Source organism: Neltuma alba, unplaced genomic scaffold (assembly GCF_004799145.2).
Source record: "Neltuma alba isolate B1F8T4 unplaced genomic scaffold, ASM479914v2 tig00002280_pilon, whole genome shotgun sequence".
Taxonomy (NCBI): Eukaryota; Viridiplantae; Streptophyta; class Magnoliopsida; order Fabales; family Fabaceae; genus Neltuma; species Neltuma alba.
The window spans coordinates 3,863-75,951 of NW_021632805.1; the positions used below are offsets into that span (position 1 = coordinate 3,863).

Genomic DNA, 72,089 nt, shown 5'->3' on the forward strand with positions numbered 1-72,089 from the left:
ATATAGAATATTTGACTAATCTAGTGCTTGCCAACTACCAACATTAAAGGGTTTTTTAATTTAGTGTTGGTCGAAAAGACTATAATTTGAAGGCAAGTTGCGACAAATGGGAATTTAATTTTGTGCATCGGGTATAGGTAGCTAGAGTTTTGAATACAATCACCTTGGAAGTTATGATTCAATTGTTTGTTTCTTGTCCCACAGGTTGTGGTAACAGATAATAAAGCGTTTGCCCCTATAGAAAAGGATGGATCTTGTCGATCGGTCTTGGTGTATTTGTGCTTTTGATATATGTATATGTATAATGGTTATTAATATTTTAATTGAAACTTATACTTATACTACCTCTGCTGTTTAATATAAGAGTTAGTTTGAATTTTAACTTGGTTTTAAATATAAGATCCCAATCTTTTTTGTCTCTCATGTTTATCTATTTTTTTAAAAGTAGTTCTTATAGTAGTTGTTTAAAGGTTTTATCAAGTAGTAGTTTTACCTAATACACATGATTAGCAAGAGTATTTTAGGAAAAAACGACATCTAATTATTACAAATAACTAACTTAATAAACTTCTTTAATCTACTTGAATTAATCAACTATTTTTTCTGTTAAAGACTGAAGATAGTATAAATTATCCATTTGGATGCCTTGGTGAGGAAGGTTAATCAAATAGCATCAAGTCTATAAAAAACAATAGCGGAAGGTCAGAAAGAACACTTAAGCTCTGTTTGTAAAAGCGTTTATATGGCTCCATCATGCGATTGAATGGCCAAACGTACGGTGCGTAAAATTTGCGGTATTTGGATTCATGATTTGACAATTTGAGTTTTGTATAAAAAGCCAATTTAAGCCAAAAGTTAAAATTTGGTGGTTCTAACTTTTGGTTTTTGAAAAGTAAAGAGAGAGAGTTAAAAAAGATATGAGTTCCACCTTCAAGAAATTTACTATTCTCTTTAATTATTATTATAAGTTTTAAATAACTAATTTTTAGATAACAAAAAAATAGTTAAAATTAATTAATATGTCATAAATATATTCTCTCTGGTCAATAATATAAGTCATTTTAACTAATATGTCAATCTTGAAAAATGGTAGTTAATTCATTAAATATGTTTCAAATTGATTTTTTTTTCAACTTTACACATATTAAATGAGATTGTGAAGGAAAGAGAAAAAATACAAAGAGTCACGTTTGAGTATTAATTGCATGGATAATATTGATAAATAAACATTAATCACTCATCAAGTGACTTATATTTTGAATTAAGTCATTCCTCTAGAAGTGACTTATATTGTGATTGGAGGGAGTACTTTTGATTTCAAATATGCTTTTATAATAAATGAGATAAAGGGATAAAAGAAAATATATGAGAAAATATAACTAGAGAGTAGAGCATAAGAGACAGAATAATATATATTATTTAATAAAATTTATTTTTTATTTTACAATTACACTTACTTTTTTAATAATAATCCAAACAACTCCACTTTTATAAACTGATTTATTTACAAAAACCAATCAAATACAAATCATGTTATCTAATATAGCTTTTTTAAATGCCAAATTGAAAATATACTACTTTTTTTTTATCGCTAATCCAAACAAACTCTAAATAAAGTTACTGGACAAGATCTATTGATTTAACAACCTAATCAAAGATATAAAAAACATTTAAGTTGTTTCGTCTTCTATTTTCTATTTAAACTCTCATATACCTAGATAAATAATTACCCAATCATGTCAGTGCAAGCGCAGTGTAGCATTACGATAGCATTAGCCATGCTCAACTAACAAGATGAGTCTCAAAGGTAGGCCAAGCTCGCATAAGCAGAGGGGGAGACACATTTATGAAAAGTAGGCAGCTAGGTAGTGGGGGACTGACCAAAATTAGTTGTTGATAAAGCTCAATGACATCTGTGTTAGTTGATTATTAAATTTGATTCTGAAACTGTGTTTCGACCATGTACCCCTCTCTAACATGAAAATTATTTAAACATTTTAAAAGGATAATTTTTTATACAACATAGAAATAATTCTAAAACATATTTTTTCAAAATTTACAGTGTTATGAAATTTATTAATTTTAATTACAGTATAAAATTTTATAATTTTAATTTTTGATCACAAATAATTAAATGCATATTTCTTTTCAATAGCTAAGAATATATTCAAATGCTTATTTTTTACCAATGATATAAGTTTGAAAGATTATATAAATTTTTAAATAAAACATAGAACGGATCAGGGAATGTACCAGGTCGGATCTCGGGTCGGATCTTCTGAGCTCATGTTATAAGTAAGACTATAAAAGTCTAAGCTTTGAGTGCGTAGTAGAGCACCTCTTTGTAATAAAGAATAAGAGAGAGAGAAATAGTAGGAAAGCTCAACTACTGGAGTGAGTTGGACTGATGGGTAGAAGCCTCCATTTATAGCTTTTGTTAGGGGTATTTTGGAAAGCCAAAATATCCATTGAACCCATCAGGTTAAATCTGAGTTAGGATATATAAGTATATCCTTATCTTATAATATCATGATATTTGAATTCAAATCCAGAATCAATCACAATTAATTCTAAATATATATACTTAATATATATTTAATCTATACAATATAAATTAATTAAATTTATATCGGAACCGATTAGATTTGATTCAGGATGTTTGACCGAGTCAAACATATCATAATCCTACTTGGATATTTGACCGGTATATTCTCTTAATATCCAGTCAAATAGTCCAGCCCATCAAGGGCAGATCCAAGCGCAAAAATCCAACATTTCCCACTCACACTTGATGGGCTGTCCATCGTGCGATAGCTAAATCTTTCATTTCCTCATACTAGGTGTTTGCCGTGACTACATGGGCATGACATCATTGATTCGGGTGCTTGTGCACTAGGAGTCCTTTACACAGGACCAGCACAGAAGAACAACTTTGGTGTACCTGCAAATTATATGCTTCTTGCCTCGAATGCCCTAGTTTTATCCATACACTTGTGGCATATCTAATCCCTCTCAATTTATTTTGTTTACTCAGATTGCCTTCCTTTACGTATGGTATCCACACTTGCTTAGTTGTTCTGCTCAACCTTCAAGGAACATGTCACAGACACCAACGTAAATATGTACTTTGGGATAAATCTCCCTTCTGACTATTCATCATTTAGATTTGGCATAGTCGCTTTCCCAGTCTTGATGCATTAGATCCCATCATTCTTAACCATGGGGTTTAGACTAGAGTAACTATCACTAAACCAAGCCCTTGTGATGCTATCTAAGTCTTAAGAGCATTATGAAAGGTTTATTTCCTTTCTAGGACTCACACTGTAGTAGATCAGGAGATCTTCCATCTACACCCCATGTTGCGAATTTCAGTGAGCTCATGTAGTATGAATTGCATGATACGGTGCTCGATCCACTAAGTGGAGTATGTTGCTTTTGGTTTTAGTAGCACCGTACAGACTTAAGTTCCAAATGCACTCCAACATTTGAACTAGGAGCTCTTTTATCACAACTATATATGACGTCTTACAAGTGAAGAGTTCCTCATCTGGCTACAGGTCTCATAGATTACACATTATCCATGATTCGGCTCAGACTTTTATGGGTCTCATCTCAGTCTAGCTGAGGCAACATTTGTGTAATGATTCTTCTCTATAATCTCATGGTGATTATCTGTTGTCAAACCTTCTATGTCCCATGAGAACACAGCGAGACGGTTGCTCGTGTGAGTGAGCCAACCTTGTGACCTGTACAAGATATTGGTGTTGCATAACTCATGCCTATGCATGTATAAATACACAAATGTATATACAAGAAAATTTCTTTGAACTAGATAAAATGCATTGAATTACTAAGTAAGAGGAAATGAAAAAGTTCAGTATAACATGCCTTGTGCCTGCGTAATTGAACAAGAATAAAAAAGGATAAAAAAGAAAAAGGAGTTCAATACATCATGCTCTACGCATGCCTAAGGCCTTTACATTATTGACAAAAGGATCTTTAGCTATAAGCTTGGTTAGAGGATCTGCCAACATCTTATGAGTGGACAAGTATTGAGCTGTCACTTGTTTCTTAGCGATCATATCCCTTACAAAGTGATATTTTATGTCTATATACTTAGTACGATTGTGGTACTTAGGGTCCTTTGCATAGGCTATTGCTGCTTGACTATCGCAGTAAATCAGAGTTGGTCCCTTACTACCACCATGGATTCCCAATCGTACTAAGAATCTTTTGAGCCATACAGCTTCTTGGACAGCTACAGAACATGCTACATATTCTGCTTTCATAGATGAAAGAGACACACATGTTTGTTTTTTGCTGCTCCAAGAGATTGCTCTGTTGTTCAGTAGGAAAGCATAGCCTGATGTCGAGTGTCACTCGTCCAGGTCTCTTGCCTAATTAGCATCAAAATAACCCTCCGCACGAAGGCCGTTTCCTTGATAGCACAACTCATAGTCCATTGTTCCTTTTAGATATCTCATAATCCTCTTTACAGCCACCTAGTGTTTTACTCCTGGATTAGAATAGAATCGGCTCACAGGTCCAACTGTGAAGTATATGTCCAGCTTGGTACATAACATACCGTACATTAGGCTGCTAATGGCACTCGAGTATGGGACTCTATTCATACGTTCTATATTGCATTGTTTTATAGGGCACATTTTCTCGCTTAGGTTATGTCCGTTAACCACAGGGGTATCCATAGGCTTGCAGTCTCTCATATTGAAACGCTCAAGAATCTTTGCTATGTATGCCTTTTGTGACAATGACAGCAATTTTCTAGAATGATCTATTCTTATCTTAACGCCTAAGATATATTCTGTTTCGCCCATATCTTTCATCTCGAAGTTCAAGGATAACCACTCTTTGATCATCTTTATTAGTTTAAGATTGGTACCAGCTAGGAGTATGTCGTCGACATAGAGGGATAGAATGACAAAGTTATCTTGAAACCGCTTGATATAAACGCAGTGATCTTCCTCGATCATTTTGAAGTCATAGGAGCTTATAGCCTTGTGGAACCTTAAGCACCACTGCTTAGATGATTGCTTGAGTCCATAAATGGATCTTAAGATTTTACAAACCTTTTGTTCGTTCCCTTTTTGTATGAAGCCCTCAGGTTGTTCCATATAGATTTTTTCATCTAGTTCTCCATTCAGGAAAGTGGTTTTTACATCCATCTGATATAGCTCTAAGTCTAAACTTGCTACTAGAGCCAATATTAGTCGTATCGAGTTGAAACATACAACAGGTGAGAAGGTTTCTCCGTAATCCACTCCTTCCTGTTGTGTATACCCTTTGGCAACTAACCTTGCTTTGGGTTTATCAATTGATCCATCAGCCTTATGTTTGTACTTGAGAAACCACTTGCTCCCAATTGCCTTTCGGCCAGGTGGTAGATCAACTAATTCTCATACTTGGTTGGACTCTATGGAATCCGTTTCCTCTTGTAAGGCCTTTTGCTATTTTTCCTTAGCAGGCCCTTTTAGTGCTTTTTTAACACTTACAGGGTCTTTTTCATCATTTTCTAGACTAACAATGAAGGTTGCTCCTTCAATTGAGAAGCATCTCCTAGGAGTTTTGCCTCTGTTACTTCTCCTAAGTAGGGTTGCTGCAGGACTTTCTTCCTATAGCTGAGTTAGACCTTATTGTGAAAATAGTTCAACCCTCCCACTCGGATCAGTAGATTGAGGAACATTTTGTTGTACCTCATTGCTATCATCCTCATAAAGACAGCTTGTTTGATCAATACTCCCCTTACTAGGAAATTCAGTTTCTATAAATGTTACGTCCCTTGACTCTATCTCAGTCACTGAACCATCATCATTTTCACCAATAAAGACATACCCCTTAAAATTCTCAAAGTATCTTATGAAGATAGACTTTTTGCCCCTCAGTTCTAGCTTGTCATACTTATGGGAAGAATCATGAATGTAGGTTGCTGACCCCCATGGTCTTAGGATGCTTAGATCCCATTTGCGGTTTGTCCATGATTTGTAAGGGGCTGTGGTGACTGATCTAGAAGGTACTCGGTTAAGTATGAATGTGGCAGGTAAAAGAGCATCTCCCCAATATGAGGTTGGAAGCTCAGCTTGTGCCATCATTGATCTAACCATATCGACGAGAGTTCTGTTTCTCCTTTTAGCAACTCTGTTTTGTTGAGGAGTGCCGGGGATTGTTAGTTGCCTAACAATACCCCTTTCTTTATAAAGCTCCTGGAACTGATCAGAGAGGTATTCTCGACCTCAGTCAGTTCTTAAGGCTTTGATTCTTGAACTTAGCTGATTTTCTACTAGATTGAGATATTTTCTATAGCACTCTAATGCCTCAGATTTGTGGGAAATTAGGCAAGTATAGCCATATCGAGAAGAATCATCGATGAAGGTAGTAAAATACCATGCTTCGTGACGTGCCCTAACACTCATTGGTCTGCAAATATCAGAGTGTATCAGTTCAAGAGGGTGGTTAGCCCTGGTTGCCTTTCTGAAACGTTTCCTTGTGCTCTTGCCAGTGAGGCAATGTTCACATAGAGACATATCCTTTTTGGACATGTTTCCTAGCAAACCCTCCTTTGCCAATTTGGTCATGCGTTCTTGACCAATATGTTCTAATCTAGCGTGCCATATATTGTAATTGACATCGGAAGAAAGTGCATAGCAAGAACTAGAAAAATTGTCATTAAAATTCTCTAAAACAAAGAAACCATCTGAAACATAACCAGAAACTAAAAAGTTGGTCCCATACAAAATGTCTATTATGAAATCATGAAAAAAGATATTGAAATGAAATTTAACTAAGGAAATAATAGACACAAGATTTCATTGGATTTTCATAGCGTATAGGACATTTTGCAGGACTAAGGTTTTTCCTCCATGCAGGGTCAGCTCACAAGTACCGATCCTTTTGATTTCTACTCTTGCGTTGTTCCCAATATAAAGCCATCTACTTCTTGCTGGTAACCGATAAAATTCTGTGAAGTTGCCACGATCCTTACTTACGTGGTCTGTGGCCCTTGAGTCTATAACCCAAACAGGATTAGTTTTAGCAATAAATGCAGTGCTAAAAACATAAGAGAAATGTATCGAATTTGAATCCAATACTTTTTTCTGCTCAGGGTAGTCCTTGGCATAATACCCCTTCTGTTGGCAAGCATAGCATTTGATGGTTGCTATGTTTTGCTGCTTTGCAGGTTTCTTGCCTTTCTTGAAGGAATTCTTTCCTTTCTTCACTTTAGGGCCGCCTTTCTTATTTTGCTTCTCTTAGACTAGTTTTGGGAGGTTGACCCTCCCTTTCCTTCAGTCAAATATTCCTTACCGACAGGTTTCACAGTTTATATTTGGTCATCCTCTAGTTGGAGGTGGCGAGCTACATCAACAAAGGTTTTTATACTCTCGTTATGAGTAATGGTATGCTTCATGGTGTCTCAACTTGCTGGGAGAGATCTCATGACAGCTTGAATCTATTGCTCATTAGATAAGGCGCCTCCGGCTTCCTTAAGCTCTCTGATCAAGTTCTACATTACCCTTAGGTGATGCCTTATGGGAGTGTTAGGACCCAGCTTGAAATTGTCAAGTTTGACAGTGAGTCTCTTAAGCCTTGCAGTAGAGGTATCGTCAAATTCGAATTTCAGTGTTGCCCACATGGTAGAGGCAGAAGGGTGTGTTTTGAATTGCACCAACACATCGTTAGACATGGTACTTAGCATAGTAATTTTGGCGATGGTATCCCTTCTTTTCCAGGCCATATAGCCGTCGTTGTCCCTTAGTGATGCATTCGCCTCAGGCTCTAGAAGAAAAGTTGTCAATACATCAGTGACTTCTTGTTCTTTGAGGACATATGATATCTTACGACGCCACATGCTGTAATTATCTTCGTTCAGCTGGTCACCTCCTACGAGGTCAGCTATGATGGACTTGATTTCTCTTTGAGACATCATGCTATCACATAGACATCAATGCATTTTAGTATGGTACGTAACATACATGTTATTTAAGCCGGTCATAGATTGTCCGAGTAAGAGTCTTGCCATTTTCATGATCAGGAGACAACTAGGTTGGCTCCCATCCTATTATTCTTGGTTAGCCTCTTACCTTTCTTATCTCTGATTTTTCTTGAACATATCCCCAATTTGAGTTTTCCTCATGAAACTCCCACTCAAATAAAGCATAATAAAAAAACTTTATTAATGAAGCATAAATGTTTACAAAGATTTGGATAATCCAAAAATAAAGTCTCAAAGAGTAAACATAAAATGATGTATTTTAACATGGGTTCTCTCAAACTCTCTTTAACGTCTTTCCAGCATCTACAAAAACTTTGTTTAAAAAATCCTTCACTAAATATGTGTCCCCTACTTGCCAGTTCCTCTCTGTATTGGATTATAATGTTTGAGAAAAAAAGTGCATCTTGCTCATTGATAATTTGTTTAGCATAATAGCTCAATTTTGAAAACAAACATTTTTTATGCTTGTATTCATCAGCATGCTTTTCTGCTATTTGTTCAATTAAATTTATGTCCTTAGGTCTGCAAACTTCTTCCTCTTATTGGTCAGGAACACATTTCCTTTTACCACTGCTCCCCTTAGGTACATTAGAGCTCACTCGTGATTGAGACATTTTTCTTTTATTTGGACTTTCTTTAGCATAATTATTTAAAGATTTTAGAGCATCGAAAAGAGGAGAATAAGTTGGATATATTTTAAAAGAGTGGTTAGAATTTGAGATTGCCATTTCCTAAACCCAAAGAAAAATAAAGTTTAAGTTAAGAGGGGAAAAATAAAAATAAAACATTTATGTACTATTTTTCATACCCAAAAAGTCATAAAAAATAAGGATATAATATATCAATTTGTAACTCAAGATTTTAGGAATATTTCAGGCTAAATAGGGTCCAAAAATAAGTCGTCACACACCCTCATATGCCCCAAAAAGAATTCCCTAAAAATTTTTTTAAAAAAATAAAGGAGGGGAGGGTCGCCCACTTTTGGGCTCGGCTCGTGCCTTTCTAGCCTCTCTCCGTCACTGGACCCACTCCATTTGATTCTTAATGTCTTAAGGAGTCCAGACATGTGCTTTTTATGACCAAAAGGACCCTGGGTAGACCCCACGTGCCCACTTGGTGTGTCAGTGGAATTTTATTTTTTTTTCATTTTTTTTGGGTCGGGTCGGTCTATCGACTCGACTCCACCGTGGATCTGGGTCCAATAGACCCGGAAACAAAACATTTGACCGCAGCCCAAAACGACATCATTTTGGGCTGGCTGGTCATCGCTGACCTCCAGCGAGGTCGACTCGAACCCGGCTGGAGCTCTGTCGGGTCTGTCGCGACCCGCCAGCTTCGAACCTCCATATCTTCCACCTCTGAGCTTCGTTTTTCATGTTTTAGGTGTCTATGAACTCATATTTTTGTGCTCTACAATCCTATAGGTTTATTTTCTTTTAAAAAAGTGTCATTTTTAAAGACCCAAATTCTGGTTCGTTCGACCGATGTTGGAGCTTATGGAAAGTGAGCTTTCATGATGTTTTTAATCCTTAAGGCATTACATATAGTATTTTTAGGCTTCAATTATATAATCAAAGTATATTTTTGAATTTAACTCACAAGTATATGCTCATTCAAAATTAAAATGACATATGGGCATACTAACGGCGCAACGAAGAATCGAAAAATAGAGCTAGAATAATATATGCATACGCCAATATACACACACATATATAAAGCCTCAAGATCAGTATGGCTCTTATTGGCCAAAAAAAAAGATCAGTATGGCTCTGATACCAATATTAGATAAAACGCAGAACGGATCAAGAAACGTACCGGGTCAGATCTCGAGTCGAATCGGTCAGATCTTCTAAGCTCATGCCATAAGCTAGATTATAAAAGTCTAAGCTTTGAGTGCATAGTAGAGCACCTCTTTGCAAGAAAGAATGAGAGAAAGAGAGATAGTAGGAAAGCTCAACTACTGGAGTGAGTTGGACTGATGGGTAGAAGCCTCTATTTATAGCTTTTGTCAAGGGTATTTTGGGAAGCCAAAATATCCACTGAACCTATCAGGTTAAATCTGAGTTAGGGTATATAAGTATATCCTTATCTTATAATATCATGATATTTGAATTCAAATCCAAAATCAATCACAATTAATTCTAAATATATATACTTAATATATATTTAATCTATACAATATAAATTAATTAAATTTATATATAATATAAATTAATTAAATTTATATCGTTACCGATTAGATTTGATTCAGGATGTTTGACCGAGTTAAACATATCATAATCCTACTTGGATATTTGACCGGTATATTCTCTTAATATCCAGTCAAATAGTCCAGCCCATCAAGAGCAGATCCAAGCGCAAAAATCCAACATAAATTATTTAAAATTTTAATTTAAAATTTTTAATCACAATTTTTGCTACAAACATTTATAAATGCTTTTCGTCAAGTATATGTTTATTAATATAATTAATTAAATTTTTAATCAAGTTTTTTATGTCTATGTTAATTAAATTCCTTGATCTTCTGTCCAAAAAAATAATCATTTGAAAAAAAGAAAAAAGTAAAATTAAAGAAAAAATTTTCAGCTATTCAAAATAATTTCAGCCAAAATTAAAGGTTTAGTATGAAAAATACTAGATTAGTAAATAAAATTCATGTCAATATTTTGTTAAAAAAATATTGTATGTTATGAAAATAAAGAAATGTAAAGGAGATTAGAAAAATGAGCAAGACAAGAGAGAATTGTAGAGAAGAAGAGGGTTGTTGTTATACACTTGGATGTGCTAATTGTGTATCAGAGAGTCTTTTATTTTTAGGGCGTTAACCTCATCAAGAGTAACATAAAATAAATGAAAAATTAATTCACTTGAGTGTACAATATGTAACCTTGAATTATGGAATGAAAACTCCTAAACTTTTTATTGGAGAGGTTATGGAGTGTGGAATATGAAAGGCTAGGGATTAGGAGAGTTTATGGACATCCATATAATTTAATAGTTATAACATTCTCCCTTGGATGTCGATAAACAAATATTGTGCCTCATTAAAACCTTATTAAGAAAAACCTAATAGGACAAAAACCTAATGAAGGAAAAAGAATACACAGTACATATTGAAATCGTCTCATTAAAAACCGTACAAGAAAAACCTTGTAGAAAAAGAAAAAAGTACACTATGATTTTTACTCCCCCTGATGATAATATCAATTTTACTCCTGATGACAATATCAATTTTATCATTTCATTTCAATAGAATATACTAATTTCCCAAGTAGATTATTTCTAATGCTTTCAAGAGCATATCTTCCTTTTAGCAAGCACACATGCTAGATTATCATCATGAGAGAAATTTAAGTATATTCCTGATATAATCTAGATATGTTAATTTATCAATATATTTTCCAGTTGCCTTATGCACTATGAAAATAACAAATGAAAAGTTACCCTAAAAATCATCACCATGATATTTCTTGCATATACATAATTAATTTATTGTGAACAAAATGATCTTGTATAATAATTTTGAAGAACTATCATATCAAATCCCAATTTCACTATCAATTTACGTATGTGCTAGACTTAATCACATGTGATATCAATATTATCATAGGGTGAATATATATAGGACATTTAGTCCATTAAATTTAATATATTTTTGCAGACAAAAATCATTGAAATATTCAATAACTTGATCTATAAGTCAAGTAAAATGCAAAATTCTTTTTTTTCCAATACATTTTTCTGAATTAAATATATATACTCATATCATTTTAATGCAAGTAACATTTCTTATATTGCATTATTTTCTTGGACATGTGTCACATCCCAAATTTTGGGCCTAGGAGTACCAGAATTAGCCTGAAATAGGTAGACTACCAGACCCTTTTTGGCAGAGGTCCCAGAGATTTCCTAGAAGGACAGAGGGATTCCCAGGGACTAAATCGCAAAAGGAAAGTTTTTTGGGACTGAGAAAAGAGGAAGTTAGAGACTTGGAAAAAGTTTCAAGGCTTAGGAATGAAAAATAGAGATAAATGTAGGCCAAAGGTTATGTTGGAGGCATCAATGAGGTGAATTTTGAAATTAAGCCAACCAGGGACAAAACTGTAATTTCGTAAAGTTTTGGGTAGTAAGGGCAAAAATGAAAATTATGCCCGAAAATCTCAAAAAAATCCCAAAAAATGGGAAATGATAGGTTAAGGCCCGAACACTTCAAAAAAATTCTAGAAAAATAGGAATAAGGTTCAGAGGCCTGTATGAGGCTAAAAATGACAAAAATTGCCCTAGAAGGAATTTGTGGAATTCCTAGGGTTTTGACTAATTTGGAATATTATTGAAAATGAATTATTTAAAGTATAGGGAGGTCTCAGATAATTGGAATAAAATAGGAGAAAATACTTGAGGAATTATCACAGGTTTTAAAAATAATTCCGTCCCCATAAAGTGAAGAGATTGGGTTTAATGGAATTTAAAGCCTATTTACGTACTATCAGGGGAAAGTCAAAGTCAAATGTCTAGAGGTTGACTTTTGACTTAAGAAAAATTAGAAGAATTCCCCGTGATGAATGAATAGTATTAGTATCCGGAGATAGATTCTCAGAGTTGTGGACTGGTAGAAAGAATTCGGTTAAGTTCACTCCGAAATAGATATTATTAATTATTTTAATTATTTTAATGGAAGAACAAGGAAAGAGCATCACTCTATCTGTGGGCATGTTATATAATGCCATGTGAATTTATTTGAGGTGAGAAAATAGTGTCAGAACATGTCCCAGTGGTTCCGGGTAATTTATGGCCCGAAAAAGTACCATATACGGTGCAGAATGACAAGATAGGTGGAGGAATACCTAAGGGTTGCATTTTGCACGAATTTATATTAATTTCCTCCCTATTTTAATGCCTTAATGATAAAGGAAAATAGAAGAGACAAGTGTACGGTTTGATGGGAAAAGAAGGTATCACGTGTACAGCTGGATGCAAGACACGTGTACGGTTGGATTAAAAACATGTGGATTGATGATGTAAGCATGATGTCATCATGATGAGGTAAGCATTATATCCTAGGACACTTGTCACCATAAGATTAAAAGAGAAAATGGACAGTTCAGATCAAGCCACACATTTTTAAGATCAACGGCCCAGATTCAGTCTTATTTTCTATAAATACCTCCTCCCCTCCCTCTCATTTCGTCCTAAGCCTTGGAAACCTTGGGAAAGCTCTGGAAAATGGTTTCTAAAGAGAGAAATAAGAGGGAGAAAGAAAGGCCAAGTTGTCCCATACAAGATTAAGCTCTAAACAAGGTATGTTCATGGTTTTTAATGTAGTTTTCACTACTCTTGTTGTTGTTGAGCTTGGTTATGGATTTTAATGATTTTTGGGAGCTTGAAACCCTTAGGGGAGGTGCTGCACGGAATTGTTAAGTGTGAGAGATGATGAAATTGATGTTAGATCAATGTTTAAAGGCTTGAAAGAAACACGAATCAAGTGGGTTTATGTTGAAATTGGTTGAATTTCATGATTATGTAACTCGAGAAAGTATTTCGGCCAGACCTGGTTCTTGTGCCTAGGATGTGATTTTGATGATTTTGATACTTCCAACGTGTTTAAAATGAAAAATTGTGTAGGGATAAGATGAAAGAATGAAGTTGGAAGCATTGGAATCAAAACTGGAAATTAAGTGGCAGATTTCGGTTTTGGCCTAGAACCAGGGGAAGGAGTTGGATTTGGATGAATCTAAGCTCATATTTAGATTTCTTGGACAAAATTGTGTAGGATTGGTCTAAGGGAACGATTTTTACAAAACTAGAACTCTACATTATAAGTTAAGGAAAAAGGGATTAAGGACATAAGTCTTCCATATTATGTAATCCTTGGTCCTAATGAGTAATGTGACCCTTGTGGCTGTGATTAGGACCTTGATGAATCCAAGAGAAGGTTTGGATGTGGTTGAGCAAGCAATCTTAATGGTTAGAAGCAAAAACAGAGTAAGAAGAAAGCTTAAGGACACAAGGTAGCAAACTTAACCTTACTCTTTTGTGCTTGGTATTTGCTTGCATGTATGACATGTTTCTATGTTATATGATTTTATGAACTCATGTGTTGTGATTGTGTTTGAAATATGTCATAGGCCTATGTGTTTTATGATAAATGCATGATGATTTCTAAACATGTCATTATGTTATAAAGATATTAAGTTGCAAGCATGTTATAAATGTCAAGCTTGCTATGTATGTTTGGGTGGTTATTGTTTGCTACTGAGATTCTCTTGAATCTCACTCCTCCCTAACCCACCATTTAGGTCAAGTATGATGGACAATGATTGCATGAAGGAGAGCATGAGAAGGAAGGAGAAGAAAGTGGAGAATTATTCATGTGAATGATTAAAGCTATTGGTTAATGTATAATTCTCCTATTGTGTAAATTATGTATATGAATGCCAATGATGTAATGTATTTGTTTAGAATGTTTATGGCATGAATGGAAAGGTATAAGAATGAAGGGGAAAGGATAGGGCCAAGTTATGTATGCCAAAACAATAAAAAGGATTAAAGCAAGAATTGTTTAATGGATAAAACGTAGGTCATGGACCAGTCAGTTTCTAGCTCCAATTTGACCTATTAAGTGTATGAGTTAAGCCATGAAACTTGGCAGAGATATTATACACATCCCAAGCTTTAAAATGATAAGTAGATTACCTCAATTAGATGTGTATACTAAGAGATACGAATTTTTAAAGTTGAACCAAAAATCTGAAATTTAATTAGTGAACAGTAACCCAAGTAATTATGTTGAAATTTTCAATCTACGAGCTTGGTTCGTGAATCACTTGAACCATAATGCTTCCAAATTCATACTCTGAGGGGCTAAAGGTAGGATGTTTCAACATGCTTCTGGCATTTTTTGGTCCTTCACATATTTTCATGTAAATTTCACTATTTAGTGAGTATTATGTGTAGACTAGAACAATATCTCATAGACGCAGATTTTCTTTTTATATACTGCCAAAGGAGTAATATATACAAAAATTATTTATCCATCACAAACTAATATGCCTTATCATAATCTTCATTAGACCATTGTGAAAATCTTTATTTTCACATAAATGTTCATATATCACACAACAACTTTGTATTTCATGTGTTTAGACTGTAGGTCCTCAAAGCATCTTGTTTTTTTTTACTTTGGCCAAATTTCTATATGCTTTGTGTGACATGTCTACATATAAGATCGTCATTTTAATCACATGATCTAATCATAAGAAAATGTTATCAACAACTTTATCTTTTTGGTTCTATTTTTTCTCTTGTGATATAACTTATTAACATCTCTTTAGGTACTTGAACCTCCTTTGAGTTTTTCCCCCTAATTAGTTATGTCTTGGCAATCTTCTAGAGCGCATGCCTTCTTAGTATGACTTTTAAATTTTATGCTCATTTTTATCTGATAAATTATATTGGAATCGATTAATCTCTTATGCTTCTAGCATATCTTACCTTTATTTATACTAATTGGAGTATTTTCAGCTTAAAGATGAGATTTAGTAATACTCATTTAGGTTAGTAATAACATATGGCAGGTATTTTGTAATATCTTATGATTGTATTCTTTGATGAACTTCTAGTTCATACTACTATATATTCGAGAATCTATACTTGATAATAACAATGCATTCTATATGTTATCTTTTTTAGCTACTTAATTTCTCCTCCTCATGTTGGGAAAATTTTGTTGAATGATAATTAATTAATCATGCAATATGAGTCTCCTAAATCTATTTGTTTCTTTTAGAAATATTCTTTCATTTCATTTAGAGGCAAGAACTATTCTTACCCAATATTTATCTTAACTTTCTTTAAATATCCATTTATGTGCACTGTGGGAAACCGATAATAATAAATATTGCATATTTAAACTTCTAAGATGAAAATATTTGGCTCCTGACCAAAATCCAATTTTATTAGAAGAATTTTATTGGTTTGGTTATAAAAGTATTGAAAAATTTCAAGTTAAATACTCCAAACTTAAATAAAAGTCTTGTTTTCAAAAGTATTGATCTAGTCACTTGTGGAGACCTCAATAAATAATTTTATTTGATCATTTTGTTAAGTAGGCTTTTCAAATATTTTTTAATGAGTCTATGATAATCATTGGAAGCCTGATATATAAAATTACTAGCATGTTTAAGAGTATTTTCAGGATCTCATCATCACATATTCTGATAATTTCACATAATCATTTATACAAATAATCTTGCAAACTTCAGGTTGCAAATTAATAATAATAACTCATGTAACTATCTTATAGATGCATCTATCACATTTATTAAGTATTTGTATGGTTTACATGCTATCTAAATAGGCTCATATATCAGAATTTGATATAGTTTTATAAACATAGAGATATATTCTAAATCATAGCTAGTGATATTCTCATAATCAATTTGCTTTGAGAACAACAGCACATTATATAATACGTTGGCTAGTCATAAAGAATCTTCTGGTTCTTTTAATGGATGTAATACATAATCTTCAATAATTTGTTGTATCATATATATGATCCAGAATGATTAAACAAGTAATACCGACAATAAATCTAGATAGATTAGTAAACTTCTGGTTTACTATATTATGTTTCTTAGCCAGAAGGAAATTTTCAATTTCTGTAGCATACGATTGATTTGAAATCTCAATATGACATCCATTTTTGGGAGATCAATTGGTCTCTGTGGCATTATGAGGAAGTTATATGAAGTAAATGAGTAAAACTTCTTCCAACATTACTTACACTTGTGTTCCAACAATATCCCCCTCAAGTATAAGTTATATAAATATACTTTCCTTATTCATGTATTTCTTCTTTCAAAGTTACAAAGCTCTTTTGTGTCATTTGATGTTTGAATCATTAACCTTGGGGGCTTTAATATTTGTAATAATTGGATCATCATATTCTCACAGTTCTACCATGCTATTTATTAGAACCACAAGATTGTCTTTTATCAAATAATCATTATAAAAGTGATGTGGTTTTTGGCCATTGAATTAGAAAATATAGACTATTATGATTGCTGGCCATTTAATCACATGAAATTACATTATTAACAGATATCAAATTCATTAATTATCACAATAAGAATTTTAAGTGATAAAATTAGAAATCTAAGCATAACAGAAAGTAATGACCAAAGATAAATTCTAATAGCTCAATATGACGACTATTAACATTCAATTACAAACTATTCATAATAAAGTATACCATCAAAATTCAAAAATCATAAATTAAGCTTATAAAGAAAAAAAATCATAAAACATGAAAAACAATATATAGATATGAACATAAGAATATGGGGGGGTTGACGTGTGTGTCTATATGTATATATCGGGGATTGTGATAATATAAATAAATATATAAATATTACGGCAAAGTAAATAAATATACATGTCATATATATACACATACAAAAATTTAGACCAAGACAAAAAAATAATGTAAAGAAATAAATTAAATAAATATAAAGTCATAATCAAATATAAATAATATACAGGCAAATAAGTTATATAAACAAACCCAGTAAAAGAAATGAAAAATATAAACAGAATTAATTATACATATTTAAACAGAACATATTGTATTAATTATAAAGCAACATAAATAATGGGTTAGTGTCGTAAAATACCAAATTGAGAATCAGAAAGATAAACGTATAAATAAAATAACGTAAAAAATACAATATTTCACAATAAAACAATAATAAAATGATATAAAGTTACAACAGAATAAGAATATAATATAAGATAAAGAGACAAAAATAAATAACATGAAAGAATAACATGATTTGTAACAAAAGTATTAAAATTGCAAATGATAATTAGTAAGAGAATAATTGGATAAATGACAGCTAATATAGAATATTATTTTATACTACAAGAATATATTAATCTATATAAATTCTTAAAATCAACTCATGCTAATAATGTGTTATGAAATTAAAAAAAATTTAAAGGAGATTAGAAAAATGAGCAAGACAAGAGAGAATTGTAGAGAAAGGGGGGAGTATATTTTTATCCACTTGGATGTGCCAATTATGTATTACATAGCCCTCTATTTATAAAGTTTTAACTTCATCAAGAGTAACATAAAATAAATGAAAAATTAATTCACATGAGTGCATCATATATAACCTTAGAAGTTATGGAGTGTAAAATATGAAAGGTCAAGGATTAGGGGAGTTTATGGACATCTATATAATTTAATATTTATAACGTTCTAAGGAAAGTTGACGATTTGTACTTATGTAATTAAATCAAAACGCAAGGCAATCATTTTGTTAATTTGATACTAAACGTAGTAGTTCGATAATAAATTTATAGAGGCTAAAAAAATTAGTTAAGTTAGTTATTTATAAAAATTTATTATCATAAGGTATTATTAATAAATACCCTTTATTAAAAAAGGATAAGGTACGTAGATACTTTAGAGTCCCATTTGGTACGAAACATTGAAAATGAGGAATATGGAATAGGATTGTCATTAAGAAAAATCATTAAAAAAGTGTTTGCCATGAGTAATTACTTGTTATATGGGATTTTCATGGAGGTGGGATTTGGAAATAGATTTTGTCATGCTAAACACACTTTTAATAGATTTTTTTAAAATTCTAATTTCAATTCCTACTCCTCATTTTTAATACTTTATACCAAACGGGATTGATGAAGTTTACTCAAATAATTAAAATTCAATCCATGGACATTTATTATGTGTCATACTCGACAAAAAAATTTGCACAAAATTCATATGTAAAATTACTCATCATAATTAAATTACAAAAATTAGCCCAAGTTTAAAAATGAATTCAACCAAGTTTGCAGCTTACGCAAGTTTAAGAGGGAGTGTAAAAACAGTAAGCTCATACAGTCAACTCGAATTTGATCACAATGACCTCAATCCATTGTATTTTTCAAATTTATAATGTTTTTATCGAACTTTCCTTGTTTACTACACATAGAAATGGAATTTTTATAACTTCTAATGCAAATTAAATAATAAAAAATTTATTTCTCATTACACATTTTTTATTCTGATAAAAAGATACACAATTTTAATAAATAACTAACTTAATTTATATTTTTAAATATTCGAGAGAATCTTTTTTAATTGAAATTTACTGGAGTGGCTGATGAATTCAGTTAACTTGAGAGGAGCGTGTGGAGGGAGAAGACCGGGTCCACAAAGAGATGGATCTAAAGGTGGGCCCCATGCCGGGTCACCCACAAATGGAAACTGTAATCGTCAGATGCCGCAGGCTAGTCATAGCCGCATTTATTGATGGCTTGGCAACTGGCCATAGCAGTGTTTAAATAGCCGGACCGACTGGCCAAATCGCTGACTGGACATCCCTTCGGCTCGGTTTAGGTGAAAAACTCGTTCCAAAGGCTAGGCTGGATTTGCTTGCTATTGGGCCGCTATTAAGCCATTAATCGTTAAAAACTCGAGAACTGGAGCGACCAAGTGAAAACTGTCCAGCCAGAACCAGTCCAAACTTTCACCTCCAAAAGCCACTTGCAACTTCTGTCAAAGAAAATCCAACATCTCAAAACTGGTTTAGAAACGTTGATTACATGTCCCCAATACCCATTTTTTTCTCTTTCATGGGTATGGAGAAGAGGAGGCGGAGAAGAAGAGCATAAAGAAGAGAAGGAAGAAGAAGAGAGAAGAGGAAGAATAAGAATGTCTCCCAAGATTAACACTGATTACATCCAAAACTAGCAGATCAACAACAAAAATAATGACTAAAATGATAGATTGGAGAGGGAAAAAAAATGGGCATCATCTTTAGCAGGTATGAAGTCTAAGGCATTGTGAAATGCTGGAGAAGAAGAAATTTTGACGGCGCCATGTTTGAGCTTGAGAAGCTGAGAGAGTTTGAATACACATAAAGTTAAAAATTGAAAAGTAAAAGTTGATGTGGTGTTTCAGCAAATTGACAGATTACTATTAACTCTTTAATTTTTATTTTAAAAAGATAAAAATTGCCTTGATTTTCATTCATCTCTGCCGTCTATCAATTTAATCTCGTTTTTTACTATTTTTACAACGGCCAACACATTCCCAATACTGAACATAGAAGGCTTGTAATGATGGCATCCTGTGTACTAGCCACCAGGCATCAAGTGATGTACAGCTAAGGAGCAAAATTACGAAATTAATTCTAATTTTAGATTAAAAAAATCGATTCTATAAGTGTCTATATATATATATATTCTACCATAAAAATTTTTTTATATTTGTATGCATATAATATTTATTTAATTTAATTATTACTTCACTGGTTCAATCAAATGGTCTGACTGATCTGACCGTTTAAACCATGACCCATTAGTCTCTTTGGTTTTATGTCCGGTCCGGTTTTTAAAACATTAGGCCATACATACGTTTAATGATGATTCTGTTATTTTAGGAAGTCTGGTCTCTGATGGTGCTGCCAAACCTGGGTCACCTTTTTAAGTAGTTCCGTCCGTATACTCCAGCAATCTCAGGTCCAATATTCTTTTAGGGGTTGATGATCCTTACCCCCAAAAAAAAAAAATACTAATAATAAAAAAACCTTTTAATTTTCCTATAAATACTACCTCTTCTTCTCCCTCAATCTTCCCCTCCAAGTTCCATCTTCCATCTGTTATGTATTTTCCCTCATCGTCTTCCTCTTGAATTAGGGCTTCGATGCTAGCTGTTCTTCAAGCCTATGTGGTCCTATATGTATTAATCCACAGCTTTCTTGAACTGCATCGATCTGCTTGTTACAGATTTAAGATCAGTTCGACTGATAATTAACAGTTATTTGTTGCAGCAGTTCAAGAAAGCTGTGGGAAGATACGTATAGGTTCAAATCATCATCAATCAACTTTCAAGCTTCAAGATAGGGTCCGCCTTCAAAACATGGTATTACAATTAAATCTGCAGGTTTCTTTCATCATATATATATATATATATATATATATATATATCAGATCAGGATCATGAGATGCAGTGATCCAGTTCTTTATGAATATATGATCTTTGATTCCAACTTTTGACAGGTGCAGAATCACCATGAGGAAAAGTTCAGAATTTCTTGCTTTTTCTGCAGATCTTCCGATAGTTGTTAATTTACAGGGGAAATTGGTGAGATCTTATTATGGATATCTTCAAAGGGGTGCATTCATCATGATCGATCCTAGATTTCTAAATAAAAACATGTCTTTCTTATATATAATCCATCTTCATCAAACTTTTCTGTCGGCAAATGTCAGAGATGACTGCTCATCACCATATGCTTTGCGCTTTGTTTGTTCGTGTTATCTATGCACAACTAATCCACCACTAGGGAGTTTATATCCATATTATTATATTAGTAAGATTGGAACAGTTGTCCCTACTTATCCATTAACTAAGAAAAAGTTCAAAAGAGACGAAAAGTTGTTTGGTGCATCCTAATTATATGAACATATACTATTGTTTAATTATATCCATATATTTAGTTGATTGGACCTTATATTTGTCTTTGGCTTTTTAAGGTTGGTCTCGTTTCTATGATCTAGTTACAGTTTAAATTAGATCCTTTACAATCAAATATTTATACTTCCCTTTGCCCTTAATATAAGAGCTAGTTGATTAATTTGAATAGATTAAGAAAATTAGTTAAGTTAATTATTTATAATAAATAGGTATTGCTATCGTAAAATATTTATGCTTATCAAGTATATTGGCTAGAAATACTATTATTACAAGGATTACCTTAGGAAAAAATAGATAAATATAAAAGACAAAATGGATTGAGATCTTACATGAAAGGCTAAAATAAAAGTCAAACGTTCTCTTATATTAAGAACTGGAAATAGTATAAAGAAACAGACACCAAAATGGGTTTTGTATGATGCTCTAACAGATCCGAACCATTTAGGTACAAAGGGAAGGAAACTTTTTTTGAATTAAAACTTAAAAGATGAAAGTGATGGAGCAGGCTTCTCTCCGCTTGCTACTCCCATTCGCTCCCCTCCTTTATCCAAAATACTGTCGTTTTTGGTGTAAAATAACTCTAGATTATTTTTCTAAGAGCACTTTATATCTTAAAATAATTTTGGTGTACTCAGCACCCGCGTTTGGCTTCTCTCCTTTACCATTTCCATCCGCTGCCAAAAAAACGACAACCTTTTGTTTGTTCCAAAGTAGAGCGCCTCTGCAAGAAAGTGTCGGATGGGGGAAATGATACGTGAGAGTGTGAGAGTAGCATCCTGCTATGGGCGGAGCCCTCTAACAAATAAATATAAAAAACTACTTAACCCCCTTCACTAATTTACTTCACTTAAATCAAATTTATTTATTAAAAATTAAGAATGAAGTACAACCCATTTTTTTTAAGGTTCATATTTCAATATTTAAGACATTTTAGAAAAAAATTAAAAACAATTAATGTATTACCCCACCTACATTAGGGATATACTTGGTCCGGTATTTTTAACATGTTTTACATAGATAAAAAAAAATCTTAAACTACAGTTACCTTGTCTTAAAATATAATAAATTTTTTATTTTATTCCTATTTAATATGTATATTTTTTAAAAATGACATTCTACACTATAATAAAAAAACAAAATAGTATATTCATATTAAAAGTTTAATAATATAACTTATAAATATGACTAATAATAACTTTTTCTATTTTCCTTATAAATAAGATTAGAGAAGCAAATAGATTAGTGAGATTTAACTGAGTAATTTTTTATTTATCTAAGAATAAATGCATTAATTATTTTAAATTTTTTCTTAAATGTCTTAAATATTGAAATATGAGCCTTAAAAAATATGGGTTGTACTTCATTCTTAATTTTTAATAAATAAATTTGATTTAAGTGAAGTAAATTAGTGAAGGGGGTTAAGTAATTTTTTATACTTATTTGTTAAAGGGCTTCACCCATAGCAGGATGCTACTCTCACACTCTCACGTATCATTTCCCCATCTAACACTTTCTTGTAGAGGCGCTCTAGTTAACTTGAGGCGGAACAGCCAAAACGTTGTCATTTTTTTGGCAGCGGAGGGCAGCGGATGCAAATGGCCAAGGAGAGAAGCCAAATGCCTCAGCACCCTAAAGGCGGGCTCGAATTGGAAGAGGGAGGGAACTTCTATTATGAAAGTTTTTTTTCCCCCTTATTTTCTGGTGACAGAGCTAAGGGGTGTTTGCGGACTGTTAGTTGAAAGATAAGATTGATCCATTTTTAATATGTTAGGGATAAAATCACACTTCAAAATATTTTGAGGTGCTATATACACCTCAAAAAATATCTTAAGATGCTGAATACACCTTAACCCCATATTAAATTACCAGTAATGCTTCCACTAAAAAAGCCAGCAATGCTATTTTTTTTTTCCCTGTCATTGAGCAAATAAGTTTTATATTTATAATTTTATACCTGGCCATTCCGTATAAAAAAGGCGTCCCTTAGGCTTTGAAGAATATATATACACACATACATATGTATATAAAATCCTCAGGGTATATAATTTGTCATTGTACTGATAAATACAATGATAAACTATAAAATAAAAATTATTAAAAATAATTTTTTTGATATTATTTTTGCATCAAATATATGAAATAGAATGTACGTAGGATAAAGATAATTAATTAAGTATGAATTAACAAGCATATTTATTAAGAAATAAAAATCTTTAAAGATGTATTGCGAATGTAACTTATCCCATCAAATGTTACTTTTTCGTGCAGTTCAGATCATCCATTTTGTTGGCACTTGACGTGTTTGCAGTTGGTCAAGTTACGTTTGGATGCAAAATTTGTGAATTCGTCACACATGACGTCATGGTTTTTTTTTTAAATTAGTAAACACAGACTCCAGCAAGCATTTTAGGGTATTGGGAAACGATTCCGGTCGTGCATGCTTGCTTGCCGTTACATATGGTCAGTTGTTTGATTCTGGGGCTTGTAGAAATGTCAACGACAGCCTTTTTTGGGCATGTTTGGATAAAGACTTGATGAATAGATGTAGATTATGGTCTTGTTTGGTATAAAATATTGGAAATGAGGAGCAAAGATTAGGATTGATATTGAGAAAAATCATTAAAAGGTGTTTAGTATAAATAATTTCTTGTTATATAGAATTAAGAAATTCTATGTAGATGGGGTTAAGGAATACCACCTCCCCAGTGATACTCCCCGATCCCACTTATATAGATTTGTCCTATTTCAAGTAACAAGTAATCACTCGTATTAAATACTTTTTTTTGTTCCAAAATCATAAATGATTATATTCAAATATTACCTCACCCTTTGTTTATTCTATATATAACACAAACTGTACATACCTAGTCGCATGCATTATTCATAAACCATTTATATATGTGTATATATATAGTGTGACTCTCTTTATACTCGGATCCATACAAAGTAACATGACGACAATCTAGTTTATTTATAAAACTCAATGACTCCCAAAGCAGTGGAGGCAACACGAGCTGCAATACGGTAGCTAGAAAAGCCACTATCTTTGCAAAGAGCTTCAAATTCTTCCTCTGTTCTTTCCTTCCCACCAGGTTGCACAAGCATGAGGTTGTCAGCAATCGATACATGCTTATGCCCGTCGCTTCCATTTGGTATTTCTGGCATTATAAGGTCAATAATAATAAGCTTGCCTTCATTTCTGAGAGATCTATGGCAGTTTCTTAAAATTTGTACGCAGGTTTCATCTCCCCAGTTATGAGTTATGGACTGCAAGACATTAAACATATATATAGCTTATCATTAGCAAACCTTAAGAACTTGTTTGGTATGAAGGAAATGAAGGGGAGGGAAAGGGAAGAAAAATTTTAATGAGCTCAATTTAGAAAATTGAAGAAGTAGGGTTTTAAGAGTTTAATAAAAACAAGATGTAATATAAAAGAGTAATAAGAATTAATTAAAAGCTTTTAACCCCACTTTAATTTTCTAAATCAAGCTCATTAAAATTTTTTCTCCTCCCTTCTCTTCTGTTTTCCTCATACCAAACAGACCTTTAAGAATAATAATAATTACTATTTAAAATTAATTATAGTGTTAAACTGACCTTCATCATTATAGCATCCCCTTGTGGAACGCTGTTGAACATATCTCCTCCAACATGCTTCATTCCTTTAATTATATCCAAGGAAGATCTTATGATAAGCTCAAAGAAAAATTTTGCATGCGTGGGTTTTGAAAATTATATAATTCAATTGATTAATGGGTTAAGGTGCAAATTTACTTTCAAGTGCAAAACAACCCGTGAAAGTTCAAAATAAGAGCAAAAATGACATCGCTGTTGACTATGTCATATGTCAAAAGATCTTTCTACAGTGGTTCGGAAAAGAATATTTACACCGACTCTATAACCAGTGTAGATATAGTAATATACACAGGCGCAGAAAATGAATTTTTCTATACCAATTGTTGTTAACTAATTTAGAAAAGGCTAACCAAAAAGAAAAGAAGAATCCTCCTCACTTTCTACACAGGTTGTAATGTGTAGAAAGTGTTTATATGTCAAACATGTGCGTGTGTAAGCGTGTGTACCTGGACAGGATAATGCATGTTGTATCACTTGTGGCAAGTCAAAGTTAATGCCCTGAATTGAAGGATACTTGGAAATGACCATTTTGAGGCTTTGGCCAATGCCACCACCCACATCAACAAGTGTTGATATTCCCTCAAATCCTTTGTATTTCTCAAGTACATACTTCATCATCATGGTTGAGAAATCAGCCATTGCCCTATGAAAAATAGTTTTGAAAGTTGGATCCATTTCCATATATTCATACATAGGCATCCCATGAACTTTCTTGAACAGGTCCTCTTCCTCATCAAGAATCACTTGCTTGAAGTTTTGCCTGGCATCATGTGTACAAAACATGAAATAGATAAACACAAATTGGTGATTATGAATCAAAACATGAAATGCTTACCAAATTTTTACGTAGGCGGGATGATTACATAATTTGAAGAATACAATGCTGGAGGTTTCATCTTCATCGGGGATTAAGCATTTACCACTTGGAGATAGACCATAAAACCTCTCCTTCCTGCCGTGTTGATCAAGTTTGTTGGAAGAACAAGTCAAGAGAGAGTAATTAGAAAGCAAAAACAACATTCGGTCAAGCCGACAAGCCATGCCCGCATATGGATTTTCGAGCTTGGAAGCGATTTTAGAGGGAGACATGCCTTCAGGGCTTCCTTTACCAATGATCTCAAACAAGTTCAGATCAATAGCAGCATTTAACACTGCAAGGTAAATGGGATCAGACGCCAACACCAGAGGATTTAAAGAGGAATTAGAATCATATTCATGATTCTCAATGTTGGTACTCATAGTTGCTACAGCTTCTTGTTGTTGTAGATAGACTCTCTAGTAGTAACTACGGAGGATGATAGAGCAAACTTAGAATCCTAAAGTTCTCACTGCCTGATTTTCTAGGTCTAGTTATGTTGGTATTTATACGGTGTAATTAAATAGTGAGACCCTGCGTTATTGCATTGAGTCCTCATACAAGTTATACCATTATATTCATATGATGACAACAGGACAACTTTTTATAAATTTTTTAAAAATATAGTATAAATTTGACCTTTGACAATTGAAGTCTTTTGTGATATTGAATGTAATAAGCAAGCAACGCATTTATCGGTGAAAATTATCTAGAATAAAAAACAAACCGATAAATGTTCGCTTTGAAAATTTGTACAATTTATGATTCTTTTATAAGCAAAGTCGCATGAGTTCAATAAAATTGTATAATTTAAAATTCTTCCATTGGGCATGGAGCAGATAATTGGCGGAAGTATCAACCTATATATCTGTGTGCGTATATTATATGCAATATAGAATTCATCAAAAGTGATCACATTCTTGATAGTTTAATTAATAGTACGTAAAACTTCAAATTTTATAAAATAATTCTTTTAAGGATAGACACCCATGCATGATCAAGACAAGGAAAAATATAAATATATTTTTGCATCCATATTTTCTGACTTTAATTTTTTGATGTAGTTTGCCAGTTAATTGGAAGCCATTCTGATTTTTTTTTTTGATAAAGTGGAAGCCATTCTAATGTATAAGTTTTTACTATTGTGCAATTCAATTACTAAGAACTTCTGTGAGTGTGTATAACTATTTACAGTCTTTATAACACTAAATGTAGAAACTGGTTGAAAAACTCATTTGGTCTAGGTTATAGGACCGTAATCTTTTTATATATCTCATTAATTAATTTTTTCTCAAATTATCCTATTCATTATGATTTCTTTTAAAATTTCATATTGAAATCTCAATCGTTAAAAGTTAAAATTAGGGTCATTTAGGACCTATCCAATACATAAAATTTAAATATATTATATCCATTACTTCAAAATTACTTATTAGGGAAAATTAATCTTTTGGTCATTTAACTTTTAACTCACTTATAACTCGATCCCTTAACTATGACTCGCTTTAACTCAGTCCTTCAACTTTTAACTCGCTTATGACTCAGTCCTTTTTATTTTTAGTTTTTTAAAAAATGATCCTTATCATCCATCAGTCATCCCAACTCGTCCTACATGGAAGAAAACGCTGTTAACGCCGTTAATAATTACTATGTGGCTGCCTAGTCATACACACCTGGAATTCACATGAAACTGGTTGAAAAAAATGTTTTCAACTAGGGTAGGGCTTGAGAAGAAAAGAGAAGTAACCCCCATAAAGACGAGAAAAAAACGCACAAGTAAGGAGGGCTAGCGGCACAAAGAAGACGACCAAACCGGAAAAGAACAAGAAGACTAGAATAGACTAAATCGTGAAGAAGACAAAGAAACGTTGTAGAGGCGACAAAGAAGATCAGATAAAGGAGTAACTTTTTACAGTTGCACAGGGATATCGGTAAGGGAGAAAGGTGCAATTTGTAACAATACATCCATGCGCTCCATGTGCTTTAGTGGTCCCACTGTGTATTTGAATAATATGTGTTCTATATTTATCTTGTTTCTCGATTATGGCTGTTTTCAGTGGTCCCCATGCTCGTAGATGTCTGATCTAAATTCATGATAATATTTGATTAAATGAAATAAACAATATACTATGTTTCTGGAGATCATAGTGCTTGATTCATTGATTGACCGTACAACTGTGCATAAATATTAAAATATTCAAATAACAACATTACATTGAACCGCATTTCCATCAAAAATCCTAAACATATTTGGTTTTGCCTTCATAGTCATTGTCAGCATCATTATTAAGTTTTCATCAAACTATGTAAATGATACATGTTGAGTTTTTATTTCCAGGAAAATCTTTTTTTTTTTAATGCAAAGTGACAAAGAGATTGGGAAGACCCATAAAGAATGTTAAAACATGCCTATGCTTGATTCTCTCTTTTTGTCTTTTTAAGCTAATTAACCATGATTATTAATTGCTGTTTTTTTTTTCAGTGTGATATATATATATGGATGCGTCAAATAGCTTGGGTAAGTGAGTACTTCCAATTAATATTAATATTACAATATAACTTGTGTGGTTTATGTGATGTCTAACCATATGATAAAAATTAGGGGGTGATGGAGGGAGTAGTGATGAAGACAATGAGTTTACTGTTGAGGAAGATGATGATACTTTTTGTGAAGAAGATAACATGTCATTAGATAATGTGGATGCCTTAATATTGACTGATGATGAAGATGCAAGCTCTTTATCATCTAATCGCAAAACTGATTCATTAAAATCTATAGATGAATCTGATTTGGATTTGGAAGAGGGTGTTGTGACAAGTGGGTGCAAAAAGTATAATCCAGATGAGATGTGCAAAGACTATATCTTTGAACTTGGAATGGAGTTCACCTCAATTACTCAATTTAGGGAAGCTGTTTGGGAGTATTCACTTTTGAATGGGTATGAAACAATATACATTAAAAATGATAGTGTAAGGTGCCGTATAAAGTGTGTACGTTGTGATTGGTTAATATTTATGAGTAAGGAGAGGGATTCCATGACATATCGTTTGAAGACTTATAATCCAAGACACACTTGTGGTGTGCCTTTTAGTTCTAAGAATGTTTCATCTAAATGGGTGTCAGAAAAGATTAAAAATAGAATAAAGAAAAATAAGAATATGAGTCTTGGAGATGTGATATCCACAATTAAAGAAGATTATATAGCAGATGTGTCAGTGCCTAAGGCTTATTGGGCACGAAGAAAGGCAAAACAAGCTATTGAAGGTGATTTTGTAGATGAGTATAAGAGACTATGGGATTACAACAATAAGGTCCTCTCAAAAAGTCTTGAAACTACATTCAAAATTTTGACAGATCGTCCCTTTATTGATAGAGCACCAAGATTCAAAAGATTATATCTTTGTTTGGATGCTGTCAAGATAGGATTTTTAGCAGCATGTAGACCAATCATTGGCTTAGATGGATGCTTTTTGAAGGGACCTTATGGTGGAATATTGCTGGTAGCAGTAGGACGTGATCCAAATGAGCAGTATTTTCCTTTAGCAATAGCTATTGTTGAAGGTGAAAATCGAGATTCATGGTCATGGTTTCTTGAGCATATTCTAAATGACATAGGAAGAACACAAAGATGGGTCTTTATTTCTGACCAACAGAAGGTAATTGATAGGCATTTATATTTCTTTTATCCATATGCATTTATGTCTTTTGTGGTTTTACAATATATTTTTTGTTGTTGTAGGGATTAATGCCAACATTTGAGTCACTTCTTCCTGAAGTTGAGCATCGCTTATGTGTTAGGCATTTATATGCCAACATTAAGAGTAGATATAGTGGTGGGTCTGTGATTAGAGATTTGGTGTTGCAAGCTGCGAAAGCAACATATGTCAATGGATGGAAGCAAAAATGCATGAGTTGAAAAATAAATCTAAAGAGGCTCATGATCATTTGATGAAGTTCCCTCCACAATGTTGGACAAAATCTCATTTCAGTGAATATCCAAAGAGTGACATGATTATGAATAACATATCTGAATCATTTAATGGGAGGCTTTTAGAGGCTCGAGAACTTCCAATCATTAGTTTATTAGAATGGATTCGCACTTACATCATGACAAGATTTCAAGAGAATAGAAAGAAGGCAGAGAAATTTAGAAGTCATGGAAGCGTATGTCCGAATCCAAGACGGAGGTTGGACAAAGAAGTTAGTCAATCACGAAAGTGGGTTGCACGACAAGCAGGAGAATTTGAATTTGAGGTCTCGTGTTACTCACACAAATTTTCAGTTGACCTTGCTACTAAGAGTTGTACTTGTAGATGGTGGGATTTAACTGGAATACCTTGCAGGTTTGTTACAAATTTTAGAGTTATGTTTGAATATTTGAATTGTAGGCATGTAGTTATTAACACATTATTAATTCTTAATTGCAGGCATGCAGTTAGTTCAATTTACGCAAAAAGAAAAGACCCTCATGATTATGTTCATCCCTACTTGAAGATAGATGCTTATGTTGAGTGTTACTCTCCCGTGGTGAAGCCGATTAATGGACAAGAAATGTGGGAAGTAACAAATAAGGAGGAGATGGACCCTCCGTCCTATCATAGAAGACCAGGAAGACCTCCAAAATTAAGAAAAAGAGCACCTGATGAGCCTTCCCAACCTAATAAGATTCGAAGGACATCCTCAAGACTTCGTTGTTCTTACTGTAAAAACTATGGGCATAATAGAAGAACATGCAGTGCCAGTAGAAGTTCACAACAAGAGTCTACCAGTACAACACCTCCATCACAACCCTAATAATAGAAGATCCTTTATATGCATATGTGGTCTAGGCCTTTTTGGAACCTTGTTGGATTTATTTGGAACTTCTTTTGATGTTTTTGGAAATATTGTGGATATGTTTGTAAAGTCTTAGATGTATTTGGAATTACTTTTTTGGGTAAAACATTAAGTATAACATTATGATCCATTTTGTATCTTTATAACAGATGAAAATAGAAGTAAGATAATTTGAAGAATGCAACTGATGGTGCTAATAATTAATTAGTTATCAGTATTTGATATGGAGAAGATCAGATTCACCTCGGTAAAATGACAAGAAAATTCTTGTGCGGCTTTCATATGATATATGAGAAAATAATTTTTCAAAAACTAGAATGATATTTACGATTTAATAAGGCAATGACCAATATCCTATAGCATTCTTGCATGGCTTTCATCTACTATGATTGCATTTACAATTTTTTGGTTTCTTTTATGAATATATCTTTTTATGTTTTTATTCCTTATAATTCATTATTCACATAAGAATGTCTAAATATCAGCTATGTTGTCAATGAAAATCCAAAAAGACACACAAGTCTGGGGATTCAAATGGGTGCATTAAATCATACTCATTAAACACATTGTCATTGATTATATTTCACTTTGCCCAGTGACAAACTCAATTATTTTTATATATTTTGGTATCTTTTATATGAGTTTTGTCAGCTTAATTGGTCCCTTTTGCCTTAATTGATTTATTTTGTTTTATTTTGAATTATTATTTATAGGGGCAAAATTGTCATATTTTGATTTAATTGTGATTAATTGATTTTTGAGTACAATTAATGCTACCTTATCCTTGAATTTTGCTTGCAGGTTCTTGGAAGATTCAAAAATATAAAAAAAAAAAAAGAAAAGAAAAGAAAAAAAATAAATTAAAAAAAAAGAAAAAAAATAATAAAAATAATAAAAGGGGGAGCAAACGTTGCGTTTTGCTCCACCCCTAATATAATTATTATCTTCTTCAATTAGGAGAAACACACACACGCAAGCGGCGCAGACGAACAGAGCAACAGGGAGGGAGAACACGAGAATCATCATCATCGGCCACTTCACCTTCGTCTTCTCGGCTGATCTTGAACGCGGAACCAGTGACGGCCGTGCGAACAGGGTGAAGGATTTAGCTTGAGTATATCAGCGTCTTCTCCTTCTCGGTCTGACGACTTCATAACATCTCTTTCATGGAAGCCTATAACAGAGCGTTGATTGCAGCATTTTTTATGGCAAAGCGAGGCTAGACTTCATAATCTTCCAATTCAACAATAATGGCAGGAGCTTACATCATCAAAGGGGAGTTTTAGTTGCTTTAATTTCCTGTCTAATAATTGTTTAACAATTCCTAGGTCTTAGGATAGTTATTCTAATTATTAGAAAATAATTGTATTGCTTAATCTGATTATATTGGAGATTATTGTGACTGGATTATTGCTTAGTATTTGACATTGGGCTGTTTATAGTTTTGATCTCAATTATAATGTTGTGGTTATGACATTTGTATTGATTTTGGAATTAATATATTGTGATTTTCTAAGGTGGTTTAGAATCTTGGATCATATTGTCTCTTGCTAGCTTTAAGTCTATTGTTGTGAATTTAAGAATTTAATTAAGCATTAGTTTTTAGTATCCTTAATTTCATTTTACTATTCTGGTTGCAGTTAGTAATTTGAATTTTTGGGAAAATATTTTTGAGGCAATTCGAGATGGCTCGGTTGTTGGATTAAAAGTTTAATTATAATTCTTAATTCATTGTTTTAACTCCTACATCTTTTAGAGTGATGATTGCCTGCGTTGTTGAATTGGAGGATTGATTTTTATCAGTGTTATTTGTGTGTCTCATTTTCATTTCTTTATCTCCATTCATTTTAATCACTTTTATATAAAAACAAAAAAAAAGTATTTTAATTTCAATTTGATTCGTAGTATTTAATTAACAGCTTTTCAAAATCAAAAATCTCTTTTTATAGTTTAGGTTACTTGTATTCTTTACTAGGGTTTAATTTCGTTTCGGCTCCTCAAAGTGAAACGACCGAGTTTTGCACTATATTGCATTAATTCGGTTAATTTTTGGAGTAACCCCAAGAGACAATTTAAGAAGGCAGTCATTACAATATCAAAATCTACAAAACTCTTGCCCATAGAGGCATTCTTACACCCCTTATAATACAAAGCTACATGTACTATTACATAAATAGTATACTCATAATAGTCCTAGTTCACAATATAATGCATCTCCAAATGGGGCTGCTTGATCCTCAACTTTTGTCTCTTTGCTACAATGGGTTATGGCAATTAGAGAATGGGTATCTCTAAAAAAAAACTAGTTACAGTTACGGGCTTCATAGGCACCCCTCCCTCCTTTGTTGCAATAAACAGTATGCTCTTTTCTTCATCTTTATATCATCTCAAACCTTGTATCAGGCAAAGATTCAAAATAAATCACAAGACCAATTCAGCTACAAATGTTTAAAAAAAAAAAGATTCAGTCATTTAGTCGAATAAATTAGAACATAATGCTATGTAATTTTCAAACACACAAGTGCTTAAGACACAACAAACCAGAACCTTCCTTACAATTTCCTACCATTACTAAAGTGAAGAAAAAATAGAACATATTATCATATCTGTATATTTTTACATCCTCTTCTTACATCACATCAAAATTAAAAGTCTTGATAATCCCGTAGCAAGACCATGAAAGCCAAGGACTACCAAAAGTAAGAGGGGGAAGCAGAAGTTTTACCAAACCTCATAATAAGCTGACAAAAGTAAAGGGAAACCCAAAATGAATAAATAAAACAATATTAGGGTGAAATATGTGCATAAACTCCAAATGCCAATAATTACAAAGGAGTGAGTGATCATTGACCATAGAGATGACAAAAAAAAAAAAAGCGAGTGAGATGAGAGAACAACTAGGAAGCAACCAACAATAAACATCACTAAAGAAAAAAGACTTGATAGAAGCTTCCATGAACACACACCAGAGAAGAGAAGAAGAGAAGAAAAATTAACTACCCAGAGAACAAAGGACGAAGATGATGAAGTAACAAGTGACGACCTTCAAAGACGCAAACCGTGATGGAGAAGAAGCAAATAAGCTCGATTTTCTCTGGCCGACGATGCTATTTCTTCTCATCTTTTGTCGCTCAAAACTCCCCGGGCCCTAAATCAACTTTTCTTTTTTGTTTTTTTAACCTCTTGCTGATGCATGATATCAGGGAAAGCTAACTCGTATTTTTTTTTTGCCAGCTAGGATATCTCAGTCATGACAGAAGATGGGTCATGGATGACAAAGGACAAAAAAATAAACGGTTCAAAAGTTAAAGGACTGAGTTATAAGCGAGTTAAAAGTTAAGGGACTGAGTTAAAGCGAGTCATAGTTAAGGGACCGAGATATAAGTGAGTTAAAAGTTAAAGGATTAAAAGATTAATTTTCCCTACTTATTATTACGGAAATTGGGCCTTCGGAGTTTGAGAAAACATCATCATCATACGACACACACATACATGATGCAGCAAAAATCGGTCAATTTGGATCGCATTTTATTATAATTATTTTTTGGATGTGGGTCAAAATTTCCCCAAGCAAAAAGCGGGGAAAACAATATAATTCAAAGGAAAAATATTTATTTTCTAATGATTATAATTTTAATATGGTCAAAGACTCAAGGGTAAGCCTTTCGTGTCGGAATGTTTTATTTACTTTTTGTTTTAAATTTTACAAGAATCTGGATTATTTGCCCTTTAAAATTTGTTCTATACCATTAAAATTGTAGCACTATTGTCAAAAACAAATAAATATAATATAGTGATGGGAAGAGAGAGAAACAAAATTAAATTTAAAATAATTCAAAATTCTCTATGAAATGAACACTTGTCATCTGAAATTTAATCAGGCATGCAATTAGTGTGACAATATGACATTCAAATATTCAATCTTCCGTGAAACATTTTTTGCCAAAAAAAGAGAAAATCGCAATTAAAGATCTTAGAATTTAAAAAACACAGATAGAGACCCATGACAACTTCATTATGGCTTTTGACAATAATAATATGTCATAAACTTGTTAAAACCCATGTCAAGTTATCACAGGTCTTTATCTGTATTTTTTAAATTCTAGGGTCTTTTTTCAATTTTCCTTAAAAAAAATCTTGTGTGAAACATAATTTAAAATATCAAGCCACATGAAAATCAGAAAATTTGAAATATTCATTAGTTGGCCCAAAATTTTTAATATTTGTACTATTTTCCAAAAATAACCAATAATTCAATAATGTCTAATGAACTCCTACAATTCAAGATATGAGGTTGTGAAGTTAAAAAAGAAAAAAGAAAAAAAGGAGACTTGTATTTAGGGATCACGATGCCAATTAGAAGATAGTATCATAATATCATGTTATGGTGAAAAGGCACATTTTTCCTTAAAAATATTTTTGTGGATACGTTGTGACCCAAAAATTTAAAATAGGCTAGCTATGCCCAGATAAAGGTATTAATATTTCCTCATCATACTATAAATAATTTAGTTGAGGCTCTATTGATTTTTTCCCCCTAAGCATAGATATACTTCTATTAGATGTAATCTTATTCAAGACACTGCTCGACTAAATGTGAGCATATTTCTCAGTGAGAATTTGAACTTTGATTCATCACATTATGAGAGATTAGTCCTTTTCACTAGACTTAAGTGCTGTTTGTTGAGGTTCTCTTTGTTGATGAGATGATTTTAGAAGTCTTTTTTTTTTTTTTTTTACTAAAGCATAGGTATTCTCCTATTAGAGGAAATTCTATTTGAGACACTATTAGGCACTAAATGTGGGCACCTCTCCTAACAGGAATTCAAACCTTAGTTCACCACATTGTGGGAGATTAGCCTTTTCCGTTAGACCCAGCCCCTATTGGTTAGAAGTCATATTTCTTTGGGCTTGGTGATACAGCTGGGAACCGGAACCAGCCTACTTGGGGCCTAGTGAAAAATGGGGCAAGGTGAGTTGATTAAGGTTTTATCAACTCTGGCTAGCCGACTTTTCCTTATCCATGAGTACCTGACAATATTTCAAATATGATTGTCTTCAATAAAAAGATACATGTACTTATAAAATTCACCAAGAAATCCAATTCCTCAAAACATGAAAGGATTAGATTTGGAAAAAAAAACATTTATGAGCAAGGCCAGTTTCATTTTCAATATAATTTTGTTTTCTGATTTTACTAAACATATTGAAAAAAATATCTTTACGGTGCACGTCAATCTTTATGGAGTAGCAATACATGATAGAACTGCAACACTTGATAGACGTATTGAAATTCCTTCTCTAATTTTTTCGACAGATTAGCGACAGAAATGGAATTTCTGTCTGTTGCTAAATTCCATTACTAATTTGTCAGAAAATTCGTCAGTAAATATTTAGTGACGGAATTTTTTCTGTCAGAAATTTTCATCGTTAATTTTGTCTCTAAATTGTTTGTCATAGAAGTTTATATCACTAATTCCGTCACTAATTCTATTTCGTCGCTAATCCGTCACTAATTTTAAATTTTGTTATTTTAAATTATAATCTTACAAAAATTATATTATAACAATTGAGAATATAATAATTTAAAAATATTTTTAATTATAAAATAAATTGATATACTTGTGGAGTTGGTGTTAATGAAGATATCGTCATTATTCATGTCATTATTATGTATATACTGAAAATAGAAAGACAATTTCTTAGAAAACTTATTTATATTTTGTTAAAATAAATTCCTCTTGATTATTAATGATAATTAAAAAATACAATAAGAATATTAATAACTTTTTTATACAAACTGATATAAGAAAGAAATAATTTTATCATATGTAAAATATATAATATATGATAGAAATTCAAAACAATTTAATAAATTTATATGAATGCAAATTAATATTGAAATGAATTTTGAATTTCAATCATTAAACAATAAAATTTAATTACGATATAATTAATACCCATGATATAGATTGATTTTGGTCTTCAATAAAAAAACAAATGGTATATACAAAGAATTTTAAGAAAATAAATTACATAGGATATATATACAAGCAAGAAAATACTGTTTATCATAATCTATTCAAATCATTTAATTTTTTATATAGAATAATTTATTAGATTTTATTATAGTAGTTATTTTTTGAATAACAAGATTTTTGACTAATTATAAATGATTTTCTTCAAATATAAAAACACATATAGATAATATAATATAATGTAATGTAATACATATATCATTAAATTTTATATCTTATCAATATTAATTAAAATAAATTTTAAAAAATATTTATGTTAAAATTCAAGATTAGTGTCGTTAGAAATTTAAATTATATTAAAAACATTTTTTAAAAAATAAAAAATTATAAAATAAATATTGAAAAATTATTTTTTCATTAAAATAGTTATGATTAAAATTATCATATAGTATATTTTTAGTTTTTAATAATATATATGTATATATAATTGTTTATGTAAAATAATATTATATATATTTAATTTACATAATAAGTTAACAGGTAGGGGTGAGCAAAACCGAACCGGAACCGAAAATCGAACCGAACCGAACTCAATTCGATTATTTCGGTTATTATTATTTTTGGTTATTTTATTCGGTTCCTTCGGTTATCGGTGTTCAGTTCGGTGTCAAGAAAAATAATTCGGTTAGTACCGAAATAATTGAATTTGATCAAACTTTTTTAAAAAAAAAATATTTCCTTCCCAGTCTCCCCAATTCCCACGGCCCAACTACTCCTTTTATTTTCTTTTGACTCTATCTATCTAGTCACTCCAGTGATCCAGTCCACCAGTCCCGTGACCCCTACCAGCTGACCAGCCCTTCTCGCCTTCACGCCTTCAGTCCTTCACGGCATCACACTCCTTCACGGTCACAGCTCACTCGATACTGGCTCCCTCTGTCCCAAACTCTCAAAGACTCCCATCCCCTCTGCAAGCCCTAAGTCTACAGGCGGATTGCGCACCTGCGCAGCGTGAATTCGAAGTTCTCAACGACTCCCTTCATCCTCAGTCCCTCAGAAGTTCTGATCTACACTCCTTAGTCATTGCCGTCACCGTCGCAAGGTTCAGACTTTAGACTCGCAGATAGCCACAATCTCCATATAGGAGCATCACATCGCAGTCAGCCAGTTGCCACTCAACTCACCACTCGCCACCGGTCTTCATATATTAGGACATTACAATCGCGACCTCAGATCCGTCTCCCTTCGGCCTTCTCCACGTTCAGCCAAGTAAAAGATGGTATTCAAGTTGTCGAAATTTTTTTCAGCCGTATTTTTTGATTCAGCTACTGTTCTAGTGTTTTTCTTTGATAATTGATATGGGTATATTGCATAGACAGAACATAATACGATTGTAAAATAATTTTACTTCATTTGGGTGGTTTATTTGAATTTGAAATTAATACTCTGCATTCGACATCAATTATATATTGATTGAAACCATGGGTGATACGTGATCATATCCGACATCCGACATTCCTCTGTATTTGGGTGGTTTGCTTATGTTTTTCGATGTCATGATCCCCTGTCCCTTTCTTTTCTTTTGCAGCATATATATATTGATTGAAAGTTGAAACCATGGGTGATGCTTGATTATAGAATCTGTTGTGAATTAAAAAGAAGAGAGATTGATTATAGATAGGAGTTATCTATTCATTATAAATTGTCCTCATTTGTTTTCTTATATACAACTGCAAAGGGTTTATTATTTCAAGTAGTGGAGAAAATTAAGCACGCCTTCTTCAAGCCTTCAATTTATTATTTCATAACAGTTTGATGATGCAGTGGAGAAAATTCTTTAACATGTTTCACTTTGATGATGGTGTAACTAATATATATATATATATATATTTTAAATTAGATGTCTTCTCATGGTGAAACTATGGGTGATGCTCAAGCTGGGGATGATGCTACTACTCAAACAACAAAGCCTTCAATGCTAATAGCAAATGGGACTACAAAAAGCAAAAGCATGAAACCAAGATCAAAGGTTTGGGAGCATTTCACCAAATTTGTGAATGAAAGAGGTGAAACTAGAGGTAAGAGCAACTATTGTGAAAAAGATCTTGCATGTGATTCAAAAGCTAATGGAACCACTGCACTTAACAACCATTTGACTACTTGTAAATTGAAGCCCCCTCCTGAAGAACTTGCGCAATCTCACTTGAACTTTAATGTAGATGACAAAGTGGGTCTTACTAATTGGAAATTTGATCAAGATGCTATTAGGAAAGCCTTATCATGCATGATAATTACTTATGAATTACCTATCAAGTTTGTTGATGGAGATGGGTTTAGGCAATTTATGTCAATTGCTCAACCTAGGTTTAAAATTCCATCAAGATGGACTGTTGCTCGTGATTGTTTTGGGATTTACATTGATGAAAAAGTTAAATTTAAAGACTATTTACTGCATAAGAGGCAAAGGGTTTGCCTCAGCACTGATACTTGGACTTCCATTCAAAGAATCAATTATATGTGTGTTACTGCTCATTTTATAGATGATGCATGGACATTGAGAAAGAGGATTTTAAATTTCATTCCTATTTCTAGTCATAAGGAAGGATATTGGAATGGAAATGGAAAAATGTCTACTTGAATGGGGAATTGAAAGGGTGCTCACAATTACCGTGGATAATGCTAGTTCTAATGATGTCATGGTTCAATATTTAGAACAAAAAATTGTGAATTGGGGTCACTCAATTATGAAATGTCAATTCTTGCATATGAGATGTGTTGCACACATAATCAACTTGATTGTTACTGATGGGTTGAAAGAAATAGGGAGTTCTGTGAAAAAAGTTAGAGAAGCTGTTCACTTTATTAGACAATCACCCCTTAAGATGAGAAAGTTTAAAGAGAGTTGTGTGGATGAAAAGATTCAAAGTAAGCAAATCTTGTGCTTAGATGTCCTTACTCAGTGGAACTCTACCTATTTGATGTCCCTATAGCTTAAAAGGTTTGAGGATAAAGATCCTTATTTTCGATTTGATCTTCAAGATGAAGAGGGGGTGTCTGAGTCTAAAGATTGGAAGAATGTTAAGAGGATGATTATGATGTTGGGTCATTTTTATGAGCTTACTGTGCGGATATCTGGCTCTTTATTTGTAACATCTAATACTTTTTTCCATGAAATTTATAAGCTATATCGTTTTTTGGATGAGTGGACAAAATGTGATGTTTGGGAGTTGGCTTCCATGGCAAATAGAATGAAAGAGAAATTTGATAAATATTGGGGAGATCCTATGAAAATGAATCAACTTCTTTACATTGCTGCTGTTCTTGATCCACGATATAAATTAGAATGGGTGCAATTTGCTTTGTGTAAAATGCACACAAGCGCAATTAGTACAAGTTTGGGGATGCATGTTAAAGAGCTTTTAATTTCTTTGTATAATGAATACAAACACACTTTTTTCCCCTCAACCCTATCTGAAAAGGAGCCATTGCATAGCACACTAGATCATTGTGATGAAGATGATGATCCTGCTATGAAAGTTAGAAAATTGCTTGATATTGAGGAACAAGAGTTCATGAATGAGCGTCTTGGTGGAAGAACTAGCAGAACTGAGGTTGATAGATATTTGAATGAAGAAATTGAGGTTAATAAAGATGATTTTGATATCTTAAGCTGGTGGAAGCTAAATGGTCCTAGATTTCCTATTCTTTCTCTAGTGGCAAGAGATGTTTTAGCTATCCCAATTTCTATGGTTGCATCAGAGTCTACATTCAGTACTGGAGGACGAGTTCTAGATTCATTTAGGAGCTCTTTAACTCCTAAAACTGTGCAATCTCTAATTTGTGCTCAAGATTGGCTTAGACGCTCAATTCAACATGTTGTAGAAGAAGGGAATGATGATATCCAAAAGATAGAATTGGGTAATATTTTATTTTTACTTATAACATTATAAGAATAATATAATGTTTGATTTATTATGATATATGAAGTCTAATTTTGTTTTTCTTTGTGTAGATTTGCAAAAAATTGCATTGGAGGCAACCGTTGATATACTATAGATGCAACAGGGAAAAAACTTAGGAGTAAATAAATATTGTGCTTAATTTGTTTGTTTTTTCTTTGGCTCTAAAGTTGTGCACTCTCTAATTTTCTTGTTTAATTGTAGTTGTTGTTGACTTGATGGCAAGTTGTGTGCAAGGAACTTTGGGACAAGTGATGGCTGAAATTTCAGGCTGCCTTGTGGAATTTCATTTTGGGTTACTTGTTTCAGTTGTTTGATTTTTACCATGTGATGGTGGGGTGTTGAATGTCTTCCACATGAACTTCGGCTAGCAGATGTTAATCAATTGCATAATGGGTTGACTTCAGATTGTTTATAAATGTTAATGATGAGTCAGGATCTGATGAGCTGGGGCACTTTTAATTTGTCTGTATTCTCTCTACTGCAATTAATCTCATGCTTCATTACTGGTATAAGCCATAAGTGTTAAGTTGAAAGGATTGGTGAAATGTAATGGGGTTTCAGGAGAGAGTTTGTTGTTATTTGGGATGAGAAAACTTTTTCAATGCTGATATATTTGATTTGTTTTATGTTCAGCTGATATCCGCAAGTCATAGATAGATTCTTCCTCCTCACTCAGATCGCTGGTTTTGCTCTCAGATGGTTGTTCTTCTTGTTCATTGACAATGGTTCATGATGGTTCTTCTAGGATATTTACAATTTTATAGGTGTTGTGGCGTTTTCAAGGATATTAAATTTTGGGAGGATTGCAATTACATATTTACAACTTGTCATTGACTTTTTAATAATTATTCTGTCTCAGAATATATGTAGTGTGTAATAAAATATATTTGATTTTGGAATTTAAAACTTTAATCACACTTTTCAAATATCCAGATTCTTTGTACAAAGAGAGCCCAAAAAATCATTTTTTCCCACTATTTAGACTTTTTGTGCGTACTGGGCTAGAATGGTACCTGAAAAAAAAAAAAAGGCCCAATAAAAGGCCCAATGACCGAATAAGCCCACTAACCGAACCAAATGTATATCGGTTATTTCGTTTCGGTTAGTTTACTATGTTCAGTTTCGGTTCGGTTTTTTCATTGTGATCATTTCAGTTATTCGGTTATTTTGGTTATTAACACTAACCGAACCGATTAATTGTTTACTTAGTCCTATTAACAGGTTTATTGCAGCTCAATTGGTAAAGCTGCACGTGCGCACAGAGAAGGTCTTGGGTTCGAGCCATGGAGAAGTCACTTTAAAGAGAGAATTATATGGTGGCGACATGTGGCAGCAAAGTTGAGCTGGCAGTACACATGACAAGTAGAGGTGAGGTGGCAGAGACACATGGAGGTGGTCCCTAGTGATGACGTGGCAATTGGTAGAAGTGCCACGTGGCATTTTATTTTATTTTTAAAAAAATTAGGTTAGCGACGGAATTTTTTGTCAAGAATTAGCGACAGAAATTTCTGTCGCTAATCTGTAGCTAATCAATTAGCGACAAAGGAATTAGCAACGGAACAAATTCCATAGCTAATCCGTCGCTAGTCCATCGCTAATTTCGTCGCTAAAAGCATGTTTTTGTTATAGTGCAATATGACATATAAAAATACCAGCAATGCTATTTTTTTTTTTTTAACAGTCAGTGAGCAAATGAGTTTCATATTTATAATTTTATACCTACCCATTCCATACAAAAAAGACATCCCTTAGGCTTTGAGAATACATATACACACACACATATCCTTAGGAGTCAGGGTATATAATTTATCATTGTACTGATAAACTAGATTTAAAAACAATTTTTTGTTTTGATATTATTTTTGCATCAAATACGTGAAATAGAATATATGTAAGATAAAGATAATTACTCAAGCATGAATTAAACAAAAGACATACTTGTTAGAAATAAAAACCATTTAAAAATGTATTGAGAAGATAACTTACTTTTTCTTGCAGCATGCATCGTCCGTTCTGTTGGCACTTGATGTGTTTGTAGTTAGTCAAGTTACTTAGGATTGCCAGCAATGCCTCCGCTTGAAAAGAAAAAAAAAGACCCACCAGTGCCATCCATTCCGTATCAAAAGCGCTTCCCTTAGGTTTTGAAGACTACACACACACACACTCAGGGTGCATAAACTGATAAATACAATGATAAACTATAAAATAAAAATTATTAAAAAAACAATTTTTATATTATTTTTGCATCAAATACATGAAATAGAATGTACGTAAGATAAAGATAATTAATTAAGTATGAATTAACAAGCATATTTGTTAGCTGGTTAAAAAAAGAAGAAGCATATTTGTTAGGAAATAAAAATCTTTAAAGATTTATTGAGAAGATAACGCACCCCATCACATGTTACTTTTTCTTGCAGTTCAGATCATCCATTTTGTTTGGCACTCGACATGCTTGCAGTTAGTCAAGTTACGTTTGGATGCAAAGTTTGTGAATTCGTCACCCATGACCTCATGGATTTTCGGGCATTGGGCTTGTTTGGATTCAGACTTGATGGATAGATGTACTACCTCATGTCATTAATACAAGAGCTAATTGACTAATTTGAGTAGATTAAGAAAGTTAGTTAAATTAGTTATTTATAATAAATATGTGTTATCTTTCCTAAAATATCTTAAATATAACTATTATTATAACAAAAATTATTTTAAAAAAATAAATATAAGAAACAAAATGAATTGGAGTCTTATATTTAGGATTAAAATAAAAGTTAAATAAATTCTTATATTAAGTTCCAGAGTTAGTAAATTATATGTCCATGCTTTTCCTAGCTAGAAGCGGATGTAGGAGAGTAACCAGGGATACTTCCGATCATCGTTGGATATGGGGCTCTAGCCTCAAACTCACCTCAATTCCTTCAGCCATTGCGGAATTGAATGGATTATTTTATGTCTATGCTGATCCAAAAAACATGGAAACATAATCCTTCACGCTAATTGCAATGAAGCCATTAGCTTAGTCAAAAGGGGGTGCGATGAAAACAACTCCTTTAGAGATACTATTGAAGATGTTAGATTACTTGCTCATAGAAACTGAAAAGTACTATCTCCAATAAGACCTCATTTGTAGTTTACAAATAAGATTTTATAATGAAAATCGGAGGTAGTATTATTTAGACATAAATAAAAGGAGTTTCTAGGTGATTTTGGTTCTTTAGCAAAATTCCCCCATTTTATAAAAAAATTCCTTTTGTATTCTTGATCAATCACCACTTTGTTTGGCAAAAATTTGAAGTAGATGAAAGAATATGACTACAAAAAATAAGATTTTTTGTGACAACTAAAAAAGTTACTGATCAAAGTGTAACTTTTCAGTCGGCGCTCAAAGTATGTCTTTTAGAATAACTTTCAGTGGCAACTTATTTGTTACCATTGAAAGTAAAACTTTTAGCAGCAACTCTAGAAAATCACCCTAAAAGTTTGTCTTTTAGTGATAATTGTTTTAATCGCTGCTCAAAATATGACTTCAATGGCAACTTTTTCAAGTTGCTGTTGAACATCTCACATTCAGTGGCGCTTCTAATAAGTCATTGCTGAAGAACGGACTCTTGGTGGCAACATTTTATATTGCTACCAAGAGATTGTAAAGGGCCGACTTTCATTTGTGATCGTATTTACATTTATTGTTTTTAATTTTGGCTAAAATATACATTTAGTCCTTTAACTTTATATAAAGTTTCAGTTTAGTCCTTTAACTTTAAAAAGTATACTTTTAATCCTTTAACTCTAAAATTGTTAGTGTTAAATGATGATTTTTTGTAACAATCATGGTTGTTATGAGTATTAAACTTAATATATTAGCATTTAGTACTGTTTTATCAGCATTCAAAAACTTAATATTATCATGTTTTGTTAACAGTTTTAAGATTAAAGGACTAAAAGTTTACTTTTTTAAGTTAAGGGACCAAAATAAAACCTTGTATAAAGTTAAAGGACTAAAAGTATAGTTTAGCCTTTAATTTTTTATCCAAATTGCTTTGTCTTACTTATAAATTAAATTGATGTATAATCTGATAATACATATAATTATTTTAGAGAAATCACATAACATGTGCTATAATTAAGTAATCGAGTAATTCTTTCAATCTTCTCATATTAATCAACTGAGTCTTATATTAAGGACTGGATATGGTATTGCACACGTGTTTCATTCCTTAGTCATAAATTATTATATTCAAATGTTACATCACCCTTTATTTATTCTATATATAACATAAACCGTACATACCTTGTGACATGCATTATTCATAAACCATCTATATATATGTGTGTCTATAAATAGTGTGACTCTCTTTAGACTCGGATCCATACAAAGTAACATGGCGACGATCTAGTTTATTTATAAAACTCAATGACTCCCAAAGCAGTGGAGGCAACACGAGCAGCAATGCGGTAGCTAGAAAAGCCACTATCTTTGCAAAGAGCTTCAAATTCTTCCTCTGTTCTTTCCTTCCCACCAGGTTGCACAAGCATGAGGTTGTCAGCAATTGATACATGCTTATGGCCGTCGCTTCCGTTTGGTAATTCTGGCATTAGAAGGTCAATAATAATAAGCTTGCCTTCATTTTTGAGAGATCTATGGCAGTTTCTTAATATTTGAATGCAGGTTTCATCTCCCCAGTTATGAGTTATAAACTGCAAGAGATTGAACATATAGCTTACCATTAGCAAAACCTAGGAATAATAATTAATTACCCTGTAAAATTATTTGTAGTGTCTAACTGACCTTCATCATTATAGCATCACCTTGTGGAACGCTTTTGAACATATCTCCTCCAACGTGCTTCATTCCTTTAATTATCCAAAGATCGTATGGTAAGCTCAAAGAAAAATTTTGAGTGCATGAGTTTTGAAAATTACATAATTCCATTGATTAATACGTTAAGGTGCAAATTTTTTCATAAAATTAGATTCAATATGCGTCAAACACCATATACTTTTGTCAAATGCAAAACTACCCGTAAAAGGTTAAAATAAGAGCAAAAATGAGAATGCCATTAACTATGTCATATGTCAAAAGATCTTTTTACAGTGGTCTGGACAAGAATTTTTACACCGATTCTATAACCATTGTAGATATATAGTTAATATGTACAGGCGCAGAAAATGATTTTTCTACACCATTTGCTAACTAATTTAGAAAAGGCTAACCAAAAAGCAAACATAAAAAATGAAAATGACAAAAAAAAGGCTGAAATTGTGATTTCCAAATTCAGGAAGCTACGATTCATAAATAACATAAAAGGAAGTAAACTCAAATTGAAATTTAAAATTAAAAAAAAATGAAAAAAATACTCCTTTGAAATTCAAGGAAGAAAAATCCTCCTCATTTTCTACACAGGTTGTAATGCGTAGAAAGTGTTTATATGTCAAACATGTGCGCATGTAGGCGTGTGTACCTGGACAGGATAATGCATGTTGTATCACTTGTGGCAAGTCAAGGTTAATGCCCTGAATTGAAGGATACTTGGAAATGATCATTTTGAGGCTTTGGCCAATGCCACCACCCACATCAACAAGTGTTGATATTCCCTCAAATCCTTTGTAAGTCGCAAGTACATACTTCATCATCATGGTTGACAAATCAGCCATTGCCCTGTGAAAAGCAGTTTTGAACGTTGGATCCATTTCCATATATTCATACATAGGCATCCCATGAACTTTCTTGAACAGGTCCTCTTCCTCATCAAGAATCACTTGCTTGAAGTTTTGCCTGGCATCGTATATACAAAACATGAAATGGATAAACACAAATTGGCGATTATCAATCAAAACATGAAATACTTACCAAATTTTTACGTAGGCGGGATGATTACATAATTTGAAGAATACAATGCTGGAGGTTTCATCTTCATCGGGGATTAAGTATTTACCACTAGGAGATAGAGCATAAAACCTCTCATTAAGTTTGTTGGAAGAACAAGTCAAGAGAGAATAATTAGAAAGCAAAAACAACATTCGGTCAAGCCGACGAGCCATGCCGGCATATGAATTTTCGAGCTTGGAAGCAATTTCAGAGGGAGACATGCCTTTGGGGGTTCCCTTACCAATGATCTCAAACAAGTTCAACTCAATAGCAGCATTTAACACTGCAAGGTAAATGGGATCAGATGCCAACAACAAAGAATTTAAAGAGGAACTAGAATCATATTCATGATTCTCAATGTTGGTACTCATAATTGCTATAGCTTCTTTTTGTTGTAGATAGTCTCTCTAGTAGTAACTATGGACGATGAAAGGGCAAACTTTTAATCTAAAAGTTCCTACTGCCTGATTTTCTAGGTCTCGTTAAGGTGTTATTTATATGGCGTAATTTAATGGTGAGACCCTGCATTATTGCATTGAATCCTAATACAAGCTGTACTCATGTGATGTCAACGGTACAACTTCTTATAAATTTTTTTAAAATACAGTATAAATTTGACCGTTGACAATTGACATATTTTGTGATATTAAATATAAGCAACGGATTTATCGTTGAAATTTATATTTAGAACAAAAAACAAGCTGCTAAACGTGGGATTTGAAAAATTGTACAACTTATGATTCTCTTACAAGCAAAGTTTTATGAGTTCAATAAAATTGTATAATTTATAATTCTTCTATTGGGCATGAAGCAGATAATTTAATTGGTAGATATGTCGATCATTGATGATGCCTCTGTCGTTAAAGCACTCAATTAAACTAGGTCCCAATTAATTTGTAGTTTATGGTCGACCTAGGTCATTACTTCCAAGGAGCAAGTTATGGGTTTCTTTAGGTAAAAATTTAGGTGATGAAAAAAATGCAATAAATTGGACTTAAACTAAAATTTAAAATTCTAATTCTAAATGCAAAATGCAAATGTCCTAATATCTATATGAAAATTAAATTAAACTAAATGAATGCAATGCAAATTTTGGGGGTTTTTTGGTTTGAAGATAGAAAATTAAAATGATAAATGAAGAAAATTGACTAAAGAGCAAAGAAAATTAACAAGTGAAAACTGAGAAGTTCTCTTCGGTAAGGTAGAGGGGACAACTTAGGATTCGCATGGATTTAACCTTCATAACCTTAATCAGTTAATTAGACCAAAGTGAAGTGATAAGAGAGTGGAATTAATAAAGTTAATCACCTATTTGAAACAAAGGGAACCCTCAATTCCAAAAACCCTTAAACTATTAGAGAACTCATAACAGTATAAGGTTGGTTAATTAAGCTTATTAAAACCAATGAAAATATCTCAAATTAATTCTGGAAATCATGTTTGAAATTATCCAATTAAATAATTAGACAATTAACCAACTTAATTAAACAATTAAGAGGCAAAAGAACCCAAATTTTGCAATTCAAACCACATTGATAATTAAACTCATAATGAAAACTCAATTATAAATTCAATTAGCAATGCAAAGGTTCTAAACATAAATTCCAACAAGTGTCTCAACACACATAAAATCCAAATATCAATCCAATCCAAGCATAAAGATGACAATCTAGAACTAAATTGTCTCACAAAATTACAACTTAAAATTATTTAAAACTAAATAATCTCAAGTCCTTGAATTAAAAAGATAAATGGAACATCACTCCTTTATGGTCTTCAAGTGCTAGCCCAAGGCTCAAGTCTCCTTCATGCTCCTCCCAAGTTGCCTCCCTATAAGCTTAAGCTTCCATCAAATTGCCTTCTCCTCCAAAATTGTTTGATGCTACGGCCATAATTTGATGAAAGTTGATGATGATGTGGAGATGGGAATTGGATCGCCTCCAGGAAAAATGAATGTGAAAGGAAGATGGTTATTTAATTGGTGGGTTTGCTTGACGTGAATGAGGGGGAGGAGAGTTGGCGTTGAAAAATTGATGTCCGTACGTGAGTCAATGGAGAATGGAAAGGAGATATCCTTAGGCGTGAATATGGCATCAATGATTCAGGGGTATTAGGCGTTTTATTGTCCTCTCAAATAAAGAAATTATTTTAATGGGAAAAAAAGAAATTTTTTTGAATCCAAAACTCAAGCCCATTAGTAATTAATTGACCCACTTGATATTAGTCATTGGATTGTGCTTAGATTCCAAGAAACAATCTTGCACTATTGGATCTCCTATATTCTCTTTCTTGACCTACAAGAATTTAAGTGCATCCATTGATGTAGATTATATCCAAATATAATCAAAAATTAAATATTAAATCTGAACAAAAATTAGGCAAGAAATTGTAAAACTTTCTAAAAATAATCTTTCTAAAAATACGAGACTTGTTTCCAAAGAAATAAGAAAAATTAATTCCAAGTCAAAAATAGGAAATCACAAAATATCTATATTTTTAATCCAAAAACTCAAATTTTCTGCAAAATCCAAAAATCAACTAATTAATCCAATTATGCATAAAAATCCAATTAAGCCCAAAATTGTCATGTAAATCCTGAATTAATGTGGGATAAAATATATAAAAATTGGGCTTTATCAATCATTCTTGATAAAACTTCAAATTTGGTAAGTAAAACTTCAAATTTTATAAAAGATTAATTTTAAGGATAGACACACATTCATGCTCAGGACGAAAAAATATTAACATATTTTTGAATGCATATTTTGTGACTTTCATTTTTTTTTTTTTTGATGTAGTTTGCCAGTTAATTGGAAGAAATTCTTTTTTGTTTTGTTTTTTGGTGTGGATAAAGTGGAAGCTATTCTAATTTATAATTTTTTTTACTAGTGTTCAATTCAATTACTAAGAACTTTACTGAGTGTGTATAACCATTTACACTCTTAGCACTTTTGAAACATCATCAATTCATCATCATACAAAACACACACACTCACACAGACATGACATGAAAATCTTTTTTTATTATTTTATTTTTTAAAAGTGAAATATTCTTTATTTGCTAAAAAGCTTAAGAGATAATATCAAAATCTTCAGCTATTATATAAAAAAAATCTAAATATTTAGTAAGGATAGAAATAAAAGAATATGATGAGAATAATATCCACCAATATTATTAAATTGTCTTTTATCTTTTTTCAGCTCATATATATATATATATATATATATATATTTATTATTGCTACTACTACTTAAGTAATAGTATTTGGGTGGGAAGAAATGGAAAATAGTATTATCTTCGATCTTTAATATAAAAGTTATATAACTAATTTAGGGATATCAAGAAGATTAATTAAATCTGTTATTTGTAACAAACATATATGGAATTTCCTAAGCTATCATATTTAATCATGTGTATTGAAATTATCATAACAAATTTTGGGAGTGGAGGAATTATAAATTTAAGAGACAAATTAGATTAAAGTCTTATATTTAAGACTAAATCAAACTCCTAGCTAATTTTTAGATCAAAAACTTGAGGTAGTAATAAGCTAGACCTTACAAAACAAGAGGGAATATTTGCCACTTTATCAATCTGCTGGCGATTTCAAAAGGGATTGCTAGATCTGTTTTTGGCTTTCATGATATATATCATGGGTACTTATGTTATTTACATAAGAGTTAATACAATTTTTGGTTCCTTAGTTTTCATAAGTTTGGTCACTCAAATTTCTTTCGATTTGAAATATTGATTCCTATAATTTAATAAATATCTGAATCATTTTGCTTTTTGAAGGATCAAAACCAAAATGAGGGTTAATTTGAAGGATCAAATATTATATTAATCCTTTACACAAACTAAAAGTTCTCCAGGCATGGAAATATTTTTATTTTTTGAAACACATATAATTTGGAAAAAGATATTCAAAATTTATCAATCTGAAAAGTCAGTTAATTATTAATAAATAATAAAAATAATTCATTTATTGACCCAAAAAAATAATTTGTTTTATGCGGCGTCATATCATAGATAAATAGATAATCAATGAATCGTAATGGATTATTTTAATTTTAAATTATTGCGTCTATATTTAATAAATATTATGTCGTTACAGGGTTATATTCTAAATATGTCTCGTATTTTATTAAAACATGATATTCTCGTGTTCTTTGTTTCGGACCTCATTGGTATATTCCCGTGTTCATAGTCATACCATTATTGGTAATTTTTTTGACTAAATATTCAAAGAGAAATAAAATATAATATAGTGAATTTAATCATGCATTAAACATAATTTAAAATATCAAGCCACATGAAAATTATAAAATTTAACTGAGAGCTGGAACCGGCCCACTTTGGGCCTAGGGAAAAATGGGGCAAGTTGAGTTAATTAAGATTTTATCAACTCTGGTGGGCCATGGCAGCTAGCTTGCTTTCTATTGTTTATGTTTAGTAACCGATAGTAATTTCTGAAAACTTCAGAAGGATTAGATTTGAAAAATAAATACGTTTATGAACAAGTTCAGTTTCATTTTCAATATAATTTTATTTTCAGATTTTACAAAAAGTATTAAAAAATTATCTTTGCACATCAATCTTTTTGGGGTAGCAATACATGATAGAACTGCAATATGACATATAAAAATACCAGCACTGCTTTTTTTTTTTTTAAACAGTCAGTGAGCAAATAAGTTTCATATTTATAATTGTATACCTACCCATTCCATACAAAAAGGCTTCCCTTAGGCTGAGAACACACACACACACACACACCCCACCTCAGGAATCGGGGTATGTAATTTATCATTGTACTGATAAACTATATTAAAAATCAATTTTTTGTTTTGATATTATTTTTGCATCAAATATATGAAATAGAATATTCGTAAGATTAAGATAATTACTCAAGCATGAATTAAAAAAATAATTGTTAAGAAATAAAAACCATTTAAAAATGTATTGAGAAGATGGCTCACCTTTTCTTTTTTGAATGAGATGACTCACCTTTTCTTGCAGCATGCATCATCCGCTTTGTTAGCACTTGATGTGTTTGTAGTTAGTCAAGTTACGTTTGGATGCAAAATTTGTGCGTTGGTCACACATGACGTCATAATTTTAGTTCATCAGGAAATTGTTCTGATCATGCATGCTTGTCTTTACATATCGTACGTAACCCGCTATGGTAAGTTGTTTGATTTTATAGACACCAGGATTGTAGAAATGTCAATGATAGACTTTTTTTTTAGTAAGACTTGATGGATAGATGTACATTAAATACGTTTATGAACAAGTTCAGTTTCATTTTCAATATAATTTTATTTTCAGATTTTACAAAAAGTATTAAAAAAATTATCTTTGCCCATCAATCTTTTTGGGGTAGCAATACATGATAGAACTGCAATATGACATATAAAAATACCAGCGATGCTTTTCTTTTTAAAAACAGTCAGTGAGCAAATAAGTTTCATATTTATAATTTTATACCTACCCATTCCATACAAAAAGGCTTCCCTTAGGCTGAGAACACACGCACACACACCCCCCACCTCAGGAATCGGGGTATGTAATTTATCATTGTACTGATAAACTATATTAAAAATCAATTTTTTGTTTTGATATTATTTTTGCATCAAATATATGAAATAGAATATTCGTAAGATTAAGATAATTACTCAAGCATGAATTAAAAAATAATAATTGTTAAGAAATAAAAACCATTTAAAAATGTATTGAGAAGATGGCTCACCTTTTCTTTTTTGAATGAGATGACTCACCTTTTCTTGCAGCATGCATCATCCGCTTTGTTAGCACTTGATGTGTTTGTAGTTAGTCAAGTTACGTTTGGATGCAAAATTTGTGCGTTGGTCACACATGACGTCATAATTTTAGTTCATCAGGAAATTGTTCTGATCATGCATGCTTGTCTTTACATATCGTACGTAACCCGCTATGGTAAGTTGTTTGATTTTATAGACACCAGGATTGTAGAAATGTCAATGATAGACTTTTTTTTTTAGTAAGACTTGATGGATAGATGTACATTAAATACGTTTATGAACAAGTTCAGTTTCATTTTCAATATAATTTTATTTTCAGATTTTACAAAAAGTATTAAAAAAATTATCTTTGCCCATCAATCTTTTTGGGGTAGCAATACATGATAGAACTGCAATATGACATATAAAAATACCAGCGATGCTTTTCTTTTTAAAAACAGTCAGTGAGCAAATAAGTTTCATATTTATAATTTTATACCTACCCATTCCATACAAAAAGGCTTCCCTTAGGCTGAGAACACACGCACACACACCCCCCACCTCAGGAATCGGGGTATGTAATTTATCATTGTACTGATAAACTATATTAAAAATCAATTTTTTGTTTTGATATTATTTTTGCATCAAATATATGAAATAGAATATTCGTAAGATTAAGATAATTACTCAAGCATGAATTAAAAAATAATAATTGTTAAGAAATAAAAACCATTTAAAAATGTATTGAGAAGATGACTCACTTTTTCGTTGGCACTTGATGTGTTTGTAGTTAGTCAAGTTACGTTTGGATGCAAAAGTTGTGCATTGGTCACACATGACGTCATAATATTAGTTCATCGGGAAACTGTTCTGATCATGCATGCTTGTCTTTACATATCGTACGTAACCCGCTGTGGTAAGTTGTTTGATTTTATAGACACCAGGATTGTAGAAATGTCAATGATAGACTTTTTTTAGTAAGACTTGATGGATAGATGTACATTATATGCCCACACGCTTTTTCTAGAAGGGAAGTCGCTGACACCTTCCATGGTGAATACGTTACTTTGGAAGGGGATGGGTCAGTTCTTCTAAATGGCGGGGAGTAATCAGGAATACCAGTGATTGTAAACTCACCTCAATTCCTTCAGCTATCGCAGAATTGAATGGATTTTTTCAAGGGCTCCATCCGTGATCATACAAAGGATACAAAAACGTAATCCTTCATACAAAAACCATCCCTTTTGGGATATTGTTGAGTATGTTAGATTACCTGTTCATAGAAATTGGAAAGCATTATTTAAGCACAAACATATGGCTGTGGCGGTTACGTTGGAATGCTTATTCTTTAGTGAAATTCTCCTATTCTATGCTATGGAGAATCCATTTTGTATCCTTAATCAATCACCATATTCTTTAGCAAAAGGTGGTGGCTGATGAGGGAATATTGGCTTGCACTCTTTTGTTATGACTTAATGTTATTCAGTTCCGACTCATTGTAGCAATTTCTGTGAAATTTACTCCTCAACACGAACATATGCTTTTCTGGTCCTTTTTACAAAGCAAATGGAAAAAAAAAAATTTGATCCTATTTATAAGTCATCTTATAAAATTTTTAACATGAATGTAATATTTTACCTTTTATTGATTATTCTACAAATTGTTATTTTCACGAAAAGTATATATATTAAGTAGGAGTAAAGCTAAAAAGTTGTTAAATCTTAAGGCAGAGTTAATGTGGTTTATTATTTTTCTTGACTCCGACGAAACATGTAAAACATTTGTTATGTACTCAACAAGGAAAAAAATAAGACAAGACTGACTGGTTTACATGAAAAACCGGTGGGAGAGATATAATTGTTAGGGGGAATAAAGAGAAGCTAAAATATAGAAAGGAAAACTCACTATTTTGATACTTCTCCATGCTAAGTAATTATCTTAGCTAAATAAATTCCTTTTTTGGTTGCAAATTATCTCTTTCATGCACGTTGCTAACTTCTTATTTAAACATATAATTATAGTCTCTCTGTTGTTAACTTGTTATCATTTTCACATTATCTTGAATTTTTGTTTGTTCTTTAGTAGCCATGATGGATATTCTAAATAACCAAAGTTCTACAAATGACAATGTCACTCCTAATACCGAATCTTTCACTCCCAATATTGAAACCTTCACTTTCGTATTTACTTCTTCATTATGTGCCAAAATTGATCCTGCATAGGCACATGTTGCCTACAAGAAAAAAAAAAAAGGGGACACAAAATATATATATACATGCCTTTTTGTGGTAATAGTTATAGAGGAGGTGGGATAATTAGGATGAAGCAACATCTTGCTGATGTCACTAGTCAACTGTCTTCTTATTAAACCAACTAGTTGAGTGATTGGAGAAAAGAATGTCAATTACTCATTAATAGCTATTGAGGTAAATGGAAAAACAATGGTTCTATACTCATGGCTGATGGATGGACTAATGTTAGACAACATACTTTGGTAAACTTTTTAGTGTACTCTACACACAGTATGACATTTGAGAAATCTATTCATGCATCAAATCTAGTCAAAGATACCAAAACTCTATTCACCCTATTCTATGAAGTCATTAAGTGGATTGGTCCTAAGTATATTGTTCATGTGGTGACTAACAATACGGCCAACTATGTGGCATGTGGTAAGTTGATTAAGGAGAAGTATAAAAATATTTCTTGGTCACCGTCACCTTGTGCTACTACTTATTGTTTGAATCTTGTATTAAAAGACTTTTCAAGCATGCTTCATGTGTTAGACCTTAAATCAAAGGTATAGAAGATAACCATCTTTGCATACAATATATGGTTTTCTTATCATGGCTGAGCAGAAGACTAAGTTGGAAAGAAGTTGTGCATCTTGGTGCAACAAGGTTTGCTACTACATTTATTACATTGTACAACATATATATGCACAAAAATGACTTGCAAGCTCTAGTTGTTGATAAGCACTTTGTGGACTATAAATTATCAATGAGCGAAGCAGGAAAAAATTCTATTGCAATCATATTATATAATCCATTTTGGAATGACTGTTATCAAGTTCTGAAAATTGTATCTCCTCTATAAAATTGTTAAGAATTGTGGACTTAGATGAGAAGCCTTCATTGCCTTATGTTTATGAAGGCATGCAAAGGGGGAAAATGAGATGTTTAAGAAGAATAAGGACCTATATAAGGCCTATACAAGAATCCTTTAAGGTCGATGAGACATGCATTTGGAGACCAATCTCCATTTAGTACCATATTTGTTGAACCCTACAATCACATCTAGTCCAGATTGCCTTAGCAAGTCAATAATTAATGGTTTTAATTGATATGCTGGAGTCCTACTCAAATGAAGATGTTGATGGCTTCCTGGTAATGAAACAAGCAACTACTTATCATGAAGGCAATAAATCTTTTGGTAGGCACTCTTGTCAAAAAGTAGCACAAAATCTATATTTAATAGTATATTCATGGTCATTCAACAATTCTATATAATATTGTATACTAAATGCATTTTCTTATGTAGATGAATGGCAGACATGTTATGGTTATTCAATTCCAAATTTCCAACGTGTTGTAATGCATATTCTTATTGAAGAAGTATATTGAAGAAGAAGAAAAGTTGTGATCTAATTGATTGTGAAAACATTAACATGGTGGATTTTTCAGTGGCCGAAGAAGATTCTATTCCAAAGTTTGATAATAAAGATGAGGCAACACTTGAAAGTGTCCTTAACAATGAAGGCGTTGCAAATTCAACTCCTGAGAGGGATAATCAAGATTTATATATATAATTAAGACTCTATTCTTTTTTTTTTGGATAAAATTAAGACTCTATTCTTGTATAAATATATAATTATTTGCATAATTATTACTATTGATTATTGTCTTATGTAGGTGATGAAAATATAGATATTGTTGAAGCTCCACTTTTGCACAGTGGTGTTGCTACTCTTTATCCTTTTCATCTTCAAATTGTTGATATCTCAGTCTGTGTTAATGAACTTAATAATGTTTTTGATTTTGCATAGTGGAGAAATGTATTTTATTAATGTTAGTTTGGTACAAGTAAACATTTAAACTACTTTGTAGTTTCTTATATTTTGTTGAGTGATTATTACGTATAAATGTTGTTGTATTTTAATATTGTAAATTAAATTGTACTATTTTAATATAGGTGGTCCGAACTCAGCTAACTACACTACAAAAAAACAGATTTTAGGTGACGACTTTCTGTGGCGACAAAAAAAGTCACCGCTGAAAGTGGACTTTCAACGGCGACACCAAAAAGTCGCCGCTAAAACTAAGACTTTCAGCGGCGACTTTTTTTGTCACCGCTGAAAGTTCGCTGCTGAAAATAAGACTTTCAGCGGTGACAGAAAGTGGACGACGACTTTTTTTGTCGCCGCTGAAAGTGTAATATAATAATATATATATTATTTTACAATATTAATAAACAAATGCAATCTGGCTCAGCGGCAAGAATATTGGACACGAAAGGAGGCGGTCATGAGTTCGAACTTTGAAGAAGACACATTTAAAGTGAAAATATTTGGCGGTGATGTGGCGAGGAGGAGTGATGTGGCAAGGACATGGAGGTGGCTAGTGATGATGTGGCAGTCGGCGGTGATGATGTGACCGCTAATGATGATGACGTGGCAGCCGGAGATGATGACGTGGCATTGGTAAAGTCAATTCTTCTTAGGCATTACTTTCAACGGCGACAAAAAAGTAGCCACTGAAAACACTTTCGACGGCGACGTTTGTCACCGTAAAAAAGTCTTTTAGCGGTGACAAGAATGTCGTCGCCAAAAGTGTCTTTCAGCAGCGACAAATGTCACCGCCGAAACTTCTAAAAGTCACCGTTGAAAGTATCTTTCAGCGGCAACCTTTTTAGTCGCCACTGAAAGTTTTCAGCCACGGCTGCTACGGCAACAACTTTTCAGCGGCGACAAAAAAGTCAATTTTTTTGTAGTGCTAGTGACAATTGACCCACTGTCTTGACTATTTCAGTTTCTGGTCTGTTTTTTTGTTCTTGAGTATTGAAATGAGTATATAACGTGTCTTGCGGTGAAGGACAACAATTTTAAAAATAGTTCCAAGAAAACTCTTTTAAGAATATGGAAATTTTTTATAAGGTGTTGTTGGCTATACAAACTGCTAAACGATGCTTAATGATGGAGGTCATTTGTGGATTTCCCATAAATTTGCTTAGTTGCCCACAAATGTTAGGTCTAATTAATAAGAAGTTCATCCATAATTAATTATGACTTAAAATCTCATTAATATCACAATTGTGTTGCTGCCAACAAGAGTGTCGGCTCTCGATCTGCAAAATCCTATTACCAATATAAGAATCTTATTAGTGAATGATCTGTAAATACCTCTATACGTATTTTCCAAATCTAAAAGTATGCTTTGGCCTTGGTGAGTCATCGGACCCAACTCACTTAAACTTCTCTGTATCAAAAAAGAAATCACGATTGGTGGATAATATATGTTAATATTTGAACGAGCTCTTTGAGTTGTGAGACTCGTTTGAATTAAAATTATCTCAGCTTACTGCAACTTTTGATGAGTCCATTTTCTCCAAAATATTTAATTAAAACTTGTACCCCGTCACTTTCTTTGTTTTCTTGGCCTTGTAAAGCATAGGGGAGAATTGAATTGCAATCGTCTAGCCAGCTTTTCATCGACGCGTCCTCCTAAAGATAGTTCCTTTTTTTTATTTTTATAAATAATTGTTTAAAAGCTGATATTTTTATATGATTATATTATTCACGCTGTTTTTACTCTCTTTGGGATTTCTACTATAAGAGCTAGTTTGAGATCAAATTTGATCCTAAATATAAGACTTTAATCCATTTTGTCTTTCATATTTATCTTTTTTTTTTTCAAATTAATTTACCTAACTTATAAACTGATATATAATTTGATTTTATACATGTGTATTTTTAAAAAATCATATCATATTTCTTATAATTAATTATTTTATTTTATTTTCTCAATTTATCCAAATTAATTAAATAGCTAGTTCTCATATTAAAGACTAAAAGGAGTATCATTTGAAGAGAAACAATATTCTCTCTTAGTTAAGAAAGAAATTATTCTCCTTCCCTTTCCTGCTCTCTTGGCTAGCAACTAATGCAACCGAACTTATCTTTTAATGGTATGAAAAAATCGAACCTATGGGGAAAATTTTTGCTCCTAAATATTGTTGTGAATATTATAAATATTGTGTGTGGGTGTTTCAAAAAGTAAGCCATTTTAATATTGTTAAAATATTTTTAATGTGAAGAAATGTGTTTCTCGAGAAGTCATGTCTTTATAAATTAAAAAATTTATGTTGGTTTATGAATCAATATGTGGGGTTGATGATGCCTCTATTGTTAAAGCACTCAATTAAACCAGGTCCTAATTAATTTGTGGTTTATAATTGACCTAAGTCATTATTTCCAAGGAGCAAGTTGTGGGCTTTTTTAGATAAAAATTTAGGTGATAAAAAAAATGTAATAAATTGGATCCAAACTAAAATGCAAAATTCTAATTCTAAATGCAAGATGCAAATGTCATAAAATCTATATGAAAATTAAATTAAACTAAATGGATGCAATGCAATTTTTGGAGGGAATGTTTTTGAAAAAAATTAAAATAATAAATAAGAAAAATTGACTAAAGAGCAAAGAAAATTAACAAGTAAAAATTGAGAAGTTTCTCTTTAGTAAGGTAGAGGGGGCAACTCAAGATTTGCATAGATTTAATCTTTATAACCTTAATCAGTTAATTAAACCAAAAGAAAGTGATGAGAGAGTGGAGTTAATAAATTTAATCACCTACTTGAAACAAAAAGAACCCTCAATTTCAAAAACCTTTAAACCATTAGAGAACTCATAACAGTGTAAGGCTGATTAATTAAACTTATTAAAACCAATGAAAATAACTCAAATTAATTCTGAAAATTATGGTTGAAATTATCCAATTAAACAATTAGACAATTAACCAACTTAATTAAACAATTAAGAGGCAAAAGAATCGTAATTTTGCAATTCAAACCACATTGATAATTAAATTCATAATGAAAACTCAATTATAAATTCAATTAATAATGCAAAGGTTTATAAATATAAATTTCAGCAAGTGTTTCAACACAAATAAAATCTAAATATTAATCAAATCTAAGAATATAAATGACAATCTAGAACTAAATTGTCTTACAAAATTACAACTTAAAATTATTTACAACTAAATAATCTCAAGTCCTTGAATTAAAAAGATAAATAGAATATCACTCTCTTATGGTCTTTAAGTGTTAGCCCAAGGCTCAAGCCTCCTCCATGCTCCTCCCAAGTTACCTCCCTAACAAGCTTAAGCTTCCATCAACATGTCTCCTCCTCCAAAATTGTTAGATGCGATGGCCATGAATGATGAGGTGTAGATGGGAATCTGGCCGGGAAAAGACGTGAATTGATGATGATGAGAGGTGATGTTTTTGTATATGTGGAGCGAAGTGATGATGGTGAGGGATAGTATATGGTGAATATGGGATGAGGGAAGATATGGTGCAAGGCGTAGGCTTGAGGGATTATTTTAATGGGAGAGAAGGAAATTTCTTGGATCCAAAACTTAAACCCGTTAATAATTAATTGATCCACTTAATATTAATCATTGGATTGTGCTTAAATTCCAAGAAACAATCTTTCACCATTAGATTTCCTATACGCTCTTTCTTGACCTATAAGAATTCAAGTGCACGCATTAATGTAGATTATATTAAATATAACATAATCTATATCAAAGTTAAATATTAGATATGCACAAAAATTAGGCAAGAAATTGCAAAAATTTCTAAAAATAATCTTTCTAAAAACATGAGACTTGTTTTCAAGGAAATAAAAAAAAATTAATTCCAAGTCAAAAATCAGAAATCACAAAATATTTATATTTTTAGTCTAAAATCTCAATTTTTATGAAAAATACAAAAATCAATTAATTAATCCAATAATGCATAAAAATCCATTTAAACTCAAAATTATCATTTAAATCTTGAATTAATGTGGGATAAAATATATAAAAATTGAGTTTTATGGGGGGTCATGAATCTAACATATGGTTATGACTTTTGGTTGAAAAGTTGCATCCTTTCAAGAGACACCACTTGAAGCCATCACCTCCATGTCTATAAATAGATACCCTCACCATCTCTCCGTTTGGAGGAGGAAAAGAAACTTTTTTTCTCTTGCTGAGTTTTTTTTCATCTTTCATTGTTTTGTCATTATGTAATTATATAGGAAGGGTTCATTTGATTTTGGAGAGTGCCGCTTCCTAAATCACTGAAGAGTTGTAGAATATTTTTTAAGAATAGTGTCTTTGCGACGCGACTTGAACCAAATATTTGGTTGTTTTGCAAATTTTCCCAACAAATATAAATCACTTGTAGGATATTTAATAATTGTTTTTCAATCTTACACTTGTTTAATTGATGTTGGAATGATAGAAAGATGAGAGAAATGTGAGAATGATTTGTAAATACATAAAAAGAGGAAAAACTTTAATAAAAATACATTTGAAAAATTTATCAATTTAATATTATTTTTGGGTACGTCAGAATAAGGACCGGACTAGTATTGTTTGACATCATATATTAACACTTGACACTACAAAAAGAAGCCATGCGTTTTTCATAAACCACTTCATATATATTGCACGCGTATTTCATTCCTTAGTCATACATTATTATATTCAGGTATTCCATAAAATATAACATTTGTACTCTGGTCACATACTTTATTCGTAAACCATGTCTATAGTGTGACTCGCTTTAGACTCCATACAGAGCAAAGCGCATGAAGATAATCTCGCTTATTTATAAAACTCAATGCCTCCAAAAGCAGCGGAGACAACATGAGCTGCGATACGGTAGCTAGAAAAGAGCTTCAAATTCTTTCTCTGTTCTTTCCTTGCCGCCAGATTACATGAACATGAGATTTTCAAGAACTGATGCATACTTTTGCTCGTCGGTTCCATTTGGTATTTCTGGCATTAGGAGGTCAATGACAATAAGCTTGGCTTCGATTTTGAGGGATCTATGGCAGTTTCTTAAAATCTGTATGCAGTTTTCATCTCGGCCGTTATGAGTTATAAACTGCAAGAAATTAAACACATGGCTTGTCATTAGCAATAAAACCTAGGAATAATGATTAATTACTATGTGAAATTAATTATATAGTGTTAACCTGACGTTCATCATTATAGCATCGCCTGGTGGAACGCTTTTGAACATGTCTTCTCCTGCATGCTTCATTCCTTTAATTACCCAAATAAGATCTTATAATGATCTCAAAGAAAAAAAGTCGCAAGCATGAGTTTTGAAAATTGTATAATTTAATTAATTACTTAGTAGCATCAAAGCTTTAAAGATAAAAATTCGAATCCAACATTGTATAGCAAAAACTATATGAAATTATTAAAATTCTTAGTTCTATAAGATTATACACTACTAGTACAAAAAGACGTTTTTACAGTGGTTTAAAAAAGGAATTTTTTTAGCGGCTCTGTGACTGATGTACGCAGTTGTAGAAAATGACTTTTGGCCACCGAAGTAATTTAGAAAAGACTAACTAGGGGGTGTTTGGATTAATAAAAGATTGTTTTTTAAAAATATTTTTTTATAAATCGAGACAAATTCTTCCATATATTTATTTCGTGTACTGTAAAAGTATCTTTAAAACTATGATTTTTTTTTTTATCCAAACAGCCCTAAAAAACAAAAGGAAAAGTCCTTTTCACTTTCTTCAAAGGTTGTGATGTATAGAAATTAGAAAGTGTGTCTGTATCAACCATGTGAGCGCTTAGGTCAAAGTTAATGCCGGATTTTCTGAAATTTTTTTGGCTGGATTTTCCTAAAATTTGAAAATAGTAGATGACAAAAAATTACAATACAGTCCTTGATCATTAACATAACAGTGTAGATCACTAATAGATTTTAATTTCAAACGGGTTTAATTTCTACTCAATTTTAATATTGATCCATCATCCATATACTTATATACACACACACACAACTTTTTTTTTATTAAACATGTGCATTTTTTTAATACAATACACGCACATTTTAAGAGTGAAAAACTTACTCAAGCAACAAATTTTTTTACAAATTTTGAATTGAGGACAGTGTTATAATTTATTATTTTCATATTTCAGGAAAAACATTTGCAAGGGGGAAAATATAAAAGTATCCGCTCATATTTTAACTATAGAAGGTATTTTGGTCTGTTAACAATATATATAGATCTCTAATTAAGTCTCTTGTCGTAATTAGGAATTTATTCAAAATGAAGGGCTGACTCTAAATTTCAGTTTAAATACGATTTTTTATGATTTCATATGAATATTTCTGTATATTTTAATTAAATTTTATTATTAATAATAACTGGTTTGATTCCGAATTAATCTGATTTAAATGACTAACTTTTTACCCACTGTCTTATCCGGTTGGGTGACCAGTTTTTAGTTCTTTGCAAAAAGAAATTGCGCTGAATTAGCCAGTTCAGACCATTGGGAAAATGCCGCTTATCTGACCCCGAGAAAATCGTTCCGTACCGCTGCAACTCGATGACAACCCACTTAACCCGCCGAGTTGGATGGATTAGCTGAGCTAGAGTGTGTTTGGATTAGTGATAATAGAAGTAACTTTTTTTCAATCTAACTTTTACAGAAATCAGATTGGGTAAAAGTCAGATAGTTTAATGTGATTTGCGTTTGGATTGTGTTTTGTAAAAAAATCAATTTGAAAAGCTTGGGAATTTGAAACTTGTTTGGATGATTAATAGAAAAGTAAGTTTAGATGCAAAATGACTTAAAAGGACAAAAATTTTATTAAGTCATACATATCTAATATTATATATATATAATGTAACCAGTTTAGAAGAAGTATTAAATATAAAGAAATTTAATTTATTGTTAGGAAGAAATCAAAAAATTACTAAAATACTTAATTACATATATTTAATGGATAAATATATATAAAATAGTGGCAAACACTGCACCTCTTCTTCTCATTTTTTTGACTTCCCAACCAAAAAAAAAAAAAACATAAAGACGTCCAAGATGAATATACTCTAAAAGATTCTCTTGGACTTACCGGTAAAAGTAATAAAAAGGAGCTTCTCCTTAAAAGCTCATTTGCACAAATAAATCGGATTGTAAAAATGTGATTCCAAACACATCCTAAATCATAAAAGCTCCTTTTGCCAGCAGAGAAGTCAATTTGGGGCTCCAAATGTGATCCCAAACACACCCTTAGTTTTTTGAAACATTGAGATGTGCAACCAGAGATGTAGATCTAGAAGGAGGATGAAGAAAAAAGGTAGGGAATAAATAAAAAAAGGGACTGGAAGTGAAAGGGTAAGGAAACCTGAGACCCAGAGAAGAATAAAGAAAGCTTTTTTGGCCATGGAGAGAAGAATGAAGACTCACGATTTAAGAGGAGATGCTCTGGAAATGGAGACGCCAAAACAAAAGGGAGCTCTTAGGAACGCCGAAACTGTAGAGGTTTAGAATGTGATCTAAACCGTGGAATGTGATCTAAGTTAGACACTCTCAGCGTTCTCTTTCCTCAGCGTCCCTCAGCGTCCAAATCACAGCCATTAAAATAAATCTGACATAGATGATACTGTGCCACGTCATGGTGCTATTAAAAATTAAAAATTAGAAATAAATCTCAGTTATAGTGTAAAGTTTTTTACTAGATTTCAACTAGGATATTTTTCGCATGGAATATCCAATTTTTTTCACCAAGCTTATTTTAGTTAAAGACTTTATGAATTGTTCAGACTCTAGATTTATCCAGATAATCATAAAGAATATGAAAAACTTGACCATCAAATATTTAGAAGATTTATCTAAATTCAATCTCATGTAGATTGAGTCAAACAAAATCATAAAGAGTAGCAAAACTCTATCAAGTATTTTATTTTTTTAAATTTTTAATTAAAATACTTGATGGTAGAACTGTACTTTTCTTTGTGGTCATATCTAACTCAATTTATATTAATTTAAACTCTTAATAAACTCTACTATTAAAACAAATAAATCCAAGAAATTAGGCGATGCACTCAAATTTTTTTCTTCAAAAAAAAAATAGTTCATTTTTTTAAAAAAGTAATTTTATAGTGTTAATTAGATTTATTTTTAATTTTTAATAGCTTGATGATGTGGTACATTTTGAGCTCTTAGATTAGTCTGACGGTAGATATTGGGACACTGAGAGATGCTGAGTGACGCGGCAACTAAGAGAATCCAGACCCTGAGAAGATGGAGAGAACAAAATGTTAGAGACATAGGTTTAAATATTACTCCTCCAGTCCTTAATATAAGACCTATTTAACTAATTTAATTAGATTAAGAAAATTAGGTAAGTTAATTAATTATAAGAATAATGACATGTTTTTTCTAAAACACCATAATCATCTTCTTTAATATCCTCTCTCCCTCTTCTACTTGATTGTGGTTGAGAAAGTATCCATAGGGATAATTTATGAAAAATTGATAAATATGAGAAATAGGTCTTATATTTAGGATCAAAATCAACTTAACAATTAGGTTCTATATTAAGGATTGGATGAGTATATTTTTATTTTTCGAATGGCCTCCTTTTCAGTTTCGATTTTCTAAGCATGAGAAAGGCCCATCTCCCATCATCCATTGAAATAATCAATTATTAATAGCTTTTAATTTTACTTTTTAAGGCCACAAAAAAAAAACAAGCCAATAAAATATCCTAAAAATTGTTAAATAACAAATCAGTACAGGTAGATTTTAAAACTCTAAATTAGACTCTTTGTACTATTTTAAAATTTAAGTTTTGAAAATGACACAAATGACCCAAACTCTGGTGTCTCATCACCGGAGTTCAAGTAACTATTCTTTCTTATATATTGAGTACTCTTTTTTAGCTATTAACTATATTTATTTTTAGAATTCGAATTACTACTTTTATTTATCTATTGACTACTCTATTATCATGATTGACTATTTTTTAAAAAAAAAATTTAGTGATTATTCTTATTCAGCTATTGACTACTCACTATTATAAAATGACAAATACTTGACGGTTATTTTGGGTCATATTTGATAGTTAAAAACCGTCAAATATACTGGCGTCATATATTTCAACAGAAAATATTTGACGGTTATTAACAGTCAAATATTTCAATAATATTTGACAGTTTTAAATGAAGAACCGTCAATTATTATTCAAACAATTGACGGTTTTTGAGGAAAACCGTAAAGTATGTGCTAAATACTTGATGGTTATTTCTTTAAAACCGTCAAGTATACCTTAATACTTGAAGGTTTTATATGATAACCGTCAAGTATTATATGAATACTTGACGGTTTTAATGAATAACCGTCAAGTATTATTAGTATTTTTTTTTTTATATACGCGTTCTCCTTTCCTAGCAGCCCCCCTGCAATTTTGAAACCGAACAAAGGCTCATTCAACAGAATCATGTAGGCCAACATTCAAACCAATTTAGCCATATACATCTTAATGAACCAAAAATAATTCACATTATTATATATCCATGAACCAAAACCAATTGCGATATTAAAAAAACTTGTGTTTAAGGCAAGTAATATAAAAATTCTGGACAAGTACAAAAGGTGAACCAATTCCAAAATTTCCCAATTGCCAAAGTTGTGCAATGCCAAAAACTAACCAACAGCAAAAAATGAACCAAAACCAAAATTGAAACCAAAGCTGTACATACACTATCTTAATGTACACTTCCCTATCTATTTTGTACCCACTGACGAAATAAGGCCATCGCCAACTCTTCAACGATTTCTTCCATCTAAGCGGATGAATACACTGTGCAATATGTGTCGGCAAAGTACTGTATGCAACCACAAATTATGACATAAGTTAGATATAAATGTAAAGGTACAGTAAGTACAATTCTTAAATATATAAATTGAACTTTAACAAATGCATATTACCTGCGTAGGGATTGTGTCAGCATTGTGCATAATTATCTCCTTCATAAATTTCATCACACAATATCCACAATGGGAGCTTTTTTCGAGCTGACGTGGGCACTGTAAAGAATGAAAAAGGAAATAATATTAGTCAATCATATAAATAAATCATATTAGTAGAATAGTAAATAATGGTAATGAATACATTCACTTTCTTCCACGGGAAGGTATCATCAAATTTGCCGTTTTTTACCGGGGGGCAGGGTAAGGCTTGATTTGTGTGGTATAGCCACAAAGCCCTGAGAAGACAATAAAATTGAATATTAATGATTGTCAAAAATTAGATTGAAGCAAGAAATTAAATTAAATTTAAATAATAGATATAAATGTTACTTGTTGAACAATGAAACCATAAATGGTCGATTGGTTGGATCCCCATGAAGAGAATCAAGATACCAAATCCTCGGCTTTGTGGGATTGACCACAATCAGCATCCAGTGTCCCCCAAGTATAAGAAAGACAATTAGAACAATTACAAATTATTTTGAAAATGAAAAAATTTAGGAAAGTTCATTACACTACGTACGTACCCTTGACAGTAAGGCGCCAAAAACAAAGTCTGAGCCCCCAGTGCTGCCTAGAAATGAAGATATCTAACAAGTCTCTAGATAAGTCTTTCTTCATATCAGGTCCGTGGCCAGTAAAAGTATGGGGGCTGATAATCTTGAACTTGTCATCAAGGCCACTAGGGGCTATAAAGTTCTTGAAAAGATATCTAAATCAACAAACAAAGATATCAATAGAATAAATGCTCAAGTACTTAAGTATTTAGTTAAGGTTTTAATAAATACCTGATATAAAAGTTACAGGCATTTGTGCTGGTCATTCCATGCGTCAGAATTTCTTTCAATACTTCATTCGTGACATACTCTGATGAGGGTCGACCGTAGACCTCTGGCTCAAACTCTAGGGGAATCATGAAATCCTCAACATGTTCTAATCTGGCCCCAACTCCATATTCCTCAAGACATATTCGGAATCTTGATGATACCGCTTAAACGGGCTCAAAGAGCTGCTTCTGTGGCGATGATAATGAGTGATCACCTAATAGGCTCTTCTTCCCCTTAGACTGACAAACAGACTGTTAGTAATTAAATAGAGTTTATTTTAAATCAGCTGAATGTGTAGACCTATACATATATACCTTTGAAGGATGTCCTAATATAAGAAGACGGCCAAGCCAAGCGACAAAGCTACCCACTGCTTGAGCCACTGTCTCTGCATCTGGGGTGGGCATCGGGAGGGCATAATTCGCATCAATAGCAGTGTTCAACTGCACCCTCACATGATCAGCAGGGAGAGGCACATTATGAATCATACTCTCCCCCGGTAAATTGAACATGCGGCCCGTTGCAACAGTGTGATGTTTAGGGCTATTTGCCATACACTGAATGTCCGCTTCACCCTGATTTAACATGAGAGACAAGTTAGCTAGATATATAAATTATTGAATGTAATTGTATAAACACAAGTATCATACCTCAGGTAGCAAGGGGAATGTGCAGCTGTCTTTGCCACTTGGGCTGAGATTCGGAGCCGACTGTGGTGCTTGATTCTTGATCAACTGCTCGATTAGCAGTGCTTGCGCTTTAACTTGATCCTTTAACCATCGTATTTCTTCCTTCATCTCCATGAACTTAGCAGAGGAAGGCGTGCACGATGAAGAGGGCTTTTGTCGGTACCCGAAGTAATCCCTCTTGGTGACTCCATAACCGACACCCCTAAGAAGACCAGGATGGTCAGGAGTCCCCAATGCCCTCCTCAATATATCCTAGTCATCTGCAGAATATGCCCCCTGCGAAACTTCCTAAGACAAACTCCTGTGCAACAAACATTGACATAGTTATTCATACTTAAAGATATTTGACAATAACGTGAGGATTATTTAATTTAGAATAATACTCACCATCCTGTCCACGACCTCCTTAACACAAGGATTATCAATTTGGCCATCTTTATTTTGCCTGGCCAATGCCCACAGCATCTGACGGGATACAGTGACATCTAATCCCTCCTTCTGAGTCACCTCTTGCTCGAGGCCCACATAACCCAAGTGCCCCTTTCGGTAGGGATATTCATTCTTCTTTACCCTTTTCTTATTTTGGGTACTTAATTCCTGCAAAAACAAAGTAGATTCACAATTAAACAGTATATAGATTAAACAAAATGGACTATTTAATATCGAAAAGAGCGAGGATTATTACATGAAATTGACTATCACAACGTGACGTCACAAAGGCAGCCCAATCCTCTGGTTTGACCAAGTCCCATATCAAGCTAGGAACCTCGGACTCATCGGCTGTGGAAGGATCCTTCAAGTAATTGTGTGTCACAAAGTATCGAAAAGAGCGCAGTGCCCTCCCAGCCTTCCCCTCCACAAACTTCTTCCTGCTCTCATCTATATCAAATGCAGACTGCAAAACATATAAAACAACACATTAGTATCACGCAGCTTGTAAGAAAACTACAACACATTAGTGTCATGCAGCTTGTAAGAAAACGAAATTTGAGTTGTTATAATATCTTACCGATACATCTGTCCAAATAGCGTCTCGCACTGAACGATCAACCCTCCTCCAGTGCTGCACTGTAATGGGCACGGTGCTTCGTGCCACTGCCCCAATATTGCTAATAAATTTATTTGACCGTACAGCTTGTCCTTTCTTATTCCATTGTACGACAAATTTCTTTCCTTTCGTCTGAGCTTTCACGACCTCTTGCATGACACAAAGGCCCCTCTGTATGTGTGCTGCCTCGTCTTGCAACTGTCTCTCCTGGTCAGAGGCATCTCTCGGCTGAGATGGATTATCGGTGCTACATCCGCTATTGTCTGCCATCTGCAATGAAATTCAATTAAACAAAATGAATCAGAATCCATTAAATGAAAATAAAGTCATTAATGAGGAAATTGACTTGAATAAAATTAAAACAAATAAAAGAATCAAAGAAAATAATAAGAGAATTTATGCCATCTTTAGTCTTCCCGGGAATATGGAGTAATGTGCCAAACAAACTTTCACATACGTTTTTCTCAATATGCATAGCATCAAGAAAATGTCTCACATTCAGGGTTATCCAATACGGCAGTATAAAGAAAATAGACCTCTTCTTCCATCCACTTGTCCCAATATGCTTTGCGAAAGGTTTTCCAAATTCACAATCTATATCTTTCACCTTTTGAAATACATCCTCCCCAATCAACGGTGTAGGTGCTTTCCCTTCTTCTGAATTCCCATTGAAATATTTTTTGAATCGTCGGTAAGGATGATCACGATGCAACCATATACGATGTCCCATATATGAATTTTTCATTCTATGCTTCAACCTTATGGAATCTGTGCTCTCTTCACAAATAGGACAACCAAGTTGCCCTTTAATGCTATACGCTGAGAGATTACCATACGCAGGAAAGTCGTTAATTGTGCCAAATAACATAGCTTTCAACTTGAATGTTTCTTCCTTATATGCATCATATACATCAACTTCATTCTCCCACAATACTTTCAAGTCTTCAATTAATGGAGCTAGATATATATCTATGTCATTTCCCGATTGCTTTGGCCCAGAGATTATCATAGACATCATTGAATACTTGCGTTTCATGCATAGCCATGGAGGAAGGTTATATATAAACAAAATCATTGGCCACGTGCTATGGGTGCTGCTTTGCATCCCATACGGGTTCATCCCATCAGTGGCTAATGCAAGGCTTAGATTTCTATCTTCTTTCCCGAATTCAGGATACTCAATATCAAACTTCTTCCATTCTGGAGAATCAACAAGATGGTGAACCATGCCATCTTTAACCCTTTCATCTGCATGCCACCTTAAATTTCTCGCATCTTCTACATTACTATACAAACGTCTAAATTTTGGCACAATGGAAAAATACCATAATGCCTTCTTTGGGCTCTTCCCATTCTCTTGGTAGCGCAATGCATTACACTTAGGACACTCAGTTAGTGACTTATACTCCTTCCTAAACAAAATACAATCGTTGGGGCAAGCATGTATCTTCTCATAGCTAAGGCCGATAGAGCGCAACACTTACTTTGCATCATACGTTTTACTTGGAAGCTCATTTTCTTTCGGTAGCATTTGTTTAACAAGCAAAAACAGTTCTGTGAAGCTTGTGTCGCTCCACCCATTTCTTGCTTTCAAATTGTACAGTTTCAACATTGCATTCAATTTTGTGAAATCAATACAACCTTCATATAGAGGTGTCTCAGCATCACACTTCAATCTGTCAAACATTTCAGGACAATCGTCAAGTTCCCGTTCAATCGTATTTGTCATCTCTTCAAGACGATCAGCTTCACATGTACTCATGTCAAGATTAGATGATCCACAGCTTTCACTATGCCCTCGACTACTATTACTCGCATCTCTTGTCTCTCTGTGCTTTGTCCAACACTTGTAACTTTGATCAATTCCATTGATAATTAAGTAGCTCTCACAATCGGATGGCGAAACCCACTTCAGAAGGCAACACTTAAGACAGGGGCAAATAATCCTGTTGCGATCGGTGGCGTGCTCAATCGCAAACTTAATGAAATCTTCTACCCCATCCCAATATTCTTTTGATAGACAATTGGCGAACATCCATTCCTTGCCCATGGTCCCCGACTAAGATGAATCATTTAGAGGAAAATGTGATCAGCGACTCAAACATATTGTGAGAATTAAACAAAAATAGAAAGTCAACACATGAGGCACTATTGATCACATTTATCCCTCTTTAATTCTACTTGTTAACAACTAGTAATTCTAGTTGTTAGCAACTAGTAATTCAACAAAAATTCACTTTCACTTTAGTTTGAAAAATATTCTACTACTACTGATGTGCTATTCCATTTGAAAAAAATTTGGCAGCATAACGGCTTATAACTTAGCATTCCCCAGGCTTTATGGCAGAAAACCAGCAATCAGTCAATTTCAATTATAGAAAAAAAAATTGAAACATTAGCAATTTCGATTATTTACCAAACAATTTATGGTGAAAACAAAAATTGAAAATACCCTAAACCCAAAAACTGATCTAAATGCGAAAGACCCCTTCGGCCGAACTGAAAAACCCATTCGGCCGAACAGCAAAACCCATTTTCCGTGTGCGCATTGTGAACGGTCCTAACATCATCCTATCATCCTCTTTCAACTACAATCATACCGAACGAAACACTAAAGGAAATAAGGGGAGCGAGTGACGAAGGAGGACCAACCTAAAGCTGTCAAATGTGGAGAACAATGCGCGACAACCGTATGCAGGAGGATGCCGTAGTGATGAAGGAAGACACAGAGAGGGACGATGATGGAGGGCAATCAATAAAAACCAAAGGGAAGGGCCGAAAATGAGGTGGGTATGGCAGCGAAGAGAGTTCGAAGCAGAAGGGGGCGCTAGAAATTTTGAACCGACAGAGCGAAATGAACAGGGGAATGTGTTTTAAAACACAATACTTGATGGTTTCTATGAATAAACGTCAAGTATCTTAATAAAATACTTGACGGTTTTAATAAAAAACCGTCAAGTATTATAAAACTTTTCGGTTTAAGGAGAAACCGTCAAGTTTTATAATAATATACTTGACGGTTATAATATAACCGTCAAGTATTGTTTGATAATATTTGACAGTTATTGAACAACCATC

The 72,089-nt window shown here is 32.6% G+C and overlaps 3 protein-coding genes across 3 annotated transcripts; 1 reads left to right on the forward strand and 2 right to left on the reverse strand.

The window, feature by feature from the left end:
• Nucleotides 1-24,377: 24,377 nt before the first annotated feature.
• LOC114721157 (isoliquiritigenin 2'-O-methyltransferase-like) lies at nt 24,378-25,809 on the reverse strand. The gene is made up of 3 exons (XM_028906981.1): nt 25,581-25,809; nt 25,096-25,160; nt 24,378-24,761 (listed from the first exon to the last, which is right to left on the reverse strand). Exons 1-3 carry the CDS (start codon nt 25,807-25,809, stop codon nt 24,462-24,464), a joined length of 594 nt encoding a protein of 197 aa, XP_028762814.1. The 3' UTR covers nt 24,378-24,461.
• Nucleotides 25,810-28,033: 2,224 nt separating this feature from the next.
• Nucleotides 28,034-29,907, forward strand: LOC114721165 (uncharacterized). Its single transcript, XM_028906988.1, has 3 exons — nt 28,034-28,061; nt 28,593-29,647; nt 29,731-29,907. The coding sequence occupies exons 1-3, from the start codon at nt 28,034-28,036 to the stop codon at nt 29,905-29,907; spliced, it is 1,260 nt and encodes a 419-aa protein (XP_028762821.1).
• Nucleotides 29,908-45,008: 15,101 nt separating this feature from the next.
• Nucleotides 45,009-47,083, reverse strand: LOC114721202 (isoliquiritigenin 2'-O-methyltransferase-like). The gene is made up of 4 exons (XM_028907024.1): nt 46,616-47,083; nt 46,227-46,540; nt 45,554-45,618; nt 45,009-45,462 (listed from the first exon to the last, which is right to left on the reverse strand). The coding sequence occupies exons 1-4, from the start codon at nt 47,002-47,004 to the stop codon at nt 45,163-45,165; spliced, it is 1,068 nt and encodes a 355-aa protein (XP_028762857.1). The 5' UTR covers nt 47,005-47,083; the 3' UTR covers nt 45,009-45,162.
• Between the last annotated feature and the right edge of the window lie 25,006 nt (nt 47,084-72,089).

Bases quoted from the DNA above. Each gene is read 5' to 3' on its own strand.
- LOC114721157 (XM_028906981.1), bottom strand. From the start codon at position 25,809: ATGGATCCAACTTTCAAAACTATTTTTCATAGGGCAATGGCTGATTTC. The intron at 25,161-25,580 runs GTACACACGCTT...ATATAATTAAAG, and splicing joins ACATGCATTATCCTGTCCAG to GAATGAAGCATGTTGGAGGA. The intron at 24,762-25,095 runs GTCAGTTTAACA...AATGTCTTGCAG, and splicing joins GGGATGCTATAATGATGAAG to TCCATAACTCATAACTGGGG.
- LOC114721202 (XM_028907024.1), bottom strand. From the start codon at position 47,004: ATGAGTACCAACATTGAGAATCATGAATATGATTCTAGTTCCTCTTTA. The intron at 46,541-46,615 runs GTAAGTATTTCA...ATACGATGCCAG, and splicing joins CCCGCCTACGTAAAAATTTG to GCAAAACTTCAAGCAAGTGA. The intron at 45,463-45,553 runs GTCAGTTAGACA...AATCTCTTGCAG, and splicing joins GTGATGCTATAATGATGAAG to TTTATAACTCATAACTGGGG.
- LOC114721165 (XM_028906988.1), top strand. From the start codon at position 28,034: ATGGCTGTTTTCAGTGGTCCCCATGCTC. The intron at 28,062-28,592 runs GTAGATGTCTGA...GATAAAAATTAG, and splicing joins TTTCAGTGGTCCCCATGCTC to GGGGTGATGGAGGGAGTAGT. The intron at 29,648-29,730 runs GTAATTGATAGG...TTGTTGTTGTAG, and splicing joins TTATTTCTGACCAACAGAAG to GGATTAATGCCAACATTTGA.